Raw genomic sequence first — 72,089 nt, 5'->3', positions numbered from 1 at the left:
TTGGTGACTATCTCTGCTCATTTTCCTGGGTCTGTACAGTAATGATGCTCAAGTTTTAGGTGATTTTGCGGACCACCTCTTTGTAATGGGGGGATGCTCATTTCCTCCAAATGCTCATGGCATGTATTATCACTGTTTGCTGAGAAAGATAAGACTTTAAAAAAAAAAAGTTCTAAATTGGGTTTAGTTGATGTAACTGCCACACCTGCCCGTGTCACAAACAAGACTGGGCTTTTAGCTTTTGGCCTTCCTCGAAATGCCCAAGTAATTACCCTGTATTATCACCAACCCTTGCTGAGTCTGTGCGAGAAACCACTCGAGATCAGAGGGGCAAGCCTAAGTGACAGGTTTTTCTCTGTCTGAAAGTGCACTCGGCAGTGCTTTCCTGTGTGATCCCAGGCTGCTGACTGGTAAAAGAGTCATACCTCGGCAACTAATGCTAGAAAGTGGCTTTGTGGTAACACCACAGTGTAATTGCATCATCATAGGAGTATTTTTAGGCAATTTTGTGGCTCATAATTTGATTTGGAAATGTCTTGCAAAGCAGGGCCAATAATAACCCACTTTGAGGAACGGCAGACCGCGACGGTTTGCAATTGTAGATAAGTTTGCATTCCACGTAAATGTTACGAAAAATAACAAAATAAGTCTTTGAAAGTCAGAGAAATGCTGTTGGAGCATCAGAGCAATTATCTTTAAGGGAGGAAAATGTGAACAAAGCAGCCATAAATGCCAATAAGCCCTCCTGCCTGTGGTATTACTGCGCATTAAGTGTCCATTTGTGAGGCTTACATAACTACAGAAATGCATAAAAGTGATAGCTCTTCAGGCATCATGCTGTATCACCACAAGCACGCTTGGGAAATGGGCGCAATGGTAGTGAATAAACATCTAAAGATGAACAAAAAACATATATAATAAAAAAATAGGCCAGACTTACATAAGGAGAAAGATTGTCAGATTGAAGTCAAAGATAGTAGCAGTTAACTTTTTCTTGTTCTTGAGTAGAAATTCTGTGATGTCATCTTCTCCTCACACATCTGGGATTGCTGATCTATAGCACAATTGCAAACACCCACACAATTTAACACTGATCTGAGACCTGCTACTACCAAGTCAGCTCATCTCACTGCTTCTTTCCAAGATGCCATGTTGCAGTTCTTGCTGAATTCAAACAATCATTTCATACCAAATGCTTAATGACTCAGCTATTGTTTTTGTCAGAATATTTATAAGTTCATTACAGCCATCTGGAGCCGTCAGAGACACAGAACCACCAAATTACACAGACTTACATTTACGTCAGCTCAGTCAAATACTACGGCACACACTGACCAGATGGTGGTTGGATCAAACTACTAGGATTTGGGCGAACAGTCTTGAGTCATTTGTTCAGTGATCATTTCTAACTCTGCACCTTGCTGTTTCTTGAACCTCCCACCCCTGTCAGTCAGATATGTGATGAAATGAACCTCCTTACTCACCAAACTGAAATGCCATTATCCAGGCAGACCTCTGACAGCTTCACTATTATAGCCTCTTTAACTTTAAGGTTTTTGGTTTTGCAGTTAACTTACATTATAGCAAGCCTGAGCTGATGTTTTCTCTCCAAAACAGATGTGAAATAAGATAAGATGAGAAAATCCTTTACTGTCCCACAATGGGGAAATTTGGGCATGACAGTGGAACAGACACAGACAAAGTTACACACAATTTTTAGCAATGACGAAAACAAGCTAATCTAATGTAAAGTTAGTTCTAAACCAATATAGGATGAGCTTTTTCAGAAAGGCCAATATAAAAAATGTAAACATAAATACTAAATTAAGTATTGGATAATTATTGGTATTATGGCATACTCAGGTAAAAAAACCAAATAAATAAATATATATTCAAGTTAAACAGTGGAAAAACCGAGTAGGAACACTTGGCTATATACTGAACGATATGAGATAACATGCAGTATGCATGACAGTACAGTAGCATCTCAGAGTAGCTGAGGCGTGTGCAAGTGTACCTTACCATCTCAGAGAAATTATATATTTTTTTTTGGAGATTTTTGGCGGCTCTAGTGGCTCGCTTTTTATTACAGTAGGCTGACAGGAAGGGGGTGGAAGAGGGGGAGAGACATGCGGCAAAGAACCGCGGGTCGGAGTCGAACCCGGGTCGACCGTGTCGAGGACTAAGGCCTCCGAATATGGGTCGCGCTAACCGCTGCACCACCAGCGCGCCCATCTCAGAGAAATTTTAAATGATTAATGATCAGATCAGATTAATTATTTAAACGTTTTTTATTGTAAGTCTTAAATCCGTTGAACATGTAGATGATATATGATTTTATGATTAAATTGGAAGATGAGAGGAGATGTAAGTATTTTAGTTGCATGTGTGTTTCTCTATTGCTGTGTGTGTTGCTGTTCACTTTTATGCTGAGTACTGTAGGATTCCTTACAGATACTCTTTTAGTCCTCACTTTTTTTGGTAAAGGAGTTAAGTTTAGGACTGAGGTGTCAATTAGGCTTGAGCGAGGGCTGGGTATATAATGGTAAAGGTTAGGGTTAAGCCATAGAAGGGGTTGAAAGAGAATGGAAGTCAAGGCAAGTCCTCAGTAAGTACTTAAAACAAGGATGTGTGTGTTTATTTGTGGGGGTGGGGAATGGAGGCACCTTGATGGATGCAGTTTAGGCTATGTTCACACTGCAGGTTCTGACGCTCAGTTCTGATTTTACGTTGAAATCAGATTTTTTTGCAGCGGCTATTCATACTACTATTAAACGCAACTGCCGTCATACTGCTGTCTGAATGGTTCAAGACCGCAAACTGACCCACTTGCGCAGATAACAGAAGAAAACGTCACGCAGCAGCGTGCCGTTTACGTCAGTAACGGTGAACGTAATTGTTTCTAGAAGTGTTCTAAAACATTTTGTTCAAAAAAACGCCCTCATAAAAATACAAAAACGTGATACAAGCTCTCCTTGTTACTTTCAGAAAGCTGTTGAGCTGTGCGAGCCGACAATATTAAGAACACATCATACAGACTTTCATGCTAAACTGGTACTAAAGGGTCCAAACTGAGTCAAGAAAATATCTTCTGATACCATTACACTACCAGCAGTGGCCTTAACTAATTAATCAAAGTGGGGTGAGTACATGTGAGTTCATGTTGTTTACAATACATTATGACCCCACCATCTGAATGTTGCAGCTGAAATAGAGAAACATCTGACCAGGCGACGTTTTTCCATTTGTCATTGGTTTGGTGAGCCTGTGTGAATTGTCTCAATTTTTTCGTTGTTAGCTGAGCTGTACACGATGCAGCCCTCTGATGCTGTAGCCCTTCTGCTTCAAGGTTCATTGTGTTGTGTGGGTATAAATTAACCATTATTTTAGCGAATGCAGCCTTTCTATCACCCAGAATCAATCTGCCCATTTTCCTGTGACCTCTTAAATCAACATGGCATTTTCAACTATACAGCTCATGCTCATTGGGTATATTTTATTTTCACACCATCCGGTGTGACCTGAGGGAAGGTTGATCAACAGGTTCTGAAATACTTAGACCAGTCTGTCTGAAATCAACAAGCACTGAGTTACTCTTAGCCCTTTGCTTGTTTCAGCATATCATCTCTAACCAAATGTTTTCAACAGAGTGCCCAGAGTTCATAACCATCTCTTATTACATACATTAAATTAATTAACATATCCTTGCATTATTGATAGAATCGACGACAAATCTTCTTTATTCACCTGTATTAGAGTTATTAGCATGTATTTATTTATAAATAAATTTATAAAGATTAATTTGTATTCCTTTTAATTTATAATAATCATGTATTTCGTGTATCAGTTCATAATAACATTATTCAACAACTTGTTGAATAACATAACAACTAATTCATCAGTTAGAAAAATAATCCCTTTTTCTATAATCATCGGTAATAATCATGTCACACTCTTCAGGTATGATTTTATTCTATTCTAACAAATCAAAAATAATTAAAACCCTGCTTTGCTGAGCATCTTTTCAGTTTCCAGAGCCTCGGGGTAGGAATACATTAGTCTTTGATTGTGCATTTTTGATCATTTCTGCCTGGAACTATGGAAATATCTCAAATGATTCTGACACCCCCTTCAGTTACTACAAATCTATTTTATATCCCTTCTGTTGCTGTATTTGAACTTCAGGAATCCATCTGTATCACATACAGAAGCCCAAAATGATTGAGTTGCAGGTATCCCTAATAAAGTGGCTGGCAAGTGTATCATTTTCCCTCCAAGCGTCTTCCAAAGCTTTCACCTGTATTTTTTTTCTGATCCATGTTAAGTGTGGTGCACAGAAGGACACCAAGCTACCCTGCAGCATGTATTTTGCCTTTAAATAGGCAACATTGCTGATGAAAAGAATGAATGTACCAGTTTCTATAAATAACTCTGATTATAATGCAAGGACTAATAGTCTGCTTAGGGGTAACCGCAAATCTGTTCATACTATTTTAAGTTGAAATAATATTTTTGACATTCTATAATGATTAATTGAAATACAACAAAATAAGCAAATTAGGCTTGGAAAAATAACAGCTGAGTCACTGCAAATACCTGTGTCACAATCTGAGATTAAATATATTTTGCCAAATAAACAACAAATTCTTTGCTTTCACAATTCCATTTGTTTATTTAATCCAAAAGGCATGCATGTATACAATAAAAAAGCTTGTTCTGTTGTTTTTATTTTTAAGTGCTAATACCAACATTTCTATAATGAGTATTTTGAAGTGATTATATTGTATAATCTATCTATCTATCTATCCAGACATTGGCTATGCCTGCTTATACCACTTTATTTATTGAAATAGAAACTCCAACCAAATTTTGTAAGTTTGAAACTTTCCTCTTTTTAAAATTAAGAACATATTAAAATCAAAGTAGTTCAAGAGATTGTAAAAGAAAATCTCATATTTAATTTATGTTTGTTGAATGAAACTTACAGAAAACTGGTGCTAAATAGCTTTAGGGGAGGCATCTACCCCGCTGTTAAAAACAAAGGTGGCAGACAGATATCGAAATAAGATTCTGCAATTAGTGAAAGTACATATCTCCATTCTATGAGACTAAGGCTACGTTTACACTGCAGATTTGATGCTCAATTCTGATTTTTTGCTGAAATCTGATTTTTTTTTATTTTGAGGTGGTGGTACATACTACTATTAAATGCGACCATCATCATACTGCTGTCTGAATGGTTCAAGACTGCAAAGCGACCCGCTTGCACAGATAACAGAAGGAGACATCTCACATTTAATGGTAAATGCAATTGTTTCTAGAAGTGTTCAAAGTTGTGTAAAAAGAAACCTTGAAAAAAAAGACGGATACTGACCGCCATCTCTTCTTGTTATTATTAGATGTTGAGCAATTGGAGCTGAGAATATTAAGACCACATCATAGCGAGACAAAGTAAGGTAAGAAAAAGCAGTCAGCCATTGTAGCGTTTTAATCCGTTTTCACTTATTTTAGAGTTGTGCTTGTTTCTGTTTATTGTGGGAAAAGTACCAAATACATTTGTCAGCTTCTATACATCATATTAAAGTAATGTTACAGCTGAAAAAATGCTACTCATTCTTCTTTTATATGTTGGTGATTAAAGCAATACTCCCTTTATTAACATATTTTATTTATTGCCTAATAACCATGCCTCCACATTGTTCTTGTTTTACATCTTATTTTATGAGCTTATTTAATTTGATTTAAATGTTTTGATTATTTCTATTTTTTATCTCTGTAACTTTTTATGCTTTTGTTTTATCAAAACAGGACCTTCTTGTTAATAGGATCTCAGTGAGACAACCTGTTTTAAAAATGCAAAATAAAAATACAAGGCACTTGAATATTTAGGTTGAGTAGATTTTTATGTTCTCCACCAAATAAATAAAAAGTAGACTATGAATGCATTTTACATTGTCCAGAACACTAATCCTGATGAACTTGTTCATACTTCACTGTTATCGCTGCTTCATTTTTATCCATCTGGAGTGTGTTCATTCTCAGTTTTTCAATTTTGACTTTAAGCTGCTGATGCTAAAGCACAGCTTGCCACGTATTCTTCACACAGCATAACAACATCTATTCATCACGCTGTCATCCTATTGTTTTATCATTCCCTCTGTTGCTTGTACGGTCCCTCAAAGAAAGAGAAAACAGATGGACAATTTTGCTCCAGTTGCACGCAACATACTGCCTCTGATTCAGCACCATGGACAGAGCAACCCATTTTGTATACAGTTCACAGACTCTCAAATTGATTTCTCTTCCTTTCAGTCACTCATTTCATTTTATGTATGTATGTAGATAGATAGATAGATAGATAGATAGATAGATAGATAGATAGATAGATAGATAGATAGATAGATAGATAGATAGATAGATAGATAGATAGATAGATAGATAGATAGATAGATAGATAGATAAGTGGGCACATGGATCAACAAATCACAGAGGCCCAGAAAGGAACCGATAAAACCACCAGAGGAGCCAAACACCAGCGGCTGGTTGACAGAAGAGTCAACCTAAACTGCAAAAGTAGACAAGCAAACCTGTAAACTGCCTGGATTGATTACAAGAAAGCCTATGATTCAATGCCACACACATGGATCCTGGAATACCTGAAGCTGTGCAAGGTCAACAGCACTGTGAGAGCCTTCATTGTCAACTCCATGAGGCTGTGGAAAACCACCCTTGAGGCCAAATTCAAGCCAATTGCACACATCTCCATCAAATGTGGAATATACCAAGGAGATGCACTGTCCCCTCTGCTGTTATGCATAGGCCTGAACCCCCTCAGTCAAATAATCAACAAGTCTGGCTATGGATACTGACTCAGAAATGGGGCCACCATCAGCCACCTCCTGTACATGAATGACATCAAGTTGAATGGACATCAGAATGTCATTCTGGCTGGAAAAATGCGGCCAGATGGTGACAAAGAGAGGGAAGGTAATTTACACAGAGAGGATTGCACTTCCAGAAGGGAGAATAGCAGATGTTGAAGAGAGCTATAGGTACCTTGGAATACCACAAGCAAATGGCAACCATGAAGAGGCCACAAGGAAAGCAGCAACAGCCAAATATCTGCAATGTGTAAGGCAAGTTCTGAGAAGTCAGCTCAATGGCAAGAATAAGGTCCAGGCAATCAACAGCAATGCCTTTCCAGTAATCAGATACCCTGCTGGCGGGTAGAGGACTCGAGCTTGAGAAACAGAGAGCCACCCACCCTGCTCAAGAGTATGAGGGGTGGGTGAGAGAGCAGTTTATTTATTAGATATATTTTCTTTAAAAATGTAAAGGGGTCTTGATGAATATTTGTCAAAGAGTTTCCTTGAAATTCTTCTTTCTTAAAATATATGTTGTGTCTTGCGTTGCCAAGAAACCATATAAAACTGGCAATAGTTTTAATTAGCAGGTCACATTTCAGAAACAGTAGGAACACATATCTTGAAATGATCTTGTGATGATCTAAAATAAGAGAATGTAGTTAATTGACTCCAATAAGCAATAACAATCTATGAGCCAAAAGTCACTCTAAATTACTCTTGCAGGTCAGGTGTCACAGTCGACCATATTTCATAGGATTTAATCGGTCAAACTTGGAGCAAAAAAAAACAAAAAAACAAATAGGGTGTAGCACAGTTTTCACAAAATACTTACAAGTTAGTAAGTTAGTTGGTTTCAGAAAAATAAACGGATAAGCAACCTTTTAAGAAGACATGTACAAAGTTGTATTTTCATTGATAAGAATGGAAGATCTCGAACTGTGTGATCCTTTTTTGGACTTGAATGATTCAGGGAACAGAATCAAGTAATTAAAAAACAAAAACAAAACAAAAACTTTTTTCAATAAGGTCCAATGCTGGTCTAAAGGTGAGAGAGGCATTTGCCTTTCAAATTAAAGAAGGGGCATATTAAACATACTATATTTAGGATGTAGTAAGTGTTAAATTGTCGCTCTTTCCCTCTCTATTGGAAGACGAATTTGCAGTTCATTTCCGGCCAGAGCTAAATTTGTAAGTCTATATCCGGCAACATGACCAGGAGGTATCTCTTCGTGTATTCCTCTGTTCCTCTCTCATCATCTGTGATTTCCCAAAAGGAAAACAGGCTAATACAGGGAGAAGAATGAAACCTCTGTCTCTGCACAATTCCCTGCCTTGTAGCCCTCCCTGTCTGTAAACTAATTCACTTTCTGTAGTATCTCTCTACCAGCATGAAACTTTGAAGGAATTGCCTTTTATTTCCTTCTCACTCTTCTCCTTTCAGTCAATCTCCCTCCTTCCTCCTTGCTTTCTATCTTGTGGCCTTCCCCCTATTACATGCTCCAGTGGTCTTTGCTTGCTGATAACCCCCGATGGAAGCAGAGGAAATAAAAATATGCCAGGCCCTGTCCCCTCCCTGCTTTACAACACTCTTTCTCCAGTGCACGGTCTCGCCCTCTCCCATCCCAGTTTATCACTTGCTCCGGTGGTCCATACTGTTGCACTAAAAGGGACAGACGTGGTAATACTGCAAGCCACTGAGCTGTATATCTCTTTCTGTGTTAGAGAGCTACTCAGGTGGGCTCAGGCCAAATCAGGATGCAGCCACAGCGAGAATATATCCACATCCAGTTTTTCAGCTCCTGCGTAGTTAAACCCTGTGGCTTCTCTCTGTGTATGTGTGTGAATGTCAGGCATGGTGTGAATGACAGGTGGAGCTCTGTGAGGTGAGTCTGTTTCTGTGCATTAACTACTGAGATGTTTGATGGAATATGTTTTGATGGATGAGGACAGCACTGGAACGGGGAGAGTCTGATGGTGATTTTATAACATCAAGCTGCAACCAGCTCTCTATCTCTGTCACCTCTGCCTTCATTACTCTGAAAATGGCTTCTTTCCGTCTATGAATTTCATTTATTTTCAATTTCCTTACCATTGCCTTTGCTCTATATTCCTTTAGAGAAAATAGATATTCTAAATCAAACGCAACTGCACAAATACATATACATATATATATACACACACACACCCATATATATATATATATATATATATATATAATATCTGACATGCTACGATTTAATTTATGAGACTAAATTCAAACTAAACTTACTCAGACCAAGTTATTGAACTATGATGGCAAATAAAAGCGTAGGGGAAAAAGAAGGCAAGCAAGCAAATAAAGACACATCCGAAGCTACAAGTGTCGCTGCCTAAAGAGCAGAGTGAACCCTGGTCGACGAGAATGAACCAGGACAGAATGAAATGGAGAGATACGGACATGTGGGTGGATGTTAGAGAAAAGACAATAGTAACTACATTAGAAGCCTTCCTGCCGTAGGCAATGGCAATATTGCATTTCCTGCTAAGAAAAACAACGGTGGAAAAAAAGGCCTGCAAAGAAGAGACGATTTGCAGCTCTGCCTGACATGGAGCTCCCGTTCACTGCAAACACATCAGGATGAATAGGCAAGCATTTGTAAACAAGATATTTTAAAAGGTTTGGCAAGTCATAATAAATACATACATCCCTGTTTTATATTTGATTGTAAACCAGGATGAATTCTTTCTGTTTTAAAAGTGACCTTTGTGTCAACAGATTTATGATATGCTTGCCTGAGTTCAGACCTTTGAAACGGTGCACTCCACTGGACTGACTGACATGAAGCAACCTGTTCCTCACAGTCGTCATGCTGTGCACTCTGCTTGGACTACTTCAGAGAGGCAGTGTTTGTGAGTTTTGGCACTCACCCCACATAGTAATTTATTGACAAAAGCAATCTTTTTTCTTTTCCTTTTGCTTCCCTTCTCTTTTAGAAAAAAACAACAGCATTCCTCATAGGAACTGAAATATATGGAGAGAAGTAAATGGGAACAAAAAAACAACAACGATATTTCATTGGCCATAAATCAAGGAATCAGCCAAGTGAGATTGGTATTTATGTTCACTAGCTATAATTTTGATATGAAATTAAAGTTCAGAGTCGCCTGCAAACACAATTCAGGCCTGGTATAAAAATAACTATTGTTCATATTGTGCGACTGTAGAAATTTGATAAGAATTTTACTCAACACAGAAGACCGGCCACACTTCTTCTTCTTTTTTTAGAGGAAATTTGAAAATATTTATCAGTTTATCACACTTTCCAGCCTGGAGCGAGCATAGTGTTGGTCAAGGTCAAACAATCCCAATAAAACACTGACATTTGTAATTTAAAAAGAAGAAAACATCAAAATATCAAATACAGTTTCAAGTAGGGTGACCAGTTCTAAAAAAAAAAAAAAAAACCCAAGGCTGCTTGTGAGGGACAATGTAGGACACATTATTAACACTGTGATGATGTCATATTTCTTTAAACAAAACAATAAATAAATAAAAATCCATTGTCATAATTTTTTTTTTGACTTTTCAGAATTTAACTCAGTCAAATGTAGGACATTGTTTCAGTTTATGGGACATCGGGACAGGAATGAAGAATGCGGCACAGTCCCGCACAAATCGGCACATCTGGTCACCACTAATGTCGGCATCATGTTGTCAGGATACCCGGGACTTTGATTAATCAGTGTTAGGTTCCTGGGGGATCCTGCAGTTTTGTTCATGTGTTCTCACTTTATATTATTTATTTATCTATCAGTCTGTAAGATATGGTTCCTGTCTTCGTCAATGTCTATTCATTATGATTTTAGTAGTTCTATTCTTTATTTTCCTGCCTGCCTGTTCTTAGTTCTGTGAGCGAGTTCTTTGGTTAGATCTGTTCATTCACAATGTTTCCTGTTCTGCTACGTTCCTGTCTCTGCCACATCATTGCCCTCTCACCCTCTGCTTAATTTTCTCTACACGTTTCACCTGTACTTAATTGCTCCGCCTATCTTCCCTTCAGTCTACTACCCTATTTGTTCAGTCAGTCTAGTCACTCTCATTGTCATGTCCTCCATTATGCTACTCCTGTTCTTGTCAGCTCCTTGTTTTACTCCTAGTCCATGTGCTCACCTACCCTCTGTAAGTCTGCCTTGTTTATTAAATCATTATTCACTAACAGCATCACAACATGTGGATATCACAAACAAAAACTGTACAAACTTATAATTTTCTTAAGATCTTTAAGATATATATGCTTTCTTGTGTTATGACTGGATCAATATTAAAGTGTTTCGTGTTGTTGGAAGCTTTCTAAAAATTGTGCAGGCAATTTAATTACTAACCTCTGAGATTATTCTGAACTTAGTATCTCTTGTAAAGGTAGGTCAACTTTAAAATACACAGTGTTAGTAATATTAACATCAAGCTTTTGAAAACAAGTTTTTATTTTTAAGATGCACGAAAGAGACAAATCTGATGGAAGTGACAGATCAATGTAGTCCAGGAACACTTGCATTCACAAGTAGTTGAGTGTCAGTGAGTACAATAAACATGGCCCCGTAAGTAAGTGTGTGCATGGCTGTATAAAGAGGCTGCTGACATGAAGTTGGTTTATAAAAACGAGTTCCTATCTCAAAAAAAGTAAAATATTTTTATCCAGGTGAGGAGACTACCAACCTTGCAAAATATTGTAAGCTTGTTAGTTTCTCTTTTTAAACACTAAATCATGGAAAATAGGAAAGTGCCTATCTTCAGCATTAATAGAAACGGATGATGATAACTGGAACAATAAAGGGTTACTGTCTCTCATCTTTCCTCTGTTTCAAGGTCACCCATAATGAAGTAAATTTGGACCAGTAAAATGCACATAGCTGCATTCACAATCGCTGCTTCCAGCTGAATTTAGAAACATAGTTTGTGAGCATAAACCCTGTTGGGTCTATTAATAATGCCAGCTGGTTTTCATATATCCTGCTTGAAACGCTGTGAGCATACACAAAGACTGCTGTTTTAAACAGCATTTAAACACTAATGAAGTGAGACAAATAATGTCATCCGTACAGAGAAGCTGCAGGACGATCAAATCTTTCTTGGAAGAGACATTTTAAGGCACGTAATAACATGTTACCGTGGCGGCTCTCAGACTGCGGGGAGTGGACTCCAGCCATGCCCTGGTTTATTATCAAAATGGCTTTTATGGGAAAAAAAAGCCTAACTGAGGTAAAACAGGTGCAGCAATAATTTTTTTTCAATCCAACACAATACATCTGCATGGGCTTAATGAGTTTTCTGATTAATAAAAGGGACTCCATAATTACTTTATAAAGGGATCCAACTTTTGGCTTTTCTCACCTCATTTTTCTAACATGTGCTCTGTTTTGGAAATGAACACAAAAGCGCCTGCCCACTGTTGTCTCAGTGCACTCCAGCAACCGCCCACTCAGATTTTTTGAAAAGCAATTCCAGGAATTCTAATAACAAATGTGCTTTATGTCGTTACTGCTATACTTTCCATAATGTGGTATTAGATTATGGAGGCAAAGCCAATAATAAGCCTGTATGTATATATATATATATATATATATATATATATATATATATATATATATATATATATATATATATTTCCTTTCAGTAGCCGCCTACAGCATGTCATCGTCACCTTCTAACCCTATCTTCTGCATCTTCCTATGTATGTTTGAGAATGTTCATACAGTTTGCATGTATATTCTCCATTCCAGTTGTGGCTTTTTAAAATGTCACTACTGTTGGATTACATGTTGATCCTTGTCCATTGTCTGTTCTTTCCTTTTTATGTGTTTTTCTATACATGTTCATTTTTTTGCGTTTTCGGTGATGTGTTTCACTTTGCTTCACTGTGCCTCTAAAGTGCCCCTGTACTACAAATAAAGTTTTATTGAACTGGATGGAATTGAAACCCAACAAAAAGCAGCTTTTTTTAAAAAAAATAAATAAATAAATAAATACCAGAAAAATAAATTCCCATATACTTCAAAACTTCAGGAGTTGATTGCTACAGTTGAATCTAATATGTTCATATTTTGCATATGAGTTTAATGAGTGGAAAACTAAAGCTTATACTAAGCAGAGGCCACCGGATGGTTCCAAGCATTTCCCCATAATAGATATTTCTTCCTCAGTAGTGCCACTAGCATTGAAGCTACCTTCTATCAGCATTTCAGTGGTCTCCTAGGTTATATTTGGTGTGTCAAGTCCCTTATATTATTCAACAGCTGGTGGACAATAAGGGGAGAAGAAATTTCCTACGTCTGGCGTTCATTTATCTTGGATCCCAGAGTCAACATTTTTGTTAAGGATTTCTGTTCTTCCAAGTCCTCTGGCTCATCTAGTCATTCATTGGGGAAATAACGAGGTGTGGGCGGATACCGTCATGATCTTTGTGTGGTTCCTCTCTCCGCTTTTTTTCTGCTGAATCTCCATGTAGGCATGGCTGCTCTGCTCTGCTGCCAGTCCACTTGTTCTTCACTGGCTCATCAATTCAGTGACTCACAGTCAATGCCTGATTGCATAAAGGGGTTGTGGTGATCAATCTGTCTTTGAGCTTTGTGCCTGAAGTTTTGTTTTTACGTACTGGAAGTTTATCAGAGTTTAATATATATTATTTTGGACGTTACATTCAACTTTATCTTCCATCAGATCGCTACAAGGATTCTTACCCAGATTACAGTCGTTTAGTCCAAAGTATAGAAAAGCTGGCCCTTCTTCAATCAAGCCACCATGCTACGAAGATATCTTGATAATTTGCAGAGGCTGTTATTCATTTTGGATTCATATATGAAAAAATGTGATTCACCCCTCTATCATAATGGAGTTTGATTCACTTATTTCAGGGTAAGAATAGTGCGGTTTGAAGTGATTCTGTATGATTCAATGCAATAAAATAAGACAAAACAAAGAAATTACACTATTCAGTTGATTATACACAATTAAATACCCTAATAAAAAGGTGCTTTTACCCACTTCACCTTGTTGTTGCTGTTTTTCTTTTTCTCCTTAGTATCATGTCAGCAGGAGGAATAACCTCCCATAACCATAATCAGTTATTGTTTTTTTTTTTTTATCAAACAGGTCTCTCTTGAAAATAAGATCTTGGATCTCGATGAGAATACCTGTATACAAATAGGTTAAATACAAAAAGGAAAAAACACATAGTTTCTAAGTAAAAGCTGGAAGTACCTCATGAATAAACAGATTGAGTTTAATGATTGGAAAGATGTGAAAACTGTTGCATCTAATCCTCAAACATGAACCTTTTCACGACTGCTCTACCGATGCGTTTGCATCTTGCACATACTTGTTTGTGTCAATGCAAAACGGTTGATCTTAATATCCCTACTCTCTACAGTCAGCAGTCAAAGCACAAAGACAACTCAGGTATACTTATCCATCAGTAGAGCTTCTTTAGCTCAAGCTACTTCAGGATCACCCTCCACTTCTTTGGTTATAACCTTCAAGCTAGTAGAACCAAATCCAATGTTAAGCCCATCTCTAGATTGTGCCGTGGACGACTTAACTCATCGCCTTCTTCTGGAAACTTAACAACTTGTATAATAATATTTACTTGTTCTTAGTGTAATTCTGCATTTGGATCTGCCCACAAAAGCTATAAATCATGACAGATGAAATAGGCTGTAAAATCTTTATGGTGTTTTTTTTGGGTCTGTTAAACCTGCATGCTTATTTTATCTTTGTACCATATTAAGAAGCTTAATGTGTTCAGTTTATTCTCTACAATTCGAGAACAACCTCCTGCTAGGAGCTGGATCAGAGAAAAGCAGGAGAGAGTTAGTAGGCAGTGGAGGAAGCCTTCTTCATTACTCATAACGTTTAGCTAGAGTGAGCCATGCCAGGACACTTCTACAAGTTTGCTCTAAATTTAAAGCAAGTTTGATAAAGCTCATGATTCTCCTGTGTTGCTTTTATTTCACAGATGGAGGTCTATCGGCAGGCTCTTTAAGGATGCACTGCCGGGGGCAACCCTAGTCCCTCTGTTAGTAAAGCAACAGATAAAAGAGCAACAGTGAAAGAAAGCCAAAAAGAAAGGGGAGGAGAGGAAAGTTAATTCAACCAATCGATACCTCCCAAGTGCCACTTCTTAATCATTTCCACTCAACACAATCATTTGCATTGATTTTGTAGCAAACAAACATTAGGAGGTAGGCCAGTAAAACCACCACCGTCTGACACCCACCCACATGTGTGCACGTTTCCAAAAGCAAAACAACCACATTTATTGTATTTTTGACTCAGCGTGCACAACTGCTGTTAGGTTGGATAAGTAGTGTTCATGGGGCGCAAAGGCAATAAAACCGCAACGACGCCGTACTCTCTCCCGATCACGAGCTATCCATCTGGTTTCACACTGCTGAGCGATGTGTGGAAACAACACTGCAATTGAGGTGTTAATGTTCTGTATCACTCACAGAGCTTCTCCATGGGAGCTTGAAGTGAGAGGCAGAAACTAATTGAACTTTATGTGTGACTACAGAGTCCTCTGGGAGGCCAGCTGAAACACGTTGAATCCTAGAAAGACTCATATAATGCAAAGTATAATTAGAAGAAAAATTATGCGGTGATATATTGTAGAACATGTAATCAGTCCTGCTTTAAATATGCTTATAGAGCAGAGACATAATGCACAACACAAAGTGATTACCAGGAAAAATAAAAACCTCTTGGAGACAAGGTAGGCTTTAGAGATGATTAAGACCGTACCCGTAAACATATTTATGCGTTATGAGACAGCTTATCAGTTCAAGGTTTGTCACTGCATTTCATTCAACCTTGTGGTAAGCTCAAATATCCATTTCCCCTCACTGGCAAATGACTCAATAGTCTCATCAGAGTGTCATTCAATTTAGGACAAGACAGGTCAAGCATACTTTAGTCTGTTGGACAAAGTATGCTTGTACTTTTGAGTTATGCCGTACGGCCCTGTGTATAAAAGCCATATAAACAGTAAAGACAAATGGAAACAAAATGAAAAGTAACACAGTATGTGCCATATAACACATGCACACAACAGGCCTCACAAATTAAACTGGTTTAAGCAATAAATGATTTGGTGCAGGCCAGTAAAATAATAATTTAAAAATATCTGAAAAAAAGCTGTTGTTCCAACTCTTCCCACTTGAGCAATCCTTTGGGTTTTTAGCTTAAACTGCTCGAAGAAAATTCCCTGACCAGACTATTTATCTTATAGCGGAATATTATTGTGTATTAGTAAAACATGCCTTAAGAAATTAAATGTTTGGCGGTCAATTGGAACAATTTTCTCAGATCATATAAGAAAGAAAATAACAAATAAAAGAAATGCCTGAAAAATGTACAAAAAAACCCCTCAATACCCTCAAAAAAAAAATCTAGTACCACGAAACGATAATAATTTGTATAACAAATATGCATACAAATCAGTCAAATAGAGTATTTCCAATATTTTCATGCCTTTTCATCTGACTGGGGAAAAAATGGCACTAACATGAGAGGTGTCAGTAGGAAAAAGGACAGAGGATAAAAGGAAAAAAAAGCTTAAACATTCTTTAAGTCCATATAAATTGTCGCGGGATTGGATGAAGTTAATATTATAAAACTGATGGATGTGTTTGACCAAAATAATTATATTGGAAAACTCTCTTAATCACTGGTTCTGTTTCCCCGTAAGTTCTACCAATCCATTCATGTAAAAAATATTACTAATACTAAAAAATAAATATACGTTGGCATCTTGAGTTACTGCCACACGTTGCCTCAAAGCAGCTTATTTTCTCCACTTTGGAATAATGGTTCCCATACCATTAAAGGTTCCCAGTCTGCACTGGTCACGACAAAACTGATCCAAGAAAGAAACGATGTCAAATCTGTAAGTGGGTCATGGTTGGTCAAAACTTAAAGATTCATGTTGGGAGCGACAGCTAAGTATCTGATCCATCTGATGATAATCCTGGTTCTGTTAGAAAGGTGCCAGAATGCACAGTGCAACACAATCTCCTGTCAGGGTGTCGGCATGTGTCGACCACTGACTGCTGCAGCGGGGAAATGTGAGTGTTAAAATTGGACCATACAGCAATGGAAGACGGTGGCCTAGTAGGATGCTTTCTTTCATGTCTGTATGCTTTTTTTTTTTTTTTTTACCTGGAAAACACATGGCACCAGGGTGCACTCTGTGTAGAAGTCAAGCCGGTGAGACGTTTAAACCGCGAGGATTCCTTGCATCCTGCCACACTACCTAAGAATCGCTGCTGACAAATTAACACCTTTTCATGGAAATGGAAACTCCTGATACCTGTGGCCTCTTTCATCAGGATAACACACCCTGGCACCAAGCTAAAATGGCCCGGGAGTGGTTCGGGAAGCACAACAATCAATTTCAGGTGTTGACTTGGCCTCCAAATTCCCCAGATGTCAGTCCAATTGAACATCAGTGGCTTTTGCTGGAAGGTTTGGCAGAGAGATAGAAAAGAAGTTCTGCACCAACATTTTTCATGGGATATTTGCCATGCCTTAAGGAAGGATTTTAGTGAATTCTAAAATATAATAGAATAATGATGCCAGAAAGATTCGGATGTATAAACAATAAAGTTAAAATTAAAAATAAAGTATCATGTCATAATGATCCACCATGCACTACCACCTGAATCACATTTGCATGCCAATGGCCTAATTTTCCATCATAACAGCGATCCCCAACACACTGACTATGCAGTGACAGGATATCTAAAAACACAATGGAACCCAATCGATCATGCATTTTTTGCACTTTAACATTTTTGAGGCGGAGTGGAGCTGTTTACACAGAGAGCAAAATGTGGAGAAAAAAAAAGAGCCATTTTGGTGCTAGATACCACAGGACAGGTTTATTAATAATTATCAAAGCTGTTTTGGTAGCAAAGGGGGCATTTAGATGCTTTTAGGCAGGTGGTAACACCTGTTCTGTGAATCATGTGGTGCTAAGCAGTGTAAGAATCACATTTCACTAAATTGAAAAATGTGTGAAGCGTGAAAAGTGTAAGACTAGTATAGTAAAAACAAAGAACAGATGACCAGCTGTTACCTTTGTGAATCTGTCCTGGTTTAAAACGTCCATGTCAGTGCTGCTCTGTGCGTGTTTCTATGTGTGTGCAAAGTGCTTCCATGCATTCAGAGTGTTGACCGGCACTGTGATCCTATCCCATCATGTGTTTGTGCCTCTACATTGAACCAGCCATTTAACCAAGCAGCCTTGTATGTGTTTTCCTCTTTAGATGCGCAGCGGAGCTGGCATTGTCTCTAGTAATTCCATCTGTATATATTTATCTGGTCTCGTCTGCGTTCCAGTTAATTCTTTGTTTCCTGCCTGCGAGGGCATCGATAAGTCCTTTTCCCAGACGGTGGGCTGGAAAGACATAGTTTAGCTGTCCAGCTCTGAATGCATTATGCTTTTTCTGATTGGCCTCCACCTTAAAGCAAAACTTGGTGCTATTCGTAACAGACAAACAAACAAAACTGCAGGAAGCTAAAACCCGCGAGTCATTTACGCATTTGTGTGATGGTGCAGTGCTATCACAATCATTGTGTTGAGGTCGATATTTACACGAACTAGCTGAACCCATATTCTAAATGATTAACAAGTTTCTCCAGCACATCAACCCTCTTATTGACCCCCAAAGCTCAATAGTAACACACACAACTCATATATGTGCTCCAGGGTTCATGGCCGCGCTTAAAATAACTTGGATTGCCTTACTAGAAGGAAATTTGCCCAGCTTAAAATATTATTTTTATTCAATACATTTTATATGTGCCTTTTCTTTTACTCAATGTTTGTTGCCAACAGCATTTTAAACTGAAAGAACCCATATGTGTTAAAAGATGTAAGATTTCCCAGCAGAGCTTCATCTACAGCATCAATACTGCATCCTGCTTTTTAGCTTGAGACTCAGAGATGACCTTCCTATGGACCTTTAATGATATAAAGCAAATTAGAGAAATCTGACCCCTTTGCAGCAACATAGCTCATTATTGGGTTGGTCGGATTGGAAATGAGCTGACCATCACTTTTTATGGATATCAGTGAAGCTCACTGGGTAAATATTGTATTTGGCCGTCTTGGGGTACTTTTGAGTAACTACTTGATGAAAAAGCATCCCCTGTTTGGAAACAGATAAAAATAAATGCTTGCCTTGAGCAGTCATGGTGTTCTAACCATTTAGGTAAAGTTGCAAAGACCTGTTTAACTTCACAGAAACGTAACCTTTGTGTTTGTTCAGAAGGCATTACAAAATAAAAATGAAATGTCAAACATCCTGGAAAAATATTTTAAATTATAAACAAATGGGAGTGTGTGCGTGAATGGTTGTTTGTCTCTCTGTGTTGCCCTGCGACAGACTGGCGACCTGTCCAGGGTGTACCCCGCCTCTCGCCCATTTGACAGCTGGAGATAGGCACCAGCAACCCCCGCGACCCCATGAGGGATAAGCGGTTTGGAAAATGGATGGATGGATGGATGGATAAACAAATGGGTGCAATTATATGGTGTCTGTCACATCCTACATTCTTTCCAGATAAGCACAATGGAACCACTCTATTCACAGTATATTTATTCTAAATTTTCAGATTTCAGATAAGGAGAGCTCTGATGTACCTAGTAGATGCGTTAAAGTGTTGAATCCTTCATACATTTACAACAACCATACAGGAGCCTTAAGAAGCATTTCTGTAATCTTTCATCAATTATTTAAAATCAGGCCCCGTGGCAATTTTACATCATGTAATGCGAGAAGTAAGCCATTTATAGCTATAGAGTTAAACACGATTTTGATATTTTTTTAACAAAGAGGCAACATCCTACATCAGCAGTTGTACGGTTAGCATGACTGATGGTGAACAAAAGCTGCCATGTGTATTACCTGTAAAATAAATAGACCCTTACCTTAATATATGTTTTCCACAAGATGGTCAACACTTCACCATCCAGCATGTTTCACGGCAGCAGAGGTTAACAAGTCAAATGGGTAAAATCAGAACTACTTTGCTACAGCAGAGGGGCTACTCCTGTCACGGTAACCTCCTTTTCTGTTTAAGTTTAGTGGCAGTTATCTGGGGAATACCCCTGTGGAAATGTCTACTAATATCTAAGTCTTTCACATTCAGTAAAGACCATAAATGCTAAAGATTACTAACAACAGTTGGAACTGTATTGTGCGTTCACTGATTGGATAAAAAAAAAGATATGAATTTAGTGAGCCGGCCTGCCAAACGCCGATCTGGACTGTTCAACTGTAAAATTGCACAATTTGGTAAATAGTTTAACATTTTTGAAGCAACACAATTAATTTGTAGCATTCATAAAATGACTGCACAATCCACAGTGAATGTCAGCCCCCCCTCCAAAACAGCAAAAAAAATAAAAATAAAGCATAATTTACTATGAAAGACCACAGCCTGGGGAAGGGTCAACTGCTCAGATATCACTTTATCACAGGAGGCTTTATGGCAGCTGTCCATATGGAAATGACTGAAATTAAAATCACCACAGCCCGCTTTGTCTAAACGGAGGTGCTTTAAAGAAAGCCCAGCCTGAAAGCAGTATTGAATTCTATGGACAAAGCTCAAAGGCCCAATGACGTAAAAAAAAAACCCCAACGTATAACCGCCGATGTTCCCCATGAAACGTGTGGTGACAGGTTGGTGGTAATATACGATGCTTTTCAGTGGCAGGGGCAGAGCTGAAAGGCAAATGGAAATCTGAGGCTTTCAGCACAACAATGAACCAAAGCACACAGCCAAGACTGAGGTGGAGCAGCTCTGACTGTCCTTGACTGGTCCAGCAAACCCCCCCCCCCACCACTTAAATCCCATAAAACACCGGCCATGACACTGAAATATGGCTCTTTGCAGACAGTTCGCATCCAGGCTCACAGGAACCGGCAGGACTGGAAAAGAAGAGTAGAGTAAGCAGAGCCAGTTCAGCAGACCAGGTAAGTCAACAAAGATCGGGATATCGCAGTGATTAAAATAAAATGTAGGCTATGCTGATGCCACTTTAATTTAACAGAAATTCAAATGACAACAGGAAGTAAATTATAGCCTATATAAAAAAGCAGTAATTAAAAAAAATTGAAGCAAAAAAAATCCCTTATGATATTAAAGCATTATTGCCTTCCAAAGGTTAAGCTGTCTGCACTTTTTGCAGAAGCTAATTATACGCCATACTTTATTTGATTGCATCACCTCCGTCTGCAGCTGCTTCGCAGACGCTAATTATACGCCATACTTTATTTGATTGCATCACCTCCGTCTGCAGCTGCTTCGCAGACTTTTTCCTTTGGCGTAAATGTGTAAGCGACGCAGTAATTTATGTGGAGAGAGCATGACTGAGCTGTTTTGTAGTTTTCTGCCAGACAACCGGCACAATGCGGACGCACTTGGATGCGGACAGACGCTTCCTGATCCAGACGAGCATATGCAGGCAAAGAAGTGTGGAGCTGCAACAGCTGCCCTAATGATGTGGGGCGAGGCTGAGCTGAGATCATTCTGGGATTGTAGACTCCAATTACTCAGGATGGACCGGCCAAGGGAACAAATGTGCCCTATCATGAGCAGCATCACAATCACTTCTCCATAAACACTTTGGCGTTAGTGAGAGAGTGAGGGAGGGTGGGCACCAGAGTGTGACTGTGAATGCTAGAAAGGACAGAAGAGAGGGATGGGGGAAAATGAGAGTGAAAGGGAAGGAAGGGCAATTTGGTGAGACTTTATAAGGTCCAGGCAGGTCTAAAAGGCAGGGGAAGGACCAACTCTGAAACACAGGCAATCAACAACATGCAGTTGTTTTTTTTTTTACTAATCTCTGCATATAAATATACTGATTACATGCATGCATGTCTGCATGCATTAAATTCATGCAGGCATAAAAGCCAATGCCCATTTAGAAATACCCGTTATCCTAACGTGTATATGTTTTAGACTGCAGGAGTTTCCAGAGAAAACCGCAACAGCTTTAAAGGCAGAAGGATGAGGATGGAGCAGGACAGCAAAGTGAACATCAGTCTGTGTTTGATTATTCTATATAATGTTTCAATGAAATAAAATAACTTTTTAATAAGATTCTTATGTATGGAAAATATATAATATGGCGAAAAAGGTAAAAGTTCTGTTTTGTATTGCATCTCCTGCCTTACTATGAACTTATTCTACTCTGTACCTTGAGATCCCAGGTAGGCTGGGCACCTATCTGATGCATGGTCCTGTCGGAAGGTCTTTGAGATAAAGTAATAAATTGAGAATTAATTTTTTAATCTTGATATCAAAGGTTTTATGGCATTAAACATGAATCAAATCCACCAACAGTTGGTGAAATAATAATTCGATTTTGTCTTTTTTATCATTCATTGTTGCCTTAACTTTTACAATATTCACCTCCTCCATTTGATCATTTTTAACCTTTTTATATGAATGGTACTGTACAATTAAACAGGCCTTGGCTCTGTAAAATGATGGAAGAGTATTTGGTATCAACATGATGTTTTCAGAGGTATGCTGCATTCAGTTTGGTTTGATGGCACAATGACAGCAGCCCATTCTCAATCCTGAGATTGCAAGGAATCTAAATCTGAAATCCGAAACTAGAAAAGTCTTGAAAGAGTTAAGATATAAAGTTAAACTGTTTTCCTCCCAAACGTCTGCAACATCTCAGTGTCAAACGGTTGGCGGCAATAACTCTGATGCTGTTGAATTTATAAAAAAATAAACTAAAAATAATGTACTGATGTGCTGCCTTCCCTCTGAGACAACTGCTGCTGATATTACCTTAAACTGTGTGGGTTGAGCTATACTCACCTCTCTTCTCAACTGAATGAAAACTTTCTCTCCCTCATTTCTGGCTTTTCTTTTTTGGTGGTCTGATTTCCCCTTTCTAAGGGAAATACGTCACTTTTTCATGCCTTCGGCTCCTCTGACTCTGATCACTCTATAGTTAACTCAGTTGAATTAACAAAGTGTAAACTAAACCACTTGGCCCTCATTAAAGAGGCTTCTTGAGGGTCCCTCCTGGTAGTGGGTCTGGCATAAACAGTGCCTTCCAAATCCCCAAGCCCAATCTACACAAAGAAAAAAAAAAACCAAAAAAACCCACGGCCCATCATTATTCTCTTTTACTCCTTTCGTGTTTAAAAGCTGATAGTGTGGGGCAGTTGAAATCCAACATTTTCATAAAATACAGTTTAAAATACAGCTCAAAATACAGCTTAAAAAGCACACCTATTACAGCCATTTAAGTGGATAGTTTATTATATACTATACATTTACACAATCTTTCTATTAGGTAATCAGTCTGACCAGAAATGTTGCCTTTTAGAATGTGTTTCCCACTGGAAAATCCTTTGTGGAGCACTGCCTCTGACCTCCATTTGTTCAGCCACTGGCTTCAGTTTCTGGGAGCAACTAGTCTGGACTTGCCTTAAAGAAGCCAAGAGGGTTATGCACTGAGGGCAAGATATTAAAACATAGTAATAAAACCTCAATTAATTCTGAACTATGTTTTTTAAAGTGAGGTTGTGGCTGATGGTCACACAATTGTGCTCCAGAGATGAAATGGGAGCTTTGCAGGTGCCTCCTTAAAATGATTGAGCCAACTGGTCTTGTGCTAATTTACGGCTGATATGATTAAAGAGCAACGGACCGCCTAATCAGAAATAGAAACAGAGCGAGCGTATTATGGGCCTTGTTGATACTCGCCGTGCCCACACTCACTTGAGACTATTACTTTTGATTTCATAAAATGTATTTTGTCATGATTTTAAAAAGCCTTTTCAGCACTGCATTAGGGGGTGTTGATTTATGTCAAAGTAATTGGATGCATTGTGACAGACAGACGGTGTGTCGACAGCAATCATATTCGAGGATTTAGTACATAGAAAGGCAGCAAAGTCGGCTGAATGAGCCCCGTTTAGAAACTCTCGGTATACATTTAGCTTTTGCATGACTTAGTGTAGCACTTCACATAACAAGGAGCCACATCTGTTTCTGTGCTTTACAGCTGTCATTACAAGACTCATTAAATGTGACTATAAACCAGGTAACAAACTGGCAGTTTAGGGTGCAATGGCCAAATGATGCATATGATCAAAATTTTTAGAGGGGCAGCAGCAAAGAGAGAGATTGTGCTTCTCTTTTTCAAAGTAGACTCAAATAAAGTTCTCTGTAGTTTGCATTCATGCGTCACAAACCAACTTTATTAACTATCGATGAATTCGTCTCAACCCCACTGTAAGATAGCACTCATATTTTATCATTAGGGGAGCCTTTAATTGGGGTTCAAAGTCTTTCTATTTATTTTTGAGTGTACATATTTGATGTAAAGAAAATTTCTTTTTTTACCAGCTTTTATGAGGTGGCTTTTATCCCCTGCATCAGGATAAATATGTAAGAAATAGCAATGAGAGCATCCTCAAAACACGTCCGAGCGCCCGGGTGTGTGATTGATTACGGAAGTGAACGAGCATGTTTGGTACAATCTTCATTTCATTATGAAGCTGTAATTGAATTAGTCATGCAACGCTCGTCTGCAGCAATCACATCAGCGGGCTTTGGCCGCGCTGCTGCGCTCGGTGTGGACGTTTTTAAAGCGCGTTGAGCGCAGGGACCACCCCAGGAGTGTTTGACACTGTTTAAAGCTTAAGCGGAAAGGTTACCACGGGGTTGAAGTCCTTTGCATGACTGCTGGCCATAAAGAGTAAAACAGCACTGATCTCGCTTATCTACAGTCATGAATTTGACTTTCAACCAACTCTGACCGCCCACAGATCTATCTGCATAAAATGTGAGGCGCTATGGAGAGCATCTCCAGGGAGAAAATTAAAGTGAACTGCAGTAAAGCTGGTGCTGAGAGTAGCAGAGTGCTATATTTCAGCCACATTCTTTTTTTATTCCTAATTTAAGTTCAAAAGTCTTTGTATTAAAAATGCTTTCTTTCTTTCTTTCTTTCTTCCTTCCTTTCTTTCTTTCTTTCTTTCTTTCTTTCTTTCTTTCTTTCTAAGATTCAGATATGTGTAACCTTTGCTAGGCAGCTGGGAAAAGACTAATGCAGGCCGACCTGAGGAAGAAGAGATAATTGGGTTTTAATTGACGATCATTAATTGAGCCTCTAACAACATTTAAAGTATATGCAGGTGAATCTCCATAAATTAGAATGTCAATGATTTTTTTTTTTTTTAGTAATTCTATGCAAATACACTGATTATACATAATGTGCTATATTCCATTCATTCCTTTTTGTTGACTATGATGATTATGGCTTAGAGCAAATTAAATTTCACAATTAACTTTCTCAGAAAATTAGAATATTTCACAGGGCAGATAATTACACCTTGGCAGCTTCCATTGTGACAGTCAAAGACACCCACGAGGGATGCGAGCCACAAAAAAAGTTTTTTTACCAGAAAAGCTGGCTGTTCAAGGGATGGTATCCAACAACATCGTTAATAGATAAGGTGCGTTGGCAACCAAGAAATTTTAGATCACTTCGTGCTTGCCTGTTTTGATAACCTTTATGGACATGGTGATTGCATTTTCCACCATAACTTAGCACTATTTCTAGCTCATGTTAGCAATAATACTGCTAACATCAGTTCTCCACTCAGAAACTGTACCCGTTCTGTCCTCCACTGCCTTGGTAGGGCTGGCTTCGGGCATTGCTGAGTCAGCACTTTAAACCAGCCTCTCGAACTTATAACGCTCATGTCTGCTCAACCTCTGGGGGGTTAGGGTTACCCCTCACTAGCTGTCACTTTCCCTCGTCCTGACCTCTTAATCCTGCCCCTCGATGCCTCTCGGCACCGCCCACATGGTGCCCCATCCATCCATCCATTTTCCAAACCGCTTAATCCCTCATGGGATCGCCGGGGTTGCTGGTGCCTATCTCCAGCGTTCACTGGGCGAGAGGCGGGGTTCACCCTGAACAGGTTGCCAGTCTGTCGCAGGGCAACACAGAGACAAACAGGACAAACAACCATCCACGCACACACTCACACTAAGGACAATTTAGAGAAGCCAATTAACCTAACAGTCATGTTTTTGGTCTGTGGGAGGAAGCCGGAGTACCCGGAGAGAACCCACGCATGCACAGGGAAAACATGCAAACTCCATGCATTTGAAACCAAAATCTTCTTGCTGCAAGGCAACAGTGCTACCCACTGCTTCACTGTGCAGTCCCCGCATGGTGCCATTTCTTAAAAATTGTCTGGGAGGCTGGCGCTACGCTTTTAAATCAGGGTGACTTACACTTAGTTTCAGCTTTTTGTATAATCAATGGGAGGTCAGAATTTATCCTGTCTGTCAGATGTCAGATGTCTGTTAGGTAAAAAAAAAAAAAAGAAAAAGAAAAATCCAATACCGTTTTTTTTCCATGTACCCTGGCAAGCTTCATTTTTCTGTGACTCTTTTTAGCAGAACAAAAAAGAAAACGCTAAGAGGGAACATTTTTCTGTGACACCGTGGCCAACTGAGTCGCACGCCCTGTTGTCGCGTTCATGCAGAAATGACGGCGATCCAGACAGCTAGAATTGAACCTCAGCTAAATCCGCTTCCAGGTACAAACTTCAACTGGTTTGTTGTTGCTCGGAGAGAAGCAGAGAAGGAAAAAAAAAAAGAGAGGAGCATGACAAATCAGACCTCAGAAGAACGGATTAAACTGTCTGTTTGTGTTAACGATGAATGAAAAACATGACAGAGACTGAACGAGAGAAAAGTCTCGCAAACCCCCCCCCCCCCCAAAAAAAAAATTAAAACAGACAAAACAGAATCAACATATCTAAACAGAAAAAAACTTTGAACCACTTATATTTTGCAACTACCCTGCCTTTATGGCTTAATTTACCATATAATTATCAATTCTCTTGCTGCGCTGCCTCATTAAAATCAAACTCGTCAATTATAGTTTGCCCAATATACTTTGTCTAAGCTTCCTAAAATATGTTAGAGTTGCAATTATCTCGACAAGCGGAATATAGTCAGCCACAACAACGGAAGTCTGAAGACGACTGCTCACAGACAAAAAAAAAACACAGAACATATAAGCATCAGTTGAGTTTTAGCCCTACACGAGATGAACCCAGCAAATATCGTATTGGTTGAAAGCTGTTAAACGCTCACAGCAACAGTGTTATTCAGTGCGTTTGGCAGCGGGCATGACTGGACAAAGATATCACTGCTCCAGCTGAAAAACCCACACTGCCTCCACAGAGGTGAGGTTTGTATTCTAATCAGCTGTCACTGTCAGAGTCTGTCCACGCCATCAAATTAAAGGGGTTAAAACCAGCAAACTCTCGAAAGTGAATTAAGAGCTGGGTGGGTAATACTCTTCTGAACGAAAGTCTGCTTCCTGTGAGACTGCAGATAAAGCTTTGGTTCGCACGGAGAACTCACACATGCACAGACACAAAAAGAGGTAAACACAAGCGTCGCACATCACACGGGCACAGATCTCCAACTTTCACAGCGCAAGATGTGTAACAGTTTCAGGTGGAAATAGAAAATGTGGGCGAAAAAAAAAAAAAAAAAGGGGATATAGGTGCCAGTATGAAAACAGGAACGACAGCCCAGAACTGAATATTTCATCATGAAATTTCCAGTTTGAAGATGAAGAAATGCAGCAATGTCTCCAATTCATGGTGACAACTGAAGGGGTGGACTTTTTCTTCCCAGAGAACAAAAGGGCGCGCTGTAGACAATACCTGCGTGTACTTCAATAAAGTGATGTTTTATAACCTTCCAAAAGGGTTTCTTTTATTAAAAACCTTAACATCTGCCATCTACAGTGGTTTGAAAAAAAGTATACCTCCTTAAAGATTTCTTCTCATTTTGCTTTTTGTAACTGTTGAATATTTCAAATCATCAAGCAAACGGTATTATCCGACATCAGGTTATTTTTGTCAGGTTCTAAAGTGATTTAGATGTAACTTGAAGTGTAAAAACAGGTTTATTTATTAAAGCATTTCTGCCATCTATTAATCTTAGCATACAAATAAATAAATAATTAATCAAATAAATAAATCAGAAATATATATTTAATTGAGGAAAGCGCAAACTTTGGTCAGTTTGAGAGTAATGCTCTTATCAATGTCTTTTTAAGAGATTTTGATCAGTAAAGTGAGAAAGTTTTTAAACATTTATGTTATGTAATAACGATTAAAGCAATTAAATCTGCCAATTTTTGTTGATTATTCACAGACCTGAAGTTGGAATGGAGCAGACAGGTTGTTGCAGCAGCTGCAGCAGCAAGTGTCTGTACATATATCACAGGGTTGGATTATTGAAGATCATTACAAGCTTCTTCCGAATTTTTTTAAAAATTGATTTTAATTCAATTTCAGAGCTGAAATGTGAGAAAACCATCATAGAATATGTCTTTAAAAAGCAGATTGTAATCCTGGTTGACCTCTGGCTTTTTGTCTCTCAGTTTTCTGTCTCTCGATTAAAATACATTTAATCAAAAAAAGTAAATATAATAAGTTTTACCACAGTCTGGAGTGGCTGTTAAATTACAACAGATACAAAACAATCTGTAATTAATTCTGTGTTATATTTGATTTCACAGTTTGTAATCACATTCTGGATTTCACTGCTGCAACTAGTGGAGGTCTGTGTTTTGCGAACACAGATCTCTGCAGCAAAACTCCTCCGGGAGATAGACCCGCTCTGCATCCAGAGATGTAATCTACGTATAAAGGGATGGGTATTTAGTAGAAAGGCACACAACTAACAGGCTAGATTGATCAAAGCTTGTGAGAAGTTAAGTTCCAGGAGAAACACATTCAGGAACCTATCATTGAAATGTGCTTTTTACTGAACCACCGAACCAGAAATGCTGAATCAGTTGTAACTTCAGCGTCGTGTTTTCCACCTGACTAAACTGTGAAGTTATGTTAGAGAAGCCTCTCAGGAGTTTACTTTGGAAAAGGCTGTTGAACAGTATTTCCAGAAAAACTGAAGGACTCCATTATTAGTTTCTTAATCCGATGCGTTCGGCTTCTAAAAGAAAATAGCATAAGCGAGGTTTGCTAGCAATAATTAGTGAGACTGATAAGCAATGTTTTTCAACTAACTACCACACAGTTTGCAAAATGTAATTAGACTTTAAAAGAAAAAAAAAAACTAAAAAGTAAATGTTTATGTGTTGGGAAGTGAACAATGACTACAGTCCCATTCAAGGGGGTCTAAAATCATAACATAACATTATTTGGTGCTTGTTTTATTTCAGTGGATACAGGTTACAGGAAATACATACACATTTTATATTCCGTTCTTTGACAATTTTACCTCTTCTAGCGGGATTTAAATCAGATCAAACCCACCTCCTATTTGCACTGCGATGAAACATACATTCATTTGCTACATCAGAGTGAAAGACAGAAACGAGGAGACAGAGGAACAGGGCTTTTTGTGACAGGTTTAAAAGTTACAACATCCATCTGAGAAGTCTGGTTACATTTTCCCTCCCAAGATTTACCCCATTCTCCAAGAAGAGATAAAAGGATACAAATGAACTATTACACTCTGACCTTTAAACGTTAACGTCACAGCCGCGCTACAGAAAATGCCAGGTGAACACAAGAAAGTTCGTTTTATCTTACCGCGACAAAACCCACGGCACAAAATCTCATAATAATTCATCTTGTACAGGGTGTTTGCATATTTATATAGCTATTAATCAGGAAAAAAATTTAGAACTCGTAGAAATGGCTGTGCCAGTATGAATTATTAAGAGAGGATTTTTTATTTTACACTCGATCAGAAGGGTGTGCCTGTTGGTAGTGATTAGTTGTTCCTGTTACTCTCAGAATACGGCAAAGGCTTCCTCAAGCGACCTTGATTGGTGACTGATCATTAAAAACTGCAAACGTGATTACAAATATAGTAATGGTCATCAGAAAGGCTGCTACCAACTTAAAACTGAGCCTTAATCTTTTAACATGACAAACACAGGCTTATATGGGAAAATATGTTGAACTCATGATTTAAAAGAACAAAAAAAATGTAACTAAATGATTAAAATGAATGTGCTAAAAAAACACCAGTTTTAGCCTTTTTCTTGATTGCTTCTTCAAACTCTCGTCTTTCCTCATTGGTTTCATTTTCTGGGACCAACAGCGAGGCAGCAGAGGCATCCAGAGTAAAAGATAATTTTGGGGAGCAGAGAGCCTGAAGAAAGTATAGATGATTGGGAAAAAAAAACAACAATTGTTAGAAAAGAATTGTTAGAAAAAGAAAAACTGACCTGTTCAATGAGAGGGTCCAATGATAAATTCGCACAATTACAGTATCTTGCAGCGACTTTTTACACAACCACAATTTCCAATGTTCTTTTTCAAATGTAATGTCCTTAAGTAACCTCCATACAAAATAATGCATATTTGTCAAGAGAAAGAAAAAGGATAAACCATTAAAACAATTTTTATAAATGAAAATCTAAAAAATGTTGCATGCATTTGTTTTCAGTTAGGCAGGTTACTGCGTCTTTTGAGGTTTGTCTCTATCACTTTGCACATCCAGAGAGTGATATTTATGGTGTTAAGTGGGTCACAAAAAAATCAGCAACAACTTTTTTGTGATGCATACAACCAGACTTTGATCAATGTTAAATTTAACAGATAAATTAGTAAAAACCACCACACTAGAAATGCCAAGTGGGCCATTCTTTCCCAGGAATCTAACCCATGCTCTAACCCACTTCATTGTAGCTCTGGCTGTTTAGGGCTATGAGTGATTTTGCAAGATCTTATATGTATATCTTTCACTCAGTTAAATGCAGTTCTCATTTCAGGAATTAATACTTTCTAAGTTGTACTAAGTTAAAGAGTGATTTTACGCTACAGTGAAGACCAATCAACCTAATAACATTTAATCATGTTTTTATATATATATATATATATATATATATATATATATATATATATATATATATATATATATATATATATATATATATATATAGTGTTTATAAATAGTGTTTACCTTAGTGAGTTACTGAAATACGTGAGCTTTTAAAAAACAATTCTAATTTATGGAGAGAGTCTGTGTTAGCATACTATTAAACTCAAATGATATCTTTCAATTTTATGTATTGGGCCAACTGATAAGCTGGAACTAATGTTGGCTGCAAATCATCCATCACTCCTGTGCCTCACATTTGATTTCAACATAAATTCTTCCAGCCTCTCTCTGTCAGATAATTTGTGACCTCTCTCTGAGTGACAGATGGACATTTTTCACCTACAACAAGTCGGTCTGGTGCCCAGGATCATGATGCAACACCTAGTCGACTGGTTGCAGTCTATGTCTGGGCCGTCACGTTTTCAGCACATCCCTGCTGTGCCTAATTCTCGAGTTGCCTACAGATCTGCCAGTTGGGCCCAACTGTCATTCAGATGGACAGTAATGACTCTGCCAGGCTAAATCCTCCACAATGACTATTCTTAAGGGAAGTAGCAATTCCAATAAGACAGTGATCCTTTTTCTGGACTGTTTAGCAACCTTCATGGTAACAGGCTTCGCTGCAGAATAGAAATAAATGTTTTTCATAAGATTCACTCTAACATATACATTCACATACATTTACAGGGGTGCTGATTTATTTTGCGCACAACTTCTCAATCGTTTTAATAGAAAAGACATTAACTGTGCTCACTTAGACACAAACATGTCGGCAGCTATGACAGTTTTGGCTCTTCAGGGAAGGTTTTCTACAAGGTTCAGGAGTGTGTCTTTAGGGATATGTGACCCTGCATTTGTGAAGTTAGAGACTGTCATGGTTTAGTTTTGATTCGGCTTTTGTTGCCATTGGTTTTCGGTTTTTCCACCTTGTTTTAGTTAGGGTTTGACTTTATTTATTGTTTTTATTTTCTCCTTCCCCTCACTTCAGCCTCCCTTCCACTGCAGTTAGTCACACCTGCCAGCCACTAATTAGCCAGACTCACTTCACCTGCCAGCCTCCCTACTTAAGCCTCACTCTGCTGTCACTCCTTTGCCGGTCCGTCATCATTCTACACCCTCTCCATGCCAGTCCCTCTGTAAGTCTTTATATTCTGCTGCTCGTTCTTGGAGAAGCTTTGCTTTTTGTCCAGGTGTCTCCTGTGGGCTGCTAACCTGACAAGCTACTCTGGAGAAGCTCTGCTCTGTTCCCTGGTGTATCCTGTGAGTTGCTAACCTGACAAGCTGCTCTGGAGAAACTCTGCTCTGTGCCCTGTTGTCTGCTATGGACTGCTAACCTGACTAGCTGCTCTGAGTAAGCTCAGATCTATACCATGCCACCCAGCTTTAACGGACTCTCTCCAGCTCCAGCACTCATCCTCTGCTCCAGCCCCGTAAAGTCTCAGGTTTTCATCCTCCACAACTCACCTTCTTAAATAAACTCTCTCCAACTGAGCTCAGTTTGTGTGGTCGTGCTTGGGTTCATGAAGATAACTCATGATAGAGACTACTGTAAAGTTATGTTGGAACATGAAGGAGCCATCTTCAAACTGATGCCACAGACGTGAAACTATGAAATTTCCCAAAGTGTCTTGGTATGTTGCAGCATTAAAATTTTATTTTCTCTGGTGCTAAAGGGCCCGAGCACAACTCTTTAAAAACAAGCACACATACAGACTAAACTTTACACTTCCCACAATGCAGTCAGGGAAGTGTTATTATCTTGCAAAATGCCAAAACCAGACTTGTCCTTTGGGTTGCCAAACAGAGGGGCAGGATTCGTCACTCCAGTCAACAAGTCTGAAACGTTCTAGAGTCCAGTGGCAGTGCACTTCACAACACAGTAGTAGGCTCTAAAGCTTGGATGCAGCTGCTTGGCAATGAAAACCCATTCCCAAAACCTCTCTATGAACGGCTCATGAGATAATCTGAAGACCGCTCCAAGTTCTGAGGTTTGTTGCTCCAGGTTGTACAGAGTGTTGGCGACATATGTGCACTTTGCCCCTCAGTATCCACTGGGACTGCTCTGTGATTTTAAATGGCCAACAACTTCTTGGCTAAGTTGCTGATATTCCCAGTAACTTCCACATTGTTCTAATAATACTACTAGTTGTCTGTGGATTAGTCAGTAGGAAAGAGATTTCATGACTAGACTTATTCCACTGGTGGCATCCAATCACGGCATCACACGAAAATTACCTAAACTCCTGACAGGGAATCGTGTTTCACAAATGTTTATAGGAGCACGCCTAAGTGAGGATGTTAAACAGGTGTAGCCATGAAAGGGATGCAAACACATAAATTCTACTTTTTTAAAAGTGTGAAACAATAATTTTGAAATTATGTAAAGGTACTATAGTTACAGAAAATAATGTATAAGACGCTATTTAGTACTGTGTTAGCAAACATGCCTTTCCCAGAATGTTGACTCAGTCATCAACTCACTTGATCGAAGGAGTTCACAACAGCCCGACCGTTCTGACACTGTGTCCTTTTCAAATCCAAGCATCGACTTTACAAGCACGCCTCTTTAACACTGACAACATAAAGAGATGAAGGAGGTGTACCAGAGCATTCCAACGACGCACACATGTGGCCCATATTCTACTTACCCCCACTGCATTCTCCATGGCTTAAATTACAGCACAATCCATCCACCTTCCTTTCATGTCATCTCTATCTCCCCTGAAAAGAGCAGGCGTCTGAAATGTAAATGTCTCTATACCTTCTTCATCACAGAACCGCACGGTTCTATTGTACATTAAATGTAAGGCCATCTTTAAGTTGAATTTCAAAGTAACAAGATAAACTATCAGTGGGATTTGTCTCTTTATTTCCAAATGTCTTTTGTGGAAGTATTTTGAATTCATCAAACAAAGACGTGCACTGACTACTGATTAAAGTTCATGAAGAGAGTTGACACAAACATGGGAGTACATTATAAACTAATTACACTAATTTCAATTGTTATTATTGTAATAAGGAATATAATTTATACGTTATGGATAAATTGTATAGCATTGTTTGTTCTGTTCAGATGCCTAATAAAAAAGTAAAAAACCTAACGGTACAACAAAATGAAAATTAGAGATTTCTGTCTTTGCTTGTCTTTTTCTCATTAAGGACAGTTTCAAAGTTCACATAAAGATTAATAGCAACACTAGGATGCAACTCACAGCTCCTCTTATTTTCCCCAAAGCATAAGTAGAGAATTTCCTCACCTAGAATGTACAAAATGCAACCGGGTTAGAGACCTGAAAATTTCACGCTGTGACATTCACGTGAAAGTCATCATGGATCTAGGCAGAAACCTTTGAAAAGAGGAACTCACACATCTTACGTGATGCTGCCCTTACACAGTTAATGTTTCAAAGCATGTTTACATGGCTGCCAAATAAAGTGAAAATAAAAGCAACTGCTAACTTACTTCTTCTTGTAAGAGAATTACGTTTTGAACTTACATACATTAGAGATCAATACCCTGAAAAAAGGAAGTCAGATACTACATTGATCTAGCCTTTCGTTTACTCCGAGAAGGTAATTTGTCAAATAAAGGTTACGAACCAGATGCGAGCTGCAATCTTTTCATCATGTGATGCCATCTGGTGAGAAAGTCCCAGGGGCTGAATGTTACTTCACTGAACTATTGGCTAGGTTGCTGTGTGCCCAAGTAACATTGCCATTTATCAGTGTCACCAGCTGCAACTGTAGCTTCTTTTATGATGAACAAAAACAACAGTGCATAGATGGGACAGTTAATGGGGGCTGTCCTTATTGTTTTTGCATGGATAATCTCGTAAAATAATCCGTGTAAGAACAGCATCACCTGGAGTAAAGTTTGATATTGCTATACCTTAGTGCACACCAGTAGAAAACACAGACAAGTATGTTCTTTGTTCTGTTCTTGTACAGCACTTTGAAGGGTCTTGTTTTTGAAATGTGCAACACAAATAAACTCGCCTTGCCTAAAGCAGTTAAAAGGCACTGATGATGTCATGAGGTAAAACAACTTTATCAGAATTCTATAGGTTGTTGCACATATATCATATATATTTACCAGTATTTTGAGAAGATGCATTTTTTGCTGGCTTATACAAATGACCAGCCAGCTAGAAACTCAAAAGTCAGGGAAAATTGCCTTCCTAATTGGTACTAAGTAGTACAACACTCTTCTGTGTGGATACTGTTTCGAGCTTTGCACCTGTCTGTCATGAAACATGCTCACATTGGAAATCATATCAGTCTTTTGGAAATTTAAGCAAATAATTAAAGCAAATAATCTACCTTCTCTAGGGAATATGTATAGTGAAAGCTGTTTTAGAAAAGTTTGCCACATTAAATGTGGTAATAGGAGCCTAAAGCCAGTTTAAAATGTCAACTCTGTAAACAATTTACTATAGTTTTTAAATAGTAAACAGCAAAGTAATGCGTGTGACAAAGGGGTCTTCATTCATTCCTAATATTAGACCAGCTCAATAAATGTGAATATATTATGATAATTTATTTGAGTAATTCAGTTCAAATGGTAAAACTTAGATTTAGGATTTATTATACTGACTGAGACATTTCATTTGTTTGTTTTTGTTCGTTTTGGTGACTGTGGCTCACAGCTATGAAAAGCTAACATCCAGCCCAAAAAATAAATACTTAATCAGACCCAAAAAAGTATTTAACACAGAAATGTCTCTTAATGGAAAATAAACTTTATGTACTTACAATACACTCAATACTTGGTTTGGAGAGGAAGGTCAGCCTATATGGTTCTGCTGAAGTCTTAAGGAAGCCCATGTGCTTTAATAATGGTCTCCCGCTCATTTGCATTGTTGGCTCTTGTGTCACTTATCCTTTTTTCTCTCCTCTCCACTGTCACTACATGCATGCACCGTATGAGAGATTGCTGCATAGTCGATAACTCAAAGAAGTTGTCAGTCCACTGTCACTACCTGCTCATTCAGAAAAGGGGAATGTTGTAAAATTGTTAATTCAACATAGTCGACTAAGTTTCCTTGGAAATAATCTTTTTAACCTATTTATGTAATAAACAGAAGCGCAACTGCATTGATTTTTTTTTTAGCTAGGGATACATTTTCAATGGTAAATAGACATAATTTATGTAGTCAAACTAACCACTCAGAGCATTTTACATGACAGCCAATTGCACACACATTCATTTATCGAATCACAGATAGGTAGGCAACTTTGGTTTAAGTCCCTTGTCTTGGGGCACACCAAAAGGTGACAGGAGGAAGTTGGAATCAACCCAAAAACCTTTGTATTTTAAGATGATTACTCTTTCCACTGAGTCACAGTACAATGTGCCTGATTGACTTTGAATATGTCTATATGGATGGACTGAACATATCTATAGATCTGTATAGACATTATATTTGATGTTGTTGACTTGAGACAACATTCCTTGTGAACTAGCGCACTAGAAATAAACCAAAATGAAAACAGAATTTATTTACTCCATTGATTCTTTATGACGATTATGGCAGGCCAATTTGCTGTTTAATTAAAGGTGACATATTATGCTTTTAATTTTTTTTTTTAGAATAGGTCTATGGGCTATACAAAACATGTTCATTAAATTATTTTGCACTAAATCATTCTCAGATAACATTTTACCTCCCCAGTTTCACCTATTTTTAGCTTTTTCAGAATGAGCTGTTTTTGTTTTGCACACGCACATACGCATGAAAATGGCTGCCAGTACAGTATAATCGTACATCTTTGATCTTGAGTCAGACCCAGAAGCAGAGAGTCCTGCACAACCAGAAAGGCTACGCCCAGTCAAAACAGAACAAATTAATTGAGACATACCATAATATCACAGGACAGTTCCCTGTCAGTGGAGATAAGATCAGGCTCTGCCCTTTTATTTCTTGTTTTTGAAGGCACCGCCACTTAAGCCAATGCGTAAGCAGTGTAAGAATAAGAATCCGTCTTATACCGCTCCGGCTTCAATCGTTTGTGACTGAACCAAAAAACGGTTTGGGCCAATCACGTTGCAGTATTGTGGTTTAAGGCGGGACATACTGCTGCAACAAAAGCAAGAACTGATGAGCCTACAGCCGAACCCACATAAGCACGGCAGCGCAGGAGGACACAGGCGTAGCTGCTGCTATCACATCTGTTTTGTACGTTACGCCTCTTGGTCCTCCTACAACAGGAGCACGACCAGAGCTACCATAACAGCTGTTGCTATACGCAACATGTTTACTCAGCTGGCTAATTGGCTACCGTAACAACACTCTACACACAACATTTTTAATCATTAATTTTAATGCTAAAATCGAGGAAATCTCAAGTGATAGCTTTTGCCATAGACAGGTCGTCTGAAACTGTGACTTCTCTAGAAATTGGGGACGTCTGGTCACTCTAGGCTATCAGTAGCGTTAGCATTAGCTTGTGCTAAATGACTATTCATAATAATGCCGAGCAACTATGCAAATCCCACAAGACAAATCATTAAGTACTTGGCTCTCAGTCATCTGCAGATGTCCAATAAATAGTAGGGACAGATGTTAGTAGAGGTCTTTTGGTAAACCCTGCTGTGTACTGCAGGTAGTTTTCAAAACAATCCGCTGTGAAGTGATTCGCTCAAACCACAATCTTCATTGGCAAAGTGGCTGAAACATTCCTATCAAAAATAAAATGAAGCCTCTGTTCTCCATGACTGTGAGAATATGCATGGACACATGTTCTTTATTGCAGCCAGCAGCAAAACCGTTGTCCTTTCCTGCAGCCATTATGCGGTGCATTCCCTGTTAAAACCAGCAGACCAAAAATTAAAGAGGCAGAACTCCGTCTGGGTTTATAGGTGAGGGGTTGGGCTTGGCTGGGGTTGCTAAATGAGGGGCAGAGCCAACAAAATATTTACCTATGCCAAAAAAATGGCTTGGTTTTATTTTAATGATCGGACTGTTTCTGAAAGCATTAGACCCAAATGGAAGTACAAAAACGTACAAAAAGTGAATTTTTCATAACAGGTCATTAAAGGTGGTATGGGTATTATTGATTCATTTGTAGACAGTGTCCTGGATACGTCTGTGTGTCGACATTAGCTACAGTCCACACTTTATTATTGTGCTCCAAATGCTTAAATGGGCTTTACCACACAGTTCTGTGAAGGTTGTGGTTATGATTGTTAATAGTGCACCTTTTTATATTATACTTTTTTTCTTAGACTGAGCTGTCCACTGAATTAACTGTTTAGTGAAAGAGAGCTTCGGAGTGGAAAAGTCTGAAGAGCCAGTTGAAATAAATAAAGTTTTTCATTATAATCGGACTGATTGAGATGCACCTTTAACAGACTGCTAGTGGCAGTGCGGCTAGAAAACATATTTTATATCTTGTTATTATATTCTATACTTTTTAAAGAGCAACCGGGATTGGCAAAAAAAAAATCTGTTTTAGCGTTTTGAGAGCTTTACAAAAAGTGGTTATCAGAAACATGAAACCTTGTGAACACGTCCTTTCATTTCTGAATTTTAATACCTTAAATACAAAAACAGAGGTCGCCCTGTTAAAAAAACGAAAAAGCCAAATGACACCAAACAAAACAAGTCAAACAAAGAAATATAGAGATGAAAATAATCGGTAAAGCTTCTTTAACATCAATAGGCAGGCTTCCTGGCTTGCAGCAGAAAGGTTCACTTACTTCCTCTGAGGAGAGCTGCTGTGCTGAAAAACAAGAAACAAGCTCTGTAACGGCTCACATGGTTCAATGATGCCCGGTTATATATGATGTTTATATAGGAGCTGTGGCCCCCGGATACAACTTAATGACCATATTACAAATTGTCTGCCTTTCCAAAATAAGCCTAATGTGCATTCACGCAGATCTGCAGCAGCGACCTCCCTTTTTACTTTAAAGAGTCAGTATGAGCTAAAACTGCTTTTATTCCGAGGGTGGATGGAGATGGTCCATGTGACACTCCCATAGACCCTTCCTGTTCCAAATCCCAGCTTGACGCGGATCAATGTGCCCTGATCATTTCTTGCGGCTGTGGCTGCTCTTTAATTCAGCATGGCTGAGCACTCCGTGATTAATGGCAGGTACTTAGCTGGAAGTGGTGGTCAATAAGCACACTGGCCTAGCAAATACCAGGATGTACACCAGTGGCCTTTCTTTACTGGGGGGGACACTGCCCAGGGGTGACAGGGCTAACAGCAGCAGAGGAGTACAGGTGCAGAGCGGACCAAAAATAAATAAATAAATTGTGAACTTGGATTTAATTTGAGCAACCTTGCTGGAGAGCCGCAACATCGAGCTTTTGAAAAGCTTCCAAATATGCTTTTTCAGGGAAGCAGAGAGAGTCCAACACAGAGTGAGACAGAAGTAGAAAGAGACAGAGAGCTCTGAACCCTTAGACTGTGGAAAGTGTTCATTCACGTGTGTGTCCTCAAGGGAAATGCAATTCAGGGGGAAAGAAAGACGAAGTAGCCTGAATGTCTCAGTCCAAATAGATCCAGCTCATAGTTGTCAGTGATTGAGGCCACCACAGGGACAGACTAATGACTTTAGGTGGTGCGCTCAGTAATCATATAAAATGCAAGAATTATTTTTGAAATGTGTGCGTTTACTTAAAAGGTTACGTTAAAACGATGATGCCTCAGACAGCTGGGTACACTAACACTGAAGGATTCCACATCCATCCATCCATCCATCCATCCATCCATCCATCCATGACATTATTTATCCATCCATCCATCTAATAAAGTTTATTTATTCTTGTTCCATCATGAATTTTTTTATCCATCGATCCATCCATCCATCCATCCATCCATCCATCCATCCATCCATCCATCCATCCATCCATCCATCCATCCATCCATCCATCCATCCATCCATCCATCCAATAAAGTTTATTGATTCTTGTTCCATCCATGACATTATTTATCCATCCATCCATCCATCCATCCATCTAATAAAGTTTATTTATTCTTGTTCCATCATGAATTTTTTTATCCATCCATCCATCCATCCATCCATCCATCCATCCATCCATCCATCCATCCATCCATCCATCCATCCTTGCAATATACTTTATCCATCCACCCAGTCACCCAGTTGTTGTTCTTTTACTTCCTCCCTCCACTCCCTGTTTTTGCAGGCTCCATATTAACGCCTGGCCTCAATAGAAACATATGCTGTTAAATCAGTGAACTCTTGCATTTATATCTAAAACTGGTTAAAGGATCAGAGAAGTTTGAGCAATTTGAGTATAGAAAACGGGGTGAATACAGTATGTGTAGTGGCCTCATCCTAATCAGACAACGCACCGGCAAAATTATGTAACAATATCAGCTAAATTACCTCTCAAAATCTGAATAACATAGAAATAATATTTTTTATATATATATATATATATATATATATATATATATATATATATATATATATATCTGGCTCTGTGATCAAAAGTAAACAACTACGCAACATAAAGGGGTGATTCGCATAAAGCCTATAATATCGTTCACATGGTGCCATAGGTGCGTGTGTTTCCCATGAAGCGTCCCCGCTGAGCTGACTGTAGCAATACTGACCTCCAGTGTGAGCGATAGAAGGACGGAGCAGAGCGCGTTGTCCTTGGTCCGGGACTTCACGCCTGCCAGTTTGCGTTTTGGCAGCAATCTGAGCCTCTCCGTGCATGCCTCTGCTTTCTCTCTCTCTCTCGTCTTCTCTTTCTCTCTCTCTCTACAAAATAAGTTTCAGTCTATCTTTTTTAAAGACAGAAAGAAAGATTACGAGAGGCATATTTTCCTGATCAGCTGTCAATGCATCCAGACACGGCTTATACGCATTGGCTGATTTAATTGGGTGTTTATCGTGCAAAAGTTATTACCGTTTTAGGTGTTTTGATCGCTCCGTCATTCACCCCGTCTTTATCCTTCAGGGTGGAGCAGACCAGTTCTTCCTTCTTTTTTTTTTTCTTTTTTTTTTTTTTTGCAAAGGACACGTGGTTGTTACAAACCTCTCTCAGGACGCAGCGGGGAGGCGGAGGTGGAGAGATGCGGGCGCAGTCGGGATGGGAGAGGACGCTGTGAGGAGGCTGCCGCTTTTTATTCATGGATATTTGGCTGCTGAGTCTCGCGCACGTTTTGGGGTAAATACTTTTAAAAAAAAGACTCGCGTACCGGAACATTTTCCCCATCTCTTTTTTTTTTTCTCCAAAGGAGAGACTTGCGCTGAATGTGGACGGTTCCAGGTGGGGAGGAGAGGAGAAAGCTATCTGATGTAGGTAGATTTATTATGCAGTGAGATATGCTCTCAATTCTTAATAAGGCTTTCCATCGAACATTTACTTTTTTTTAAAGTCATACACTGGTCAAAGAATGGATTTCTTCAATATTTCCAGCCTGGAAAATGGAACAGAGGTGGGAAATATCTCTAATTCCACATCTGAGAGCTCTGAGTACACCCAGCTCGCGATCTGGGGTCTGGCTGGACTTGTCAGCTTTCTCATTTTGTTTACAATAGTAGGCAACGTCCTAGTTGTTATTGCAGTTTTAACCAGCAGAGCTCTCAAACCACCCCAGAACCTCTTCCTGGTGTCTTTGGCCAGCGCGGACATACTGGTAGCCACCCTGGTCATGCCCTTCTCTCTCGCAAATGAACTTATGGGCTATTGGTTTTTTGGCAAAATCTGGTGTGACATCTACCTGGCTCTGGATGTTTTATTCTGCACCTCTTCCATCGTTCACCTCTGTGCCATCAGTTTGGACAGATACTGGTCTGTGACACAGGCAGTAGAGTACAACTTAAAGAGAACACCTAAACGTGTCAAAGGCATGATCGTGGTGGTGTGGCTGATCTCAGCTGTGATCTCCTTCCCTCCACTGATTTCAATGGACAGGAGCAGCAGTCAGGAGAGACCCACGTGTCAGCTAAACGATGTGACCTGGTACATTCTCTACTCTAGCATTGGATCCTTCTTTGCTCCCTGTGTTATAATGATCTTGGTCTACATTCGAATATATCAAGTGGCGAAAACCAGGACCAGGACACTGTCGGAGAAGAAGAGGGGTGTGGATTCCCCTCTAGAAAATGGGATGGACCAAACCGAGCCGGGCATGGGAGGGTCCATTAAGTCCACCCAAGGTGGAAGCATGAAAGGGCGAGAACGTGAGAACGGGCACTGCCAAGAGCAAACAGCTGGATCCGCTCAATCGAATGAGCCGAAGCATCCGACAAACAACCATGATGACGAGTATGAGGATAGCAGCTCATCAGACGAGAAACCAAAAAAGTGCATTGGCTCGTCGAAACAACACCATAATGACAGGAAAGACAGAAAGTCCAGCAGGAAGAGCAGCTCTGCTTCCAAATACTCCAGCAGGAAGTCCCGTTCCAGCTCAAAGTCCTTGGAACTGTTCTCCTCCCGTCGGAAACGCCGCAGCACCGTCAATCGGAAGAAGATCTCCGCCGCCCGAGAGAAGCGCTTCACGTTTGTTCTCGCTGTGGTCATGGGCGTTTTTGTCGTGTGCTGGTTCCCGTTCTTCTTCTCTTACAGCCTGTATGGCATCTGCCGCGATCTGTGCAAGATCCCGGAGACGCTGTTCAAGTTCTTTTTCTGGATTGGTTACTGTAACAGCTCCCTGAACCCGGTCATCTACACCATCTTCAACCAGGACTTTCGCAGAGCCTTCCAGAAGATTCTCTGTAAGTCATGGAAACGCTCCTTTTGAGGGAGTCCTGCATGACCGCGGTTTTATTAGGTGGACACAAAGTCAAATGTTTCATGTCGTCTGACTAAGGAAGCCTGATGTGCTTTCACGCACTTGCTTTCAGGGATCATATTAGGAACGACAGGACAGTAACAGGTTGCCAAGTTTAGATCCATGTTTCAAAAAGGGAATAAAACGAAGGGAGTAAACAGACGAATTAGGCATCTGTGTCTCTCAGACTGCTTTGGGACTCTGATCTGGGCTTCAGCTCATTCCCTCTAATGGTTTTGTCTCCTCATTAAAAAAAAAAAAAAAGAATCAGACTCCAGCCGTTCTCTGTGATGCATGCCGGCCACAGTGGCTGCCTTTGGATGAACCTGACAGCAGTTTACAGAAGAGCTCAGTTAATAAACTCACAACACTATAACTGAATATAATTCGAAGGCCTTGACAATCTTCATGATACTGTTGTGATATTAGTATCTTTTTATCTGTCTATTTACATGTTGTTTCTTGACCTTACTGTTCTCACACTCTCAACATGAGGACCAATGGGACAAAGGGGCTCCTTGCTTACTGTATAAGTAGCAAAAACCGTTTCACCAAAAAAAAAAAAGGACAAATATACAAACCGATGGACAAAAGATCTCCTATCTGCGCTCATTACCATGTGTGAGATGAACCTAGCCATCAGGACACGGCGCATGATAAACCCGGACTTGATGGTGTGCGCAGAAGAATGGCAGCACAGACAATGCTTCTTTTTTTTCTTTTTTTATTTCATACCTTCGCATATTCTTTCTCCCCTCTGAGAGAGTAGCTTGAACGTGGACTGAGAGGCACATGGATACTCACTGAGGCTCTACTATGCGCATAAGCAAGAAGACGGAGACAATGTGGGCAACATATGGATATTTTTTAGGATAAAGTTAGCTGCATCTTACCTCGACTGCCCGTCTGGGATTGTTTGTATGTGTGTCCGCTTGAGTGTCTGTCTGCTCCTGACACAGACTCCCTTCCCTTGATGCTCATGTCTAATGATTGCTGCTCATAGAATGATAAAAAAAAACATGTACAAACTTATGTCATGTACACAAATACATGAAAAACATTTAATCCGCTAAAATGTTCCTCTATCCAGCCAGAAGGGCTGATTTTCATGTGTAAATAATTGAAAAGAGTACTTTACTATCATTGTGTGGTGCCTCATAATCACACGTGTTGATATGATGAAAATGTTTTGTTTAATGAGCAACGCTCTGAAGTATTTTCCTGTTACAACAAGCTGTGTCCGTCTTTTTTTCTCCCTAAAGGAACAAATGTTTACTTATCTGGTTTGAGCACATCTGAAATTATCTAATAAAGACGTTTTCTGCAGCTGTCCTCTGAGAACCTGCCTTGCATGTTTTATTGCATCTGCTCTGTTCATTGTGACTTCTAAAAACACATGGCATATTCACGACAACGACTCGCTTGTGTGAATTGGAAATGCAGATGTTTATATGGACTGTTTGCTATTTAGTGTTTGAATGAATCAAATCTGTAATACTAAAATTAAGTAAGGCTGGTTCAGAGACTCCCAGCATGGGTAAAGAAAGCTCCAGATTAAGTAAAGCGTAGCTCAAATTATGCATATCATACGTTCCAAATGTATTCACTCCGTTTGACTTTAAACAAACTTCGTTTGACTTTTGTTGCATAAAAACACAAACCTCTACGTATTTAATTGTTTTTTTATGTAGTAGAGCAAAGCAAACTAGTGCATGATTAGGAGATGAAAGAAAATAATGCGTGTTTTTCACATTTTGCCACAAATAACTATCTGAAAGGTGTGGTGATCATTGCTATTCTGCCCCGCTGAGACAATATTTTATAGAAACCCTCAATAACTGCAATTACAACTGTCAGTTATTTGACTTTTGAGGTATGTTTATGCCTGTGCCAGTTTTTCTCATCTAGACTGACTTTTTTGCCCATTCTTCTTTGCAAAATAACACGACTCTAGTCAAACTGGATGGAGAGCATCTGTCTAAAGCGATTTGCAAGCCTTTCCACGGTTTCTGAATTGGATTTAAGTCTGAACATTTTAATACATGCTAATCTCAATCATTCTTCTGTAAACCGGGCTGTAGGCTCATTGCTCTGTTGGAAGGTGAACCTCAGCCCCAGTTTTTGAGTCTTGTCCAGCCTCTGGCATGTTTTGTTTACGGGATAGTCCCCTCTACCCCACGCTATCCAGCTGATGACCAAATCTGATCAGATTCCCTGCTGCTGCTGCTGCTGAAGAAAACAGTTCCACTGCACCATAATGCTTGTTTCACAGTGAGGTAGTGTACTCAGGATTATGTGCAGTATTTTTTCTGCCACAATAGCATTTTGTATGTTGGCCAAAAAAGTTCAGTTTTACTCTTCAGCGACCCGAGAACTTTCTTCCACAAACTTGATGTGTACCAGATATGGCTTGCGAGAAAATGCAATTGAAATGTTTTATGGCTGTCTTTACACAATGGCTTTTCTTCTTGACACTCTTTAATGAGGGCAGCTTTGTGGAGTGCACAACTAAAGCTTGTTATGCCCCATGAGAACAAAGAGTTTTTGTCTCGTAGTCGGGGTGGGAGGAACACAGAAAAAGTAAAACTTTGCCCTGCTCATCTGCAGAAGTTAGCTCCACTATGCACTTGTCACTGAAGATTGGGAGGGTGGGGGACGCAGAGAGCCGAGCTTAGACGTAGAGCTAAAAATTGAGGAGCGTGCACATAATAGCTCACGGTGTGCTCTGGCCTTATTTCAAAAGACTGCGAGCACTGGGGGTTCGCAGTGCTACGGAGGTGGGACTACCCTGCTAGGATGATTTATAGAGAAAACGCTGTGAGTGAGCAGAATTAGCATGTTCGACCGCTTAAACCACCAGAGTTGAACTGAACTGAAGGACTGCAGTTCGACAGGTGGGTGACACATGTTCGCCTTTCAAACCTAAACACGCCCATCTAAATCCTGTCCAATCACAGTACAGTAGTTGGACATCCTGTGAGAACAAAGTGCTGCCCTGATGTTGTGTCAGGGAGCAGGGAGACCCTCCAAGATAGGGCAGGGAGATCAAAATAATGTGATTTGCTTTGGGAGCAAGACAAATTGTATGCAGCTCCTCCAGAGGCACCATGGTCTTCCTGGGTGCTTCCCAGATTATTAATGATAAAACATGTATATTTCACTTCCCCTCCACTGTCACAAAATGATTTCTGGTGGTCCATCATGCTAAACCTCAATAAAATACGTTTACGTTTTTCGTTGTAATACGAAATACCTTTGCAAGATATGGTAACAACCGAGTTTTTCATCATAAATATTAGACCTAAAAGGCTTAACATTTTATTAACCGTTATTTTCCTTAATCCACTGTTTTCACATTTAAAAAAATACCTTTGCCTTAACACCTTCCTGACTAATGATCTGATATGAATAATAAGAACTAATTGAGAAGCTTATGTCTATTTTGGTTATAATGCACATAGAGGATTTTTGAGATTTCTGTCATAACTGTGAAGAAAAAATAACATTCCCCCTATCACTCAATATTTCAGTAAATTTGCCAATAATTTAGTTGATTGAAATGTAATAATATTTATTGACTAGAACTAGGCTACAACTACGATGACTACCAATAACTACAATCCAATAAATTGTAACAAAAACAAAACTAAATGTTAAAACAGCAGTCGTCAAGTTTGGATAGGACCTACCTAACAGGTTGATGGTTTGGAGGAAGTTATTCATTTCATAACAGAATAAAAAGTCAAAACATGAATCTGGTTTTACAGTTACTTCTGAAGCTGACTTACTTGGTGATGACTCACTGGCTATATCTGAAAGAATGTCATATTACTTTCTAATAAAAAGAAGTTTATTTATAAAGACTTGTGTAGCCATGACTGCTTAGAGTTAAAGGGGTATGTGGCTCATCACAGCTGTGACTCTGTGCTAGCTCTGCCTCAGTAATAACAATGCGACTCTCATTCTCTTTACTGAGGTTCATAGCAAAAATGTTCATTGAAATTTTTCATAAAATTGGTGGCTACTAGATTCTAGGTTGTCAGTTTTCTAACCTACTGTAAAAATATAAATAACCCTGAACACTAAAACTCTGTGTGCATCTACAGGTTTATTCTATTTTGAACTATAGATGGAAAAACATATTTTTAAAGGTGTATATTCCAGAAAAAAGTTCTCAGTTATTTATTTTTGGCAGCAGATAGGTACATGTTGACAATTAAGTTCTCAACAGATCTATTGTTTCGTGTTTTTGGGCTGTGGGAGGAAGCCCAAAAGCACCTGGAGAGAACCCACGCATGCACAGGGAGAACATGCAAAGACCTGAGGCTGGGATTCGAGCCCAGGACTTTCTTGCTGCAAGTCAGCAGCGCTACCAACTGGGCCACTTTTCAGCCCCGATTAAGCACTCAATCATCTTTATTTTTTGGCATGGCAACACACATTCCAGTTAATTTTGTCCTTTGCACTTAACCTTAGAGAACAGTGGCTGCCTCTGTGCGTCGCCCACGGAGCATTCTGGGGCCAAGAGTCTTGCTCAGGGACACAGAGTAGCGGTCGGTGGATTTGAAATGGGGAACTTGCACCCTTTCTCTAACCATTAGGCCACCATACCCCAATGAGGAGAGGTAATATGCCTGGAGGTCGACACAGGGAGTGGATGGAACAAGCTCTGTTCCATCTGTCTGTTTCAAAAATCAATTTAATATATGGTCCCTGGGTAGGTGGTCTATCAGATATTAAACCGATAAGAACAGATATTAATATATATATCTAATCTGAGCCAAAAGGCTGAGAAGCTTCCATGCCCAATTAGCTCAATGCATCATGTCTTTTGTAAAAAGTAAGACGATAGCAGGTAATTCAAGCAGAACTGAAAAGTGCTTTGGATATTACAGGGTGTTACAGACTGGGAAAATGTGGGCGTAGTGATTCGCTGCAGTCAGATTGCTTGTCAGCCTCACAGTGACAACAAAATTCAATACTTCCCACAATCCTAGAGTATCTTTGGGTTTATTTCTAAGCCCATGACTGAACCACCTGAGTGGCGTCTCCCTTTATTTTTCTTATGCGAAGTCATTGTTGACTGGCTCTCCTGGCTCAGATATGATTGTGCCACGCTTTGAAAAAGGAAATATCCACTCTCCCAAAAGCTGTCAGAATATTCTTTTATTCAAGTCTGTATGGAGCTATTTAGAACATAAAGGCTGAAAAGAGGAAGAAAACATCCTGAATCTGTGTTGTTTAACATTCCCCTCTAGGGTGTCTACAGCTACGAAGAAATCACAGATTCTATCTGTTCTGTTCACACAAACAAAAATGTTACATGTTGTCTTTTTTCCACCCACTGAGGGCTTCTGTGTCGTTACTTCATAGTTTGGCAACCATGACTTAAAGTACATTGGAAATAATTGTGGTGAGTGGTTATTTATCAGCTACTGTGTTCAGATTAAACAGGATTTTTTGTTGATTTATGAAGTTGGAGTTGCACTATTTACTATTTTTTAGGGCAAACAAGGTGAAACATTGACCCTTCCTCCGTCATCATGCTGAGCATGGCTAAGTATGTCTATAAAATATTACGAGTCTACATTAGGGATGCACAAGATTATGTTTGTATTTGAGGCTTTATGAAAATATAATATTTCAACTATTTGCTTAAATTGTAAATTACTTTTTTAAAAGATTGCTTCAGCAGTGAAACATTCATTATGAGGTGTCCTTGTGGAATTGCTAATAGGAATATTTACATTAAATGTTACTTATTGAAAACATTTTAAAATATTCACGTCAGATTAAATGCACCAGATCAAATCCTATGTACCTTAGATTTAATTACACAAATAAATCAAACAACTATTTGGATTTACTAATGGGAGATCAGTGTTAGGCCATTAAAACATAGATTTTTTCCCACCACAGTTATATTTCCTGCTGAGCCTGTAAGGATCAAAGATTTGTTTACAAAATCTGATTTTTGACAAGATGGATAAAAAGAACACATTGTTATTCAGTTCAATTCAGTTTAATATTACTTCATTAATCTTAAATGGAAGTAAATATTTAGTGTCCTCAAAGAGTCATTATAAATGGTGTTGGCTGTGGGCAGGAAGGATGTCCTGTAGCGAACTGGACTACTGCGTATCTGAAGAAGTCTCGGACTGGAGAAACTGTTGTTATGCTACTTTCATGAACAGGCAGCTCAGACGTGTCCGTAAAATTTTTGTGAAGCGTACTTCTTTGTACATTCATCTTCAAAGGCTCCACAGCAGTCACCAGAACAGAATCAGCATTCATTATCAGGTTGTTGATTTCACCTTTCAATAATTTGTATATTTTGACTGTAGAATAAAAAAAATACACTAGTCTAAAAGTTATTTCAGTGCTTAAAAACAATCTTTTTGACAGAGAAGTCAAAGTGGCCAAACACTTGCCTAAGGTTGCCAACAGGGGGCAGCATAGAGAGAGGATCACAGTCCAGCTAGCAGCTTAAAGGTAGAGTGAACAAATTTTCCAGAAAATGTGGGTAAGAAATTACCTGACTCCGCCAGATAGATTGGCTCCGCATATCCATCTGGAAACCTTCCGTTGAAGTAATTTTGGGAAGGGGCGAAAATACTGGTTAGCTGATTGGCCTATGTTGGTGATAGACGGGCCAAATGAACCAATCAGATTTGTCGTCGCTCTGTTACGAGCGACGACGAAAACACAACCACAAGCCAAGCTACTCTTGCAGCTGCAGGTAAAGGCTCGTTAGCTCAGCAAAGAAATATTCTGTAATTCCGATAAAACTTGCTCGATAGCCACGCTAACGCTAGTTTCATCGGCTGAAGCCGCCATGTTCTTTAGACTGAACTGTTGCGCTTCCCGTTGCGTCACACCTCAACCCGCCTCAAAGCCAACGCTGATTGGACGTTCGTTTGGTGAACGGCTCCAAATTTTCTTTAACGGAGAGTAGCCAGACTGATCTGCGAGTGAAACCTTGAAAGCTCGCGAGATCAGGATGGTCTCACGAGGCTAGGTAAGAAATGCTCAGGTCACTTTTTGAATAACTGGGCGCATGCACAAGGCTTATCTGCTTTTCCATTCCTAAAAATCTCCCAAATTCACTCAGGTCTTATTTCCTTTTTCTGAGGCCTTTCTCTTCTTCTCATAAACTTGTAAGGCAGTTTGCTTCTTGCGGCTCGCAGCCATTTTCAAAGTATGTGATGGGAGCAGTGGAGCTACATCGAACAGCTGAGACCGAAGCTCACTGGATACATAAACACCAGAAGTGCACATGCTTGGACGCTGATTGGCATGTGGGACAACCAATAGTTCAATCTGAAAAATTCACAGAGAAAGAAATAGCAATTAGAAGGATTTTATTGACACAATATTTTAAGTCTTTGGCGCTCAGACCTCGGCAGGAACATTAATGCTGAATTATACTTTAAAATGCATAAGTAGATGTATGAGAACAGGGATGTTCCCCCCCAGGTCTGAAACTGGTGGTGGAGTGGAGATAGAAGAAGTTTGTTCAGTCCATATGATGATCTGTTTAAGATAGATGTCCAACTTGATAAACACAGGTTTGCATGAACTGTCCACGATGAGCAAGCTTGAAGCGACTGTGGAGAGGAAAAACTCCCCTTTGGGAAGAAACCTCTGGCAGAACCGGGCCCAACATGGTGGTCTTCTGCCGGACCAATAACAGGCGATAGGGAGTGATGAAGACTGAAGGGAGAAAACACTCTGATGGGTTGAGGATGGAGGAACGTCTTGGAAGCTAGATGAACTCAGCTATGATGGTGGAGAAGGGGTTGGGGGTGGGTTGAATCGGACATCTGATTCGAAATCCAACATGCAATCCGTTTGCTCTTGCTGGTTAGCAGGCTGAGACGTGGATTTGAAGTTGCTTTTAAGTTGAGCGCGGGATGCTGATTGGCTTCATGGAGGTGCGGTTCGTAGCTGATTGGCTCACATCAGAGGCGGATCGGACTCTGAATGGAGGCAGGCGATGAGTTTCTTCGATTGAACTTGCGCTTCAGCTTCATATTAGGTGATCCCCACGGACCTCGAAGCCCAAAAAGATTGTCCACCTTTAACTGCTTCCTGCTAAGTAACAATGAGGAGAACTACAGCCAGGGAACAGCTGGGAAGAGGATTTTGGAGGGAGGAGTTTGATCTAGCAAGCAGAAGAACAATTTTTCTACCAGACCATAATTTATTCTTCCTGTTGCATATGTGACTGTCACCTCCTATGAATGAGATTAGTTAATAGAGGTGTCAGTTATCCAAATCCAGAAATAGGCTGCTAAGATATTCATATATGTAGTCCTACAGTAAGTTTTTAAAGACAAACTTCATTTCTACAGTATGCTTTTCAAAAGCTTAAAGCTTTGGGTGTATTGTCAAAATAAGCCCACATTTTTTTATTTAAACGAAATGATTAACTATGATGACTTTTTTATTCAATATATAATTACCTTCTTCATTCTGGTATGTGGGAAAGGTCAAATGGCATAAAATATGTCCAAATGACACACTTGTCAGATTTGCCTGGACAAACATCTATAAAACTGCTCAGGTTAACATTGAAATTTGCAGTGTTACTCATCATATACTACTTGATTATATGAATTGGGCTCGGGTCATGTGAAGTTACCCTTTTTACTTTATTCCAGTGGAATTTACCCTGACTCTGTACCACAAATCTTCAGATGCAGTTAGGGTGTGTGTGTCATTTTGATCTGGGAGGTGTAAAATATACCTCGTACTGAAGAAGCTAAGTCACAGACACTGATGCTGCCATCCCAATATATGATGGGAGAGAAGATTGCACTTTTCACAGCAGTGTTGTTAAAGATTTGCAGCATCTTGCTGTAACGCTGAAAGACTTATGCTTCATCAAGAATTACTGTCTGCTTGGTCCCTACTTGTGTGCGGCTTCACCGTTGCATCTGCTGCACACTCTGGTGTCTGGGTGAACACCAAGGCATTTAGACTTCGCTCCCACTTCTCCCATGATCAAAGAGCCTTACACATATTCCAAAAAAATCCATATTCAACTCCTACCTGTTGTTTACATTCAAGATGAGGTGATTGTTTTCCCACCCCATGCCACAAAGTGCTCCAGAATCTCTCTGCACTCAGTCTCTTATCAAGCCGGCCAACAACTGCGGTGTCATTTGAGTATTTTTGTAGATGAAAGGTTGCTAACTCGTGCTGGAAGTCTGGGTGGTAGAGAGTGAAAGGAATGGTGAGAGCACAGTCCCTTGTGGTGCTCCTGTGGTGCTGACCACCTGCTCAAACACACAACCCTTCAGTCTCACAAGCTGTGCTATGCTTGTCAGGTAGTTTTTGATCTGTGCGATAATCTCTTCTAAACTGCCAGAATATTCTCCTGGTTAGTGCAAGAGAAGGTTAGTGAGGTGCTGTAGAACCCAACATAGCTGGTCCTCACAGGGCTTTAGGACACCGGGGCTGAAACCATCTGGACCTGCAGCCTTGTTCTGGTTCAGTGTCTTTACCTGACTGGTAAGGAGATCAATGAGGCACCGGCATATACCGATGTGGTTGGAGCCAATTCACAGTCGTTTGGACAGCTATGTATTTCTGTCCTGTAACTCATCACTGAAGGAATGGAGGGTACAAAGAGGAGAGTTAATTCTTCTTAATTAAAATTTATAATCACAATTAACTGCATCATGTCTCTGCTCAGTTTGTTTAGATCAGTGCTGGTTTAAGCGCTTCGCTGACATGTTGGTTCAACAATAATTATTAATCGTGAAGAATGAGAGTCTTTTTCGCCTCTTGAATAAAACAATGTTGCACAAACCCATTTCCTTCAGCTAGCATTAAATGTGAATGATGACTGATTACACAATTAGCAGTGGCATTTTAACATGTGCATTGTTATGTTAAATCCAACATCAATAGCTAATTCAATATTAAGCCAAAATAAATATATTTTATGAGAACATGCTCTTTAAACTCTAGGGTTTTAACGCACACATTGCTTATTTCTAACCTCAAATGTACAAAACTGCACACCACAGACTGCACCATGTAATCATTTATTGAAAATAAATAAATAAATGGAAATGTTATGAGAAATGAAGGGGTAGCACAGAAGCTCAAGTAGATGCAAACTGTTGTATTTTAAATTGGGATTTCTTTTTTCTTTCTTTTAAAGTGCCTTTTGCTTTTATGTCATTTTTTTATTACAAATTTTGTTGCAAATTCTGTTATCAGACCAGCATACAAAGAGGTAATACAAACTGCAATTTGTTTTAATGAAGCTTTCATTCATTAGGATCGTGACTGTACTCTGGTTAACACAAAAGCTGAGCTCAATTTCAATAATTCTACCCAAGGTTACTGCCAGACCTGCATATTTCACAGGAACTGTATGACAGCATGTAGCAGGAAAGATCTGAAAAACAACCTGATCATGCCGTGATCTCTAGAAATTAAAAAGCACTGCAAAGCTCAATTGCCTGTGTTCATAGTTTAAATGTAGTGGTGTTAGGTTGATTCTCTTGGGCTGCTTTGCTTCTTAAGAACCTGGATAAGTTGTTATAATTGATGGAATCATAAGCTCTGGCCATGAGTTGGTGACAGTGAAGTTAAATCACCTTTGATTTAAGCACATGGAAACACATGGAAACAAGATAAGGCGTATTTACAAAGGTATTTCGTCATTTAGGCTGTGCGACCAAACGGATCTGCCGTAAACAATCATCTTTGAAAACTGGTCCCAGAGTGGCTAAATCTTTCCTGAAACAATGACATCTTAGCTTCGTCTCGCTCTGCATGCACCGCAATCTCACAAATAACAACAAAGATGGCACCCCCCAATGTTGCCTTTATATTAAGAGAAATATTGGCTTTATTACGGCATCCTCGGACTCTTCCTTTCCAAAGAGCCTGCTCTACACACCGTGACCCCTGCCAACCAGGACTGGAAGGCTCGATACTGGTCTTGAGCTCCATAACGGGACTGTTACTAGTTACCCAAGGTAACTGGTAACTTAAAAAAGACACAACAATTTGTTTCAATTTGTTACATATAAATAAAATATAGCAGACTGACAAAGTCAACAAAATGTGTAAAATCAACTGAATAGTCAGATTACTAAAACAAATCATGAATGTTTGTCATTGTTAATGGAAATCTAAAATTTCCAGTTCTTTTTAACAATGCATGAACATATTTTAAAAATTAAGTATGTAAGAAAAGCATTTGTGACGTGTTTGGACTATAAATTGACCACGGCTTCCTTATGTTGCAAAAGATTAACTATTGTCAGAGTGGTTCTTTAAGGAGCCTGAGGTTTAAATGAAAACAAGGACACAAATATAAGATTAAAATTTAAAATATCTTAATGATTAACAAACAAATTAAGTAAAAAAATAACAGCATAAGCAAAACTTAAAGGGTTATTATAAACTTGCATTTCTTAAACTTGATCAGTTTTTAACAATCCCCCCAATAAAAAAAAAAAGTGATCCGTTGAATGGGAAGGAGAAAGGAGAAAAATATCCAAGATCCAGTAGCTGGAATCAATTAAGTCCAGTAACTACCACACAGGTAGGTAGTACAGGGTAACATAAAAAAAACCTGACCTAAAAAGTGAAAAAAAAGCTCACAAATTAGCATTTCATTTAGCTTTTACCCTTTAACCACACAGATTAGTGGTTAACAAATCAATATTCATGCTTAATAATAAATTAAAGCAATTTAAATGAATGTTCAATTATATCACAAAAAATCATTAGGTGCACTTATGTTCACACCAGCACTCAACATATTTAAGTACTTATCCAAATACTCAAGCATACATCAAAAGAGGTTGAAAAGTGTTGCACAACAATCATAATATGTAGCTAAATTAAGTTCAATTAAGTCCGCATGTACAAAATAAGCTGTTGTTTTAGCACATAACAGAAAAAGTTTCAAAGAAAAGCACAAAAACCAACTAAAGTGTAAACAATAGCGTCATACTTTTCCTACCTACCATTCAGCTATTGAAATTACTTAACTAAGCCAAGAGCAAAACCAGAAAACCATCTGTTTGGTCAGACTCCAAACACAAGCAGCAGGCTAAGAACAGCAATAAATGCTACGGAGTAATGAATGGTGGCAAAATCAGCTATTTTAAACCACCTACTAACAAACATAACTGGTTGCTACCAACCCAAGAATAAATAAACACAAAGACTCAATGTAGGAATTATCAGAGTGTTGTGGTTGTTTGATTGCCAACAGGACTTTGCCGCAGCCACAGTAGATGGAGAGGAAGGGAGACTTTGAGACTCTTTGAATAAGAAGCAACCCCAGAAGGAAGTTGCCCCCAAAAACAAAATAGCATCAGGAAACATAGGTTACACATCACCATTCAGGTCCTTGTCTGTTTGAGCAAACATGTGGTCCAGTTTAAGTCGAAATAGCTTTAAACGTAAATGTGGCAAAGGAACGAAGATGTGATATTTGGTACTGAAATGTTAATATTCTGCCATCAAAAAGTCCAAAAATGAATAAACTTGGCCAACTGATGGAACGAGCTGGAAAGGTTTGAGCTTCTCTCCATTAATCCTTCCATAATCATTTAGGATCATTTGACTGACTCTTCAAACCACTATCACAATGACAGAGTTACCTGCTGACACAGCAAAGCATTCAACATTGATAGCAAAATCTATTCTACCTGGTCGTGAAGGCTGCACAAGCAAGCTTCAAGGTGATAAACAGATAAGCATTAGGGAGGCAGGGAGAAAAGCATAAGTTGTACACTACCTTGCTTGGATCAGCAAAAACCCTTTCATCTTTAAACTTATTCTCTTTTTTAATGCACTCAACGGTTTGCTGTGACTTCATGTTCCAGAAAAGGCTTGGCCACAGAAGTCTTTGTTATTGAGAAGGGTTCTTCAACCTTGTGGCAAATGAAAAGACAACAGAAACAGCGCTGCAGTAGTTAAAAACCTCTGCTTGTTTGAAGGACAGAGGTTGAATGAAAGGATAGAAAATGTTTACATAACATTCTCAAACAACTAATATCCATCCACAATGAACACAATTCGCTGTTAAAAGTTCTACAACTCCAGAGATTATGGAGTACATACATATTATACACACACTGTACACTGTACTTTTCTGGGTTTTAGTCCATGGCATTTTATCAGATTCACTTTCCTCAGTTGTAGTAGTGCCCATTGTAAAGGATACAGCTGGCAAGGTAACTAGCAAGGATAATTATCACGCTTTAGACTGCGTTGCTATCCAAGGTCCTGAAAAGGATCTCATTGTATAAGATGGAGCATTTCCTCCTTACATCTGATAACCAGTTTGGGTTTAAATCTAAGCATGGAACAGACTTGTGTAATCTTGCTCTAAAGGAGATCTTAGGTTTTTATAACAGATACAATTCTACAATTTTTATGTGTTTTATTTACGTCTCAGAAGCCTTTAGTCGTGCAAATCACTGGAAGTCATTTCATAAACTATATACCAGAGGAGGTTCCCAAATCAATAGTCAGGATTTATTTTTAGTCCCTGTAGTGCTGGTCTTCAACAGTTATTGAGGGGTTGCTTGCAATATGTTTGACATTATGTACAACGCACAGAAGAGTAACGTCATGATTATAAGAAGCAGGGAGGATCAAAAATTGGTGTTTCCTGACTTCTTTTTTATCTGGCACTATTCCTAAAGCGAGTGCTGCTGTTGAATAGTTGGCCATTATATGGCCCAGGTACTGATGAACGGGCTGATGAAATGGACATTTATAGACAACGTCGTTTGATGTATGCCCAAGCTAATATGCTTGTACGCAAGTTCAGGATGTGTTCTGTCTCAGTGAAAGTGACATATTTCACCCCTTTGTATGCTGCCCACTTGTGGAGACATTTTAATCAAAGCAGTATGCAAAACTTAAAGTGGTATATAATGAAGCATTAAGGATGCTGCTTAGGATGCTGAGATGGACTTGAGCAAGTCAGCTATTTGTAGGTGTGGGTGTTTCCACTTTTTATGCTCTATTACATAACCTTATGTACAGCTGAATATGACATCATTTTAGCGCTGACGAATCCTGCACAAAGTTCAGTCAGGCATAAGTGCAGGATGGAGCACCATTGGCATGTTAATCTTTGTGCACATTTGTGATTATTTTAATTGATTTTATCCGTATGTTTTACTATTATTATATTGTTTCTTTGCGTATTTGTTAATTTGTTTGTATGGCTGTTAATATGGACCTATTTGTGTCTTCAATAAAGTCATGATGATGATCTCATAAGACTTTTGCTGGACTGTTAAAAAGTATAGGATTAATAATTAAAATGTATTACTATATTTGATATATGCAAAAGTATAAGACCTTCAAAATTCAAACTTTTCCTCAGTAAATTTGGTGTTTTTTATTTAATTTATTCAACTGGGATGTAAACATATTTCATTGCACATTGTGCAGAGGATTCCATGGACCAGCTGTAGGTACTCATCATGTTAATGCCTTAAACTTCAAATCAAGCCTGAAATTCATATTTTAGAACTTGAGGGAATTGCCAGACCTTCTTTACAAAAGCAGAATTTATAGTCTTATAACCCTAACATAATGTCACATGTTCAGACCTTATAATGTTAGTTAACTTTACTGTTAGACGACTGTTAGTCATAGAGCTGGAGCTGAATGTTTGTCTTTCATTTAGTAGAGCATTTTTCTCAGATTTTCTTAGCACTTCACAATCAACCATTCATTTGAGTACATCAACAGTGCGTCTTGTAGTACATGTCACCTCTTATCAAAACGAGCCTGTCTCTTCGTCAAGGCTAGCATGACAGAACCAATTATGTGTCTGACAGTTTACTCATTAGTTTTCAAACTTATACGCCTGTTGATGTACTGATTGTATAGAAAGATGAACAAAGCTGCTGAGAGTTGAATTTAATTTTCTCAGTTGTTTGTTCATGTAAACTTTTCTTTGTCACACGATAACAGTGCTGTCAAAAAACGACTCAGCCAAGTTCTCCTCTGGAAATTCTCTGAACATTTCTCATCACTTTTTGAGGCATCAAAGGCAGGTCAATGGCAGTATAGGTCTCTGGCTAGAATCTTCAGCATTTTAATGCATTCATTTTCTGACACTTTTAATGCATTCATTTTCTGACCCCTCGTACAGTTATTAGCTGGTACAAATGGGATACAGCACAGCATCATTTACTGTGTTGGGGTTTCCTTAATGGCAAGCAAATACCTAGTGAGAAGTTTTAGCTACATTTATGTAAAAGGTCAACTTCACTTTACTGTTCCACTTCTTTGTTCTCCTTTGGTTAAAATCTGTTCAGCCATAAATCACCCTCTATTACTCACAGTGTGGCCAGTGTCCCTTCATTTTCTGGCCTGGTTACTGGGAGATCATTAGTCCAAGACATGTCACAATCATATCATTGAGTCAGGGTTGATTGGTAAGAAGTTAACCTTAACACTCTTGCTTCAGTTTGACAAGTAACATAATACATGTGTGTACTTTACAAAGGCAGTGCCCATAGGTCACTTGAAAAAAAAGGGAAGAGTTTGAATCAGCCCATGGTTAGGTCCATAGGTTCCCTTACTTCTGCTCATTTTTTGTTAATTGGTGGACTGTGATGGACTGGGATCAATACACTGCTCTGGCATTTCCAACAGACTGGCCCTTGTTTCAGATCCAACAACAGTTCGACCCAAATGTTAACATTAAAGGCTAAAGGATAAAAATAAATAAAAAAAAAACATTCAGACTGACTGGAATGCAGAGAAAAATCTACACAGGAAACTCTCTGCCCAATCTTTGGCTCATGCAGATAGTCTGAATTAGCTGCGGACAACCAAATCTGCAACAGGGTGAGATTACAGGATGGTGCAGACCTTTAAAAGGCCCAATCTGTACAAACATAAAGACACACTACAGGATAAAATAAAACCAAATGTCTGACTTTGTTTATTTAGCAAACTTGACATCCAAGTGTTGTGCCATTAAGTTATTTAATGCTTAATAAATAACTCTTGGCCTGTTAGGTATTGTTTGGTGAATATCTGCCCAAACAGCTGATATTAGGACAATAGTTGAAATGGTGATTCGAGCACTGGCATTCTTCTAACAGCAAACTCTGCATGCATATAAAATAAATGAGTGACAACCTCTCTTCAAGGCAAACAAAAGCAGTTCGAGCCGGCTGCTCTGTGAATTCCGGCCTGGGATCAAAAGGGTCCTTCCTGGATCTCCGCTAGCCTGTGTTCGGCCTGTGAAAGGGGGTCGCAGAATTGGGTCTCTGCTCTCCTGCAGGATAGTGGCTCGGCTCCCACGTCAGCTTTTTCCTGCACAGCTTAGACAGACCGCCACTGATTTGATTTGATGTTAGTTTCTCAGAAGCATCTGCAGGGTCGACCAAGCGGAGCAAAGTCTGCTTTCTGAGTCTCTTAGGCCCATGCGGCCCGTACCGGAGGCTTGTCTCCCCAGTGTAGAACTCTCTCCTCGAGGGTCCACAGGCAAGGAGAGCTGAGAGTGTTCTCCCCAATGCTGCCCAAGCAGTGGGTAAAAGATGGAAATTGTTGTTGTTCTTCTTCTTTTGATGTTTATTGGGGGATGGCAAACATCTTTTTGCTGTTCATTAACCGCCACCAACTGTTGGTGCGATTGTAACGTGGTCAGGGCCCTCCTGCTGTGAGAACAGTCCCCTGATGCCTGTAAAAGTCTCACATTACAGTAGCTTTAAACTTCAGTGTGATTTTATTCCTCATGGCTTGATTGCACAACAGGGGTTTCATTCTTGCATTAAGTACCTTTTTATGCTAAAGACATGATGAAAAATATATTTTGTAGCTATGTGTGACTCAAATGTCTGGAGTGGCAGCAGCTGCTACCACCCCCTACCACCCAAATGAGTCCATAGAGATGCTTATATTTTTTCTGTATTCATTCAAAAGAAGAAAAACAAGGTTGAATGAGCTACAGTGTTTATTGATTTACGTCTCTGACCAGAGTTCAGCATATGTAAATAAAACAATCTGGCCACCACTTTCAAAAACATTCACAAGCACATTAGGTCACTTTCGTCCTATTTGAAGGATATGAATGTAAACTTGTACCAGAATGTAATTTTTTTTTTTTTTTACCTTTCAGCAGCAGCTCATTGAATGACTTGGTTCTCAGTGGCAACCAGATTTGAAATCCAACTGAAAGTGTGTGTTCAAACTCACAATATGTTGAACGTTTTCATAGAAACGGGGAATTTGACATTATAATCAGTTAGCTAAATATGTATTATTCAAAACTAATTTCTGCCAGCTGTCGTCTGAGACCATTTTAGGGTGGGTGAATAGTGTGTGAGCAATGTGCAATGTACACAGCAGTGTGTGAGCAATGCAACTATCTTAAACTTTAGTAATTACTTGAAATTCTTAAACTAAAATGATCAGATAAGAAGGCACACATAAAACAGTGTGTAGGACAGTGTGACCTGAACAATAAATAAAATGCTGGATTTCTGATGCCAGTACCATGCTGATAAGACAGATGAAATGATACCATCCAGGATTTAAACTGGACCAAAGTCATATTCACTGCCAACCGCTCAAGAGCATTAGGCCCTTTGGCCAGGTTTCAACTCGTCTTGCCTTTCTCCACAAATAAAATTAGAGTCAATCATAGTGAGGAAACGGTGCCAATGAAATCCACTACTGATGTCCTCATGGCCTCAGATTACAGACCTGGACAAATCACAATATTCTTTTCCAAAGGGTTGGGCATGTTGTGCACATCATGCGCACATTACTAGACTGGTTCATATCACATTTTTTTGAAATGTTTCTGAATGATCATGAATCTTACTCATACACCAGCATGAGTTTTGGAGTTCTACCTAGCATTGTGCTTGGACCAGTTCTCTTTCTTCTTTCTTATAAAAAAATAAGAGGTTGGCTTTTTTTAAGGAGTAAAAAAAACCAGAGTCTAATTATTTTTGGTACTCTGTCTTACCCTACGTTTATTTCTGTGTCAAAGAGTTTATAAATAGTTTAGAGATAGAATAAAATGGCAATATGTAATACACTTTTACCAGCAGCATTGCTAATAACCAGAATTTTTTTTTTTTTTAATAAAACCTTGTTGCTAATTAATTGTGCTCAAAGTACTCATCTTTTCCAACTCTCTTAATGTTACAAAAATGAAAGTGAAATTGCAGACTGAAAATATTAACCTCCATTTTGTGTATAATGTGGAGCAGTTCAAAAATTATACGTGTATAAGAAGAGCCAGCAGTAGGGCAAAAATCAATCACAGTGCACTTTTTCCAGGGTTTGCTTCCCCCTCTCAGCCTTTCAACAGGCATAAGAAGAGGAGAAAAAGGCTGCATTCCACCTGCACCATGTGTGATCAGTCTCACACTAGCACTCTCTTAGCTCCTGTCTTTCACTTGGTTTAAGGTCTCCAACAGTATCAATCTATTCGTTCTCCTCTGTCTGACAGGGGTTATCCATTCTCCCTTGCAGGTTTGACTCTACTTGCATCACTAAGTAGGAGCTCAAAGACCCTCCCAACACTACTAAAGTAAATACACAGTGTGGCTATGTTCTTTGTCACAGCTTATTAGTCGCCATTGAGTGAACATTCTCCTAAGCCCTTCTTTATAATGTTGCTTCAAACGGAATCAGTGCTTTTTGGTGCGATTACATGGTTTAATTCACGTTGTGTCAGCATGTGTGATTTTAATCACACAGCCGAGAGTTGGATTTCACAGGGCATGCTCCCATCAAAAAGCAAGATGGTCGAATCAGATTGTTTTGTCCCATAATTGACTCAGTTCTCCTCTGCTGCTCTTCATTCTCAACCAACAACTCACTTAAAGAACACAGCAATAACCTAATCCTACACACAACTACAGTTAATACTTTAGTAAACTGGCCACTTTTTTAACCTAAGAGCTATTGTAGCAGACACCATACATCCCCATCATCTACTGAGGTGGAACACTGAACCATCTTTTAGAATAGAGGGCACGGGGGATTAATATAAAATCACTGGTCACTCTATTAGCTCCAGTTGCTCAATTGCTTGTTAACACAAAGTGCGAATTAGCCTGACATGACAGAAACTGGGCATCCAGATGTAGTGACAACTAAGTGCTGAAGTTCAAACCATTAGAGCTGCAGATTTAAGTGACTCCAGTCATAGCATTGATTTTGGTTCCAGATTGGCTTGTCTCATACATACATCCATTATCTACTCCCACTTATCTGTGCAGGGTCGTGGAGGGGCTGGTGCCTATCTCCAGTGGTCATTGGATGAGAGGTGAGGTACACCCTGGACAGGTCGCCAGTCCATCACAGGGGCTGGTCTCATTGTTTCAGAGACAGCCAGTCCACTGATATTTTCATGCACAAGTCTGTGAAGTTTACAGAAAATTGTTTAAAAACAGTATATATCGACTGAAGGGTAATTGCGTGGATCGTAATCGTCGGACCTCCATCCTCCATAGGCATTCTTTAGCATTCAGATGGGACTGCAATTTTGTTTGTTTGTCCAGCACATCCGTCTTGGGAACTCCCCATAAGTCCCGCAGTTTTGGAAATGCTCTGACCCCAGCATCTACCCATCGCTATTTGACTTTTCTTAAATTTATTAAAATCACTACTTCTGTTTTTATTCTGCATCTAACACTTTAAGTTTAACGACGAAAATTGCATTTTCTCCCAGATATATCAACCCTGCTAACAGATGCCATGAAAAGAAGATTGTCCGTGTTATTCACTTCACTTTTCATTTAAATTGTGTTTGATCAATCTTGTGTTTCCAACTAATTCTTGGTCTGCCGCATAGCCTCTAAGGCATCCAAACCAAATGCTGAAACCTCAACCTCCTTTTTGTATGTGAAGGAGCAGCATCTAAGAGCCCCTCTGAATTGTCCAGGGTTTTCTATCGATCCCTGCAGGTGAGCTTAGCCAATGGTTGAGAAAAATCAACTTTGTTGTTTATATTGGCTAGCCATGAGATATAGTTTTTCCCACTATTTCACCCCTGGAGCCTCCTCCAAGGCATCCTAAGCAGATGATTTGGCCATCTGAACTGGCTCCTTTGATGCAGAGTGCTTTACCCAGATCCCACAGGAACAAAGGAGGTTCAATATCTACTCCTAGATCTGAGCCTAGAGCACCTACTGAGGGACTGTCCTGTTGATCTGAGTGAGTCTCAAACTCAACTTTAGTGAAACCCAGCTAAACTAAAGTTGACAGGGACCAGAAGGAGAGGTTGCACCACACACACTATAAAGCCTCAACACTGGCTTCCTGTGTCGTTTAGAACTGATACTAGTAAATCATGAAATATTATTACAAATATGACCTACAAAGAGGTGACCTTCACTTTTTATAGAAAGCATGTGTTGAACGACCTTCTGAAAGATTGAGAGGTGCAGCTGCTTTCAAAAACAAACGTTGAATTTTTGTTTCAGTCTGCACTTTCTATAGAAATAGTCTTTTAATTTGCCCTGAATTTGTGACTATTGTACAGTTGGAAAATATATTTGCACTTTTAGTCTAGTTCTCCAAAACAATTTTAATATCTTCGGCTTCATTTGATGTTCATTTGCTAGTTTTGCTTAATTTTTTGTGTGCATTACTTTTAGCTGACACACTTGGTGCCACCTTCAATCTTTCAGAGAAAAAAAAAAAAAAGCAGTTCAAATCAAATGCGTTAACTAATGAGACTTCAGTCAAACAAAATGTACCTGACCCAGGACTATAAATGTTTATCTCAATCTCAATCTGATCTTTGTAAACTCAGGTTACCACAAAACCGTGCCCAGCATTCCTATCCAAGTTTCCAACACTTGTTACTGTTGAGCTATAGTACAGTGAAAATGTCTAGTAAAGGTTGCTGAACTGTCATCAACTTTGATGATTGGGAGCCTTTTTAAGACAACATAACTTTCTGGTAAAAACAATGTGCTCTTCTTTGCTTTATTTTCTAATTCTAATGGTAAGCTGATAGATTTTTGAAAAAAAAAGAAGTGAGATTTAGTGAGTAATATTTCTAAAAGTAACAGTATCAAATTTATTTACATTTTCGCCTGATGGGTCAGGTGGTATGAGCAGTACAGGGATGTCATCAGTGGTTTTAAAGGCTCCAAATGCAGGAAATAAAGATTCCAGAGGATGTAGGATAGGTAGAGACAACATAGGTGTATTTATGAAATCAGGTGAATGCTGGAAAACAAAACATGAGCTGTTGTTCAGTTACAGTTGCATATTGCTCCGAGCAAAACGTTTTTTTTTTTTTTTTAATGTAGGAGGCTGCTGTCAAATGTTTGCTTGTTTTAGTTTCAGTTTTTCTCTAACAGCACATTGTAGATCTCTACAGACATCAAAGTAACAGAATTCAGGGCCATCAGCTACCGTATCAGGCTACTCTGTTGTTAAAGCATCTCCCAGTTTGGGTTCAGGAAGTGAGCACTGTCTCCAACTTTATTATTAAGTTAAAACTTAACTTACTTCATGAACATTTTCCATTTACTTAGTGCTGGCTCAGGTTGCCCTGATACATTTTCTATTCCCCTGCTGTGGACTGCTGTTACTTCTAGGGCACATCCAAAGATGCATCAAGCAACTTCGTTTTACCCTCTTGTGCCCCTTGCTATTCATACATTTGTGTGCCATGTGAAAAAGCCACTACTTTGTTTTTCCTTTCAACAGTTTTTGCTTTTCTCTCCCTGCAGGTATCTGTGGCCACTGAGAAATATTTTTTCTGATCCACAACCATTGGCCAACAACAAACAGAAACAGTGTTTGTTTATGTTATTTCTTTCATTTTCCTTTGTCTCTCTCTGTTCTATCTCTCACCAGCTGATCGAGACAAGGCTATTGTCACATCGTCTGACATTATTAAAAACTTGCTTCTGCTAAACAGTCACCAAGTCAACTTGCTGGGATTCAATTTCTGGTTTTCTTCATGTAAAATATTTTGGATTTGTGCTTTAAACCTCTGATTTGGTACTATGTCTGAGTTAGAAACAGAAATAGCCTTCACTGTCCCTCAGTGGGTAAATTCAGGCAGCAGGATTGAAGAAGCAGGAACAGAAAGACACAGTTATGAAAAAAAAAAAAATTTAAAAAGAGAAAAAAATCAGGACTGGCTTGGAGCTGCTGGAAAAAGGTGCCTGCTTGTTCGGCGGCCGGAGTATGGGTAATGTTTGGGGTCAGTTAGCGGTGTAAATTGGTGACTGTGTTTGTAATTTATTTATTTTCTGCAAACTTCTTTACTGGGTTTATGGGCTCATATTATTTTAAACTTTCATGTGCAATACACATTTGATTGTCCAAAGGTAAACTTTTCAATTTAGGTCAAAGACAACTGGAGCAAACCATTAATAAAAGATATGTTAAAATTAGCTTTGTGTTGGTAGCCTTGGCTATATATAGTATATAGTATATTTAGTACCAGAGGCCCAGATCTACCATACCAGGCAAGAGCCCAGTTGCAGGCTATGCAAAGTGGCCCCAGAAACCATCCAGCATCTCACAGCAGTTGCTGGCATTTGGGAGTCACCTCCCAAGGTGGTGGAGAACGACAGAGCTTAGATCGTGTGGGACTTCCAGATACAACTGGGCAAAATGGTAATGGCCAACCAAGTGGACATTGTGATCATTGATAAGCAGCTTTCAACAGCTCCAGCAATCTGTAGCTTCATGTAATATCTAGTATAAACAAATGATAAGGTAAGGCAAAGCAAACCAGGTTTATTTTTATAGCATATTTTAGTAACAGGACAATTAAAAGTGCTTTACATAAATACAACATATGAAGAAAAACACAGAGAAAAGGACATTGCAGTAGTATACTAATAGTAGGAGGGAAAAATTGGACTATGGAGTTAAACTAGAAATGTTTCAGTTAACAGTTTAGATGGAAAAGTCAAGGTAACTCTGCACAAATGGGTTTTTAACCTTGATTTAAAAGAAAAGGCTTTCAGCACTTCTAGAGATAAGTAAGCAATGAGAACTGAATGCTGCTTCTCCATGTTTAGTTCTGGGTATGGGTGTAGCGTAGGCTTAAGCCAGAAGACCTGAGTAGTCTGGATGGTTGATACGCCAAGAACAAGTCTGTAATGTGTTTAGTTGCTAAGTCAATCAGTGATCTATAAACTAATACAATTATTTTAAAGTCTATTCTATGAGATACAGGAAGCCATTGTAAAGAGTTCAGAACTGGGGTGTTGTTCTCTATTATCTTAGTCTTTATGAGGACGCAGGCAGCAGCATTTTGGACCAACTGCAGTTGTCTTATTGTCTTTTACCAGTAAAGACACTTTTGCAGTAAATAATAAATGGCCTGTACTTGTATAGTGCTTTATCAATGTTGGAGTTCACACAGGAAGAAAACAGAAATGTAAGGCTGAAGCCACAAGAAATAGGAGAAATAAAGAAGCTATAGTCACCCCTCCCCAAGGGACTACCCCTCACAGCAGGGTTGCCCCCACCCCCTAACTTGGGCTAAGTTTAACCCATCAAGTCACTGGCCACATGGCCCGGATGTGCCTGATACATTATTTCTGGTCAATCGCCCGCTTACAGCGCCCTCTAGCTTCTTAAGTTACCAGTTCAAATCTTAATTATTTTCTGGAGAAATAATTACACTAATAAAAATCAAGTGTCATAAAGGTTTTTGAAAAATGTATTTCCTCAAATAACGTTTTATCTAACTCGGAGTTACATTGCGAATGGGTTGATTTGTCCACCTGAGTTTTAAAGGAGGTAGAAGTTGAGATCTTAAAGAGCAATAGAGGAAACCGTATTTAGATATCCATTTAAACTTACACTGAGACCAAACTGAGACTTGCTTTGCATGTTGCTTGCGAGACATTTTTGAGCCATAGGAGAGACAGGCTTCAGTCTCACTTTGGCCTCATGTAAATCACATTGTTGTCTAGTAGAAATAAATGAGACACTTTGGAGATCTCACTCCCACTTTATTTTTCCTCTGGGGTGACCTTCCAGGGAATATATGTTTTTATTACTGTCAAATTTTATATGGTAAAATCTTTAGTGTCTGTGTGCTGCCACTGAAACCTGTAAATTAAAAGGAAATATTTTTTTTTGTTTTTTTCTCAAGTTGCATATGTTAGATTACATGAGTAAGTTTAGATGTTTTATTACAAGTATTCAAAACACAGCTAAGGTAAATCTAATCTGTGTCAAAATATGTTTGAGAGGATTTCATTGAAAACTTATTATCGCCTCCTGATGGTGTGTTTATTACAGATGAGGTGAGATGTTATCTCACGGGATGGATTTTTAATACAAGGTGTGAACACTTGTGTTCAATGCTGCCCTGTATGCATTGTTACTGCCAGCTACAAAATTGACAATTATAAAATGAGACTTGAATATATACAAGAATAAAGCAAATGTGTGTTTGACCTGCTTCTTGCCATGTGCCAATATCCCACCTTAGCTGAGTGAGAAAGGGAGATAATATCAAAGGACGCTTTTGAAGAAAAGTATTGATTGTGTAAAGTGAGAAAGAGGGAAATCAGCAAACGAATGACATGTTTAACTTGCCAGAAGTTTGAATTGGCAAAGTTGTGATACATGACAATTAGTTGCATAAAACCAAGGGATACCTGGTTTGTTCAAATTCATCTCCAACATAGGCTATAGGCTGAACCCCTTTCTTAATGTTGATAGAAAATTTAATATTTTCCAACATCTGTCATGTATATCTTAAAACAGAACACCAATAAGCTGTGCTGTTGTAATGTGTGGGATTCTGGGAACCCGATATTCTAGCCAGACACAGTGGTTTTATTTTTAAATGTTTTTGTTTTTAAATAAAACAAAGTGGTAGGAGATACAGGCAGGCCGGATGACGACAGTAGGTGATTGAGACAGGCTGACCAAGTGATGACGGTAGGAACGGGCAGATGCTTGTCTCGTCTTGCTGAGAACCACGTGACTGATGACAAACAATATCTCGCATTACATTGGACATGTGACTGATTAATTTTGCGTGTCAGTTTTCAAAATTAAAGCACAATAAAAATATGTTGCTTTTTGGGTTGTGAGTAGTTTGGTCAGGGTGTCAGTAGTGATAGAGATTGTACCACCTTGAAAACAGTATTTTCCAGCAACGGTAGCTGAAATACAACCAGTAAAAAAGAGAAAAACCTCCCAACCTTGAAATACCTTTTGATAACCACTCAAAATAAGTCTTGCATGATGTGTGCGCTTATAATAAATAGAGAAATAAAAAAAAAATACAAGTATTAACCGTCAAATACCCAGCCTCCAAACCAGACATCAGAATTATCGTCAAGGGCTGATTTTAAAATGAAAACCTTAGAAGAAAACGACAATTTGCACAATTCGTTGTGGATGTCTATGTTTATTTATGTTTTATCCATAACAGAGGTAATGTTAGTTTTGGAAAAATAATATGACAAAAAATATCGTGTCTGCCTTCACAAGCACTCCCAAGACACAATTACACCAAAAATATTTGATAACAGTTTAGTCCATGCTATCAAATAAAACACAACAAATGAGAGCCAACATAAGAGCAGAATTACTTTGGGTCTAATTCATTATAGGAACTGAAAACAGACGGCAGTGTTACGGCTTTCACCCAGAAGTTGCCTCTGGGTTAATCATGCAGAAGAGACATCATGCCCCTGGGATTGGCTGTAAGGACACTGGACCCAGCTCCGACATCCTGAGCTCCTGTGTGGACCATTTTCACAAGCCGTGGACCACTCTGACAGCCTTATTCAGTGGGGCTGCATTTGAACAGTGAACACCGTTTGCAGGTTTTGTGAATAACTGGTTATTTGGGAATCTTGTGAAAGCTTAGTCACTTTGTGCAATTTGACTGGTTGTTGGTTTTTCAGCTTGTCAAACCCAACAAGCTCAATTTAGATATCAGTTTTGACTAGGCTATTTTCTGCAAACCGGAAAACATTGAGTTTGATGCTTCTCTCTTTTTTGTGTTTTTTTGTTGTTGTTGGGTTTGTTTTTACTGAGAAGCTGTTTTATTTGTTATGAGAAGTTTACTTCCCTGTTGTTTGTTTCAACTGGTTTAACAACATGTAGGACTTATAAATAAAATTATATTCAATTTTACCACCTATACTCATTAATTTTGTTACCCCGTTTCTCTAGCCAACGGTGGGCATAACAGCAGTTAGATGAAACTAGACATACGTACGGCTAATGAACATGGGTTGGTGAACATGGGTTGGAGAAAAACTTTGTAACAGCATTGCATACACTATGTGCTAATGTTTCTTGAAGTGATTTATTTTAAAGGAGAAGTCCGGTCAGCAAGGAAGAATCAATGGATCATTATCTATACCTAAAACAAATACAGTACTTTCGTGGTGATTTAATGAATGTAGCTTTAATAAGTAAAAAAATAAAAGCATTAATTATCGTTGCAATCACCGAGTCTGGGAGCGGCCATGAATGACCAAATATGGTAACACCTCACTCCTGACATCTTCTGGAAGTGACGTCACGGTGCAGTAAGCCGAGGGCCATTCTCCGCACTTTACAAGCAAATTCAATAGAAACTATTATACACATCTGCGATCAACGACAATTATTTCAGATTTCGAGAGGACTTCACCATTGAAAATCGCAATTGTTAAACCAACAATGCCCTCGTGCATGACAGTTGGATGTTGCAATACATCGGGTAAAAGTGAAAAAAAAAACATTAGTTATTTCACCTTTGCGCTACACCACAGCCGTAGCAGACAGATTCAACTCACATCGTCCCTTTTTGGTCTCCTCGGCTCAAACTGGTATGGCTGTATTCCGTCAAAAGTCAGGTTGCTATCAAAAAAGTCTTCCATATATTCCCAATTGCTATCAAATGATGACCATAAATCTACGTAACTCCCATCGCTGTCGCTATTAAATCCATTACTCTCTGCTTCACATACTGCACTAGTTGTCGCCATCTTGGATAATAGCGCGTTGTGACAAACACCAGATACAGCATTGGGACTTGCTCATGACGTCACAAACTGGGAGGTGGCAGTACTGTTTACATGGATGTCTCCAGTAAAGCACATTCAAATAAAAATTACTCTTAATTAAAATAACTTATCATTTATTGAACAGTATGTAATCATTTTATATTTAAAGTACTTTCCGAAGTTTGAATTCTGAATATGACTGGACTTCTCCTTTAAATGACAATGCTGTCATATCCTGTCAACACCAGTAGATGTCACTAAAGAGCACTGAATGAAGCGTCAGTGATGAACCTTTTGGTGAAGCAATGGGCTGGAAGGCTGCCTTGCTTCATTTGGCCATCATTAACCTGAACCAGACACACAACCACCAGTGAAGTCAACTAGCAAGGGCAGGGCGAGAACAGGTCTACAGGATCAGCAGGCTAAGCACCACAAACACCTGGGAAGACACAATTTGCAGTAGTGTATCTTTATGGTTTTACAAAAAAAAAAAAAAACAAAAAAAAAAACCTGAAAGATTTTTTTGACTTACAAGTACTGTTTTTTCCACTGCTTGTTGAACAGGTTTTCGGACACAGAATATGTGAGTATTCATTAATATGAACAATGTTTTTAGGGGACATATTGGAAAAAGCAAATCAAGATAAATAGAACAACCCAAAGATGGAAATAGGAGCTTTTTACCCACAGGCAAAAGAGGCATGTCTAACAGTCCAATAAAGTGCAGACCCAGTGTAGTAAAGGAGCAGTTGTTTGATCTTATGTGTGCACCATCTGTGTAACACTTTGAAGCATCAGTAGCTCTTTTTAATGTATTCCGCGTCAATAAACTGTGACATTTGTTTGACCTGATAATTATCTGTAATGCAATACACTGACATGCTCTGATGTTATTGTTGGAACGTGATCATGTGTTCTTTTGCCTAAGTGTGATAAGATTATCTCTTTTCTGCTGTGATCCAACTCCATTAATTTCCAGTGCCGAATGCAGCGGGAAGAATTCTCAGAAATTACATAGTGAAACCCCGCTGACATACAGGATTTACCATACAGTAAACACTTAAGGGCATGCTTATCGCAAAGTATGAAAGAAGAAAACATAAAGTGAGTCAAAAATGAGTACAAAATATCATTCCTCTTTCTAGCTTATCTTTTGACATCTATGTTCTGTGCAGAACTATCTCCTATAAATGAGCTCAAATATGCAGGGAAAATCTAAAAAAAACAACAGACATCTTAATTTTCACTACAGATACACATCTCAACAAACAGAGTTAACTCAGTGAAGAAAGGTGGTAACAACCGTGTCAGTTTCATCCTTATGATGCAACGTTATATCACTATTATGCAAAACAGTGAAATTGATTCATCTTTAATTTAAATCATACGCAAGGTACATTTTCTCCTACTTTGTTGACCAATTAAATTCTGATAACTTTGAGTAATAAAAAGAAAGTTAGTCTGCATTACAGAGAAGCTCAAGCTGACAGTGGTTTAGTTTAATACTAAGACAATAAAGTATTGGGCTGTTAAGACTGCTCACTAGTTATCGCTTGTTATTACAGTAGCATTGCTTGGCTGTTTAATCCTTTCTGCTTTGTGAGCTCGTAAACGATAACAAAGCAGGTCATTAGATGAAGCAATCTTTGCCTATTAGTCTGTTAATCTGTTTAATTAATGTGACTCTTGGGCAAACAGCTACATGCAGCCATTAGGTCTCTTGAGGCAGATTGTTGGAGTGGCTTCACGCACAGTTGCTGAACCGGATATCTGCAAAAAGCAGAAAACAGCTGTGACACAAACACTATTCAAACCAATTTTGTTCATAAATATTTTATAAAAAGTCATCATATAAATACTAGAGATCTATAGTTATATACACAGCAACAAGCTAAAGTAATCAAATATTAGATTATGCTTACTTTAACTAATAAAAATACTAAGACACACACTAAATTTGACTATTTATATTGTTTTATGTTTTATTTAACCTACTCATTTCAAATAACTAATCTGACAGGCAAAAAAAAACAAAACAACTTATGTATTATTTTTCTTTTAGAGGTAATGTCATTGATTATTAATTATAACATTATGAACAGTCCAATGTAGCCTACTTTCATTTATAAAATGTACTGGTAGACACAAGATTCTCTATATCTGGAGTTTATTCCATATTTTTGTAGCCCAGCACTTTAAAATCAAGATTTCAGAACATATAACCTTGTTTCTAAAAAAAATAATAGTTTTAAAGAGAGAGTGATTTAGCACATTTACTGCTAGCTCTTGTGGTTTATGACATCATTCCTATGCCATTGGCTAAAACTGAGTGTTGAAAAAAGGTTTAGAGATGAGGAATAGATGTGAAAGCTGAAAGAAAAAAAAATAAAACAGAAGAAGAACTGGCATTTTAATAAACAAGATAAATTATTCTCTTGGGATCCGGTAGGGAAGTAGATCATAGTAAAAAAAAAAAGAAGGAAAAAAAAAAAAGCTATTTATACAATT

The 72,089-nt window shown here is 38.9% G+C and overlaps 1 protein-coding gene and 1 pseudogene across 1 annotated transcript; one reads left to right on the top strand and one right to left on the bottom strand.

Moving 5' to 3' along the window:
* Nucleotides 1-40,407: 40,407 nt before the first annotated feature.
* Nucleotides 40,408-43,920, top strand: adra2c (adrenoceptor alpha 2C). Its single transcript, XM_012870118.3, has one exon. It carries the CDS (start codon nucleotides 41,212-41,214, stop codon nucleotides 42,562-42,564), a length of 1,353 nt encoding a protein of 450 aa, XP_012725572.2. The 5' UTR covers nucleotides 40,408-41,211; the 3' UTR covers nucleotides 42,565-43,920.
* Nucleotides 43,921-47,229: 3,309 nt separating this feature from the next.
* LOC118563255 lies at nucleotides 47,230-47,394 on the bottom strand (annotated as a pseudogene).
* Nucleotides 47,395-72,089: the final 24,695 nt, after the last annotated feature.

This window comes from Fundulus heteroclitus, chromosome 5 (assembly GCF_011125445.2).
Source record: "Fundulus heteroclitus isolate FHET01 chromosome 5, MU-UCD_Fhet_4.1, whole genome shotgun sequence".
NCBI lineage: Eukaryota > Metazoa > Chordata > Actinopteri > Cyprinodontiformes > Fundulidae > Fundulus > Fundulus heteroclitus.
This window is presented reverse-complemented; position numbering and strand designations above follow the sequence as displayed.

Bases quoted from the DNA above. Each gene is read 5' to 3' on its own strand.
- adra2c (XM_012870118.3), top strand. From the start codon at position 41,212: ATGGATTTCTTCAATATTTCCAGCCTGGAAAATGGAACAGAGGTGGGA.